This window comes from Rutidosis leptorrhynchoides, unplaced genomic scaffold (assembly GCF_046630445.1).
Source record: "Rutidosis leptorrhynchoides isolate AG116_Rl617_1_P2 unplaced genomic scaffold, CSIRO_AGI_Rlap_v1 contig437, whole genome shotgun sequence".
Classification (NCBI taxonomy): domain Eukaryota; kingdom Viridiplantae; phylum Streptophyta; class Magnoliopsida; order Asterales; family Asteraceae; genus Rutidosis; species Rutidosis leptorrhynchoides.
In genome coordinates this window covers 1-68,238 of record NW_027266669.1, presented here as the reverse complement: position 1 = coordinate 68,238, position 68,238 = coordinate 1, and the positions used below count along the sequence as shown (strand labels likewise).

At 33.9% G+C, this 68,238-nt stretch overlaps 4 protein-coding genes and 1 pseudogene across 4 annotated transcripts; 3 read left to right on the top strand and 2 right to left on the bottom strand.

Moving 5' to 3' along the window:
* Window positions 1-29,025: 29,025 nt before the first annotated feature.
* On the bottom strand, window positions 29,026-38,060 carry LOC139883695 (mitogen-activated protein kinase kinase 9-like; annotated as a pseudogene).
* Window positions 38,061-40,692: 2,632 nt separating this feature from the next.
* Window positions 40,693-42,984, bottom strand: LOC139883694 (G-type lectin S-receptor-like serine/threonine-protein kinase SD3-1). The gene has a single exon (XM_071867835.1). It carries the CDS (start codon window positions 42,982-42,984, stop codon window positions 40,693-40,695), a length of 2,292 nt encoding a protein of 763 aa, XP_071723936.1.
* Window positions 42,985-53,108: 10,124 nt separating this feature from the next.
* LOC139883696 (zinc finger CCCH domain-containing protein 30) lies at window positions 53,109-55,103 on the top strand. The gene has a single exon (XM_071867836.1). It carries the CDS (start codon window positions 53,109-53,111, stop codon window positions 55,101-55,103), a length of 1,995 nt encoding a protein of 664 aa, XP_071723937.1.
* Window positions 55,104-56,778: 1,675 nt separating this feature from the next.
* LOC139883693 (uncharacterized) lies at window positions 56,779-65,511 on the top strand. Its single transcript, XM_071867834.1, has 25 exons — window positions 56,779-56,967; window positions 57,568-57,808; window positions 57,916-58,016; window positions 58,302-58,512; window positions 58,692-58,773; window positions 59,076-59,364; window positions 59,550-59,622; window positions 59,737-59,873; window positions 60,058-60,219; window positions 60,728-60,930; window positions 61,020-61,163; window positions 61,272-61,360; window positions 61,454-61,601; window positions 61,704-61,810; window positions 62,115-62,170; window positions 62,461-62,624; window positions 62,978-63,168; window positions 63,677-63,734; window positions 63,815-63,887; window positions 64,034-64,135; window positions 64,225-64,321; window positions 64,424-64,549; window positions 64,634-64,821; window positions 65,117-65,257; window positions 65,335-65,511. The coding sequence occupies exons 1-25, from the start codon at window positions 56,779-56,781 to the stop codon at window positions 65,509-65,511; spliced, it is 3,549 nt and encodes a 1,182-aa protein (XP_071723935.1).
* A 2,527-nt stretch (window positions 65,512-68,038) lies between these two features.
* Window positions 68,039-68,229, top strand: LOC139883697 (uncharacterized; the record flags this gene model as incomplete). The annotated part of the gene is made up of 1 exon (XM_071867837.1): window positions 68,039-68,229. A coding segment is annotated over exon 1 (191 nt), but the record flags the coding sequence as incomplete, so codon positions are not given.
* Window positions 68,230-68,238: the final 9 nt, after the last annotated feature.

Below are 68,238 nucleotides of genomic sequence, written 5' to 3'. Positions count from 1 at the left end.
AATTAAAATGGACATCTTATTTTTCAAACAATAGGAACAATTAAATTGATTAGATGCAATTATAAATTTTATTGTGAAATCAAATCTTGATATGTGACTTTTACTTTTTGTTATGTTTATTATGTTTGAAATCAAAATAATTTTTTTTTAATTATAATAGGACTGTAGATTTTGAAATAAAATCTAAATAATTATAATTGATATAAATTTAAAATAATTCTATATTTGACATATATTTAATAATATTTTATTCAAATAATTATATATAATTATTTTTATGATATATTATTATTAATTTTTAAATGTACGGATTTTTCCGTCCAATGGATGGATCCTGTGGAGAAAAGTTATGCAAGTAATTTTGGACAATTAGGGTTTAGGACAATTCAACTTAAAAAAGAAAAAGAAAAAGAAAATTACAGCGAAAATAATTTTATTCTTATGGACTGATTCCATTCTAATTGGAATGAGAAGTTATGAACTTCATAACCTATGAATTAAAAAAAAAAAAGTTTCATATCTTCTTTTCATTATCTTTCAAGCCTTCAAAAAAAATTTAGCTTGATTAATTAATGGTCTTCAAATGATTGGGTTTGGGCTCCAACAAAAACAAGAGGAGGTCCATCACTGTAAATTTGCGGGGTTTTAATTAGCAATACAGGTCCTCAAAACCTAAACCCGAAAAACAGGTCCTAGCTAGGCTGACATTCAATCCCTTGATCAACTTAATTAATTTCTTCACTATTTAATATTATTTCCGTCTCAAATTAGATGCAAATTTTTATATATAATTTATATATAAAAATTTGCATCTAATTTAATACGGAAGTAATATTTATTTATAGCTAAAAAATAAACAATTAGCGCTCAAAATGTATGAATTCATACCACTAATTAAGATATAGTATTGAAAAGGCCGCGAAAGTCAGTTCCCGACACATATATTACACTCAATTGATTACATGAACTTGTTGTGTACATATGATAATATCATACAAACTTGATGTCAAAATGAGTGATAATATATAGTTATAGAACATATAAAGAAAACATATAAATATTCAAGGTCGTCGTGAGCTTTCTTCCTCTATAAACATAACAATATGATAAATAATATACATCATATATAGCATTATATATAGCTTTTTTTTATTGAGCCAAGAATGATTTGCCCATAGATATAATTGTGGTTAAAAATACCGCTGGAGAAAACCTTGTAATTAATTAATGATATGGAGATAGCCGAAATCCATGGAGGTGATGAGAAGAGCCAAACAGTTTGGTATTGGCACATGATGACGAAAACATCTCCTGCGATTTGAGTTCTCTACGAGCCATAGAGGATGATGAAGATTCAGCACCAGCATTACGGCCGGAAAAGTGGGGAATTAAAGGTACTGATCCGGAGCTTGAAGCCGAAAGAGTTGCAGTGGCATTATAGTTGTTGGTGATGTTTTCATGATCATCATGACGAGGTCTTGTGGTACTATTAGAAGTAGAGGAAGTGTGGATATTGTCATTCTTTTTCGTGTTAAGGAAACGTCCTCCACTGCCTCTTGCCCTTCTCATTGCATGCAAGTGTCTCGACTCGTGAAGGTATGGCTGTCAAACAGAATCCTTGTAAATTAATTAGACTCAACATATATTCCCCTTTAATTAATTTTCCTCATTATACTATGAATACTATCTAGGTCTAGCTAGGACATTCATTCAATAAAAGCATATACCGGAAAGTAGATACAACTATGGAACAAAATAGCCATATTGAACAAGACACAGTACTATTGCAATATGGCAGATATGCAAGGAAAAATGATGCAATCAAATTAGACAAGCATTCATGAACATATAATTAGGTACCTTTCTGCTTTTAATAAGCTTCCTTTCGAGTTCTGCCTTGGCACGTATCTGTCTTCGCCTCAGAATTCCATGGTATTGTTTGGCATTCACGTAAACAGGTTCCTCGGCCATTGCAAGAGGCAAAGCCATTCTAGAAGAGGGGTGAACTCCAAGATAATGTGAATTAACCTGTAACAAAATTTCACCATATAATAAGTTCAAATTGCATCCACTTTTCATGATAATATATATAGATAGCCATGAAATCCAGAAAAAAATTCATTTATCCTCTAAATTAATGTTATATAGTCACATATAAATAAATAAAAAATTGATGATTGGTACAAGATATATACATACCAAAGGCTGGAGCGCATAAGCAGGCACACCTCCACCATAGTATTGTTCAGGATATGAATGTGATGCCTAAAGATTGATATTACAACTTCAATTACATGACAAAGTTCATATGCTCAAATCATTATATATTTTGTGTTTGAGAGATAAGAGTTTACGATAGAGTGAGCGACAAGTTCCAGCTGGGAAGGCGTTGCGGAGTATTCATGAGCAAGTGCTGGAGCAGTATTGGGTCCACATTTTCCATCTGCCAATGGAAGAGAAAATCATCAATAATAAATAATCGGAACAACATATAATTTCAAAATAGAAGATATTTGGTGTCCAACAAATTTCCCATAGTGTAGGCAGCACTTCCCGAGAAAATTTTATTCGTGGGATTAACAACATATCAGAGTATTATCACATCAAAGCATCATATGTACTCACTTGTGGGTCATGCCGTTTAACGTAGCCAGACGATTCATATATATGTATTCTGAGTAATCGGCATTTGTATATAATTTTTTTCAGACTGTGCAGCAACATTTATGTTTTTAAAAATTTCATCAATATCTATAAAGATGTACGCATTTTAGCCTGTGTTGCCAACACGCCTAGCTTGTTCATGGATCCATAATGTACTTTCATGATCATTTAGACAAATACCCTATTGTCAAACAATTGAAGATGGTAGAAGGCTAATGATAAAAGAGGAATCCATAATGAAACAAGTCTTTAGGCCCCATAATTAAGCTGAATGGAGCTCAAGTGCATTTCATTCACAAGAGGAGAAAAAAGGTACCTGATAGTGACGCTAGAGAAATATGCGGTTCTTTGTTGCCCTTAGTTCCCTCATCCTTCCTAGGTGATTTGCTTGGTGGTGCCCTCGAACTGCTGTTAGCATGTCCCTGCGGAGACGACAAATTTGTCATACTTTTCCTTAATTCATTCATGGAGATGGAATCATGCCGCCCGTTGCGCCACCAATGTTGAGATGAGACAATAATATAGGGATCGTTTGCATCAGATTCAGGATGGCTTGTGCTATTCCGCATCCTTCTTATAAGTTATAAAATTTATGATCACCTGATATGATTGTATACCTACACACAAAATACATTCAATGTCAGCTATAGCAATAAAAATCACAACTAAAATTTAGTGTCATGACTCACGAGTGGTTGTGTAAATAATTGGTCATGGATGCCATTAATCATTTTCATATTCAAGAACACAAGACAAATATAAGTTGGTTCCAATAGCCATAATCTAGGAGTGATTGCGTAAATATATAGCTAAACACCTTTCGTCAGAGCCAAACTTCATAACAATCAATAGCAAATACCTGAGCTGGTCACACAAACAGAATAACAAGGGGCGGAAATAGAAGGGTATTTATATACATTTTGGCAAAAATATCAACAACCAGTCTCAATTCTACCGAATGGAATCGGCTATATGAATCCTCACGCTAACTCTAAGGACGATGTAATAGCTCACATGTCATATTATGAATCATACTATAAAATATTATAATATTATGTATATATAATATCAAATACGATATATAAAACGAAAAAATCATGCTATCTAGTACAAGACTATATAGCCCATGTAAAGAAATAATTTTTCTATCTCGAATATAAAGAAACCAAGTTTTATGAGATATCTTATATTTCTAAATTATTTTAACTACTCTCTCACGTCAGTCTCCATCTCCCCTCCCTCCAATTTCTATATCTATGTCCTTATATTTTTTCTAACAGAGGATTCTCTAGGCCTACTCATGTGTCCAAACCACCCAAGTCTACTCTCTCTTATCTTTTCGTCTATAGGTGCAATTTTTAAATTATTTCTTATAATTTCATTTATGACTTGATCTCTTAGAATGAGTCCACTTATCCACCTCAACATTCGCATCTCTGTCACCTTAATCTTATGTTCATATTGTTTCTTTATCTGATCATATTCGTTCTCATATAGAAAAGTTCACTACTGTCGTTCTATAGAACTTCCTTTTTAGCCGAGTCGATATATGTCTATCACACAAGATGTCTTATGCACTTCTATCATTGGAATTAAATTCGATCCGAATGAGTAGGGATTTATGAAAATTGCAAATACTTGTTGACATAATTGGGAACCTTTCTACAAATACATATCCCGGAAACTGTTGGACTTAGCTAGGGTTGCTGAATAGTAGAATTAATTTCTTATGGCAAGCATTACAACAAGCCTTGATTCAACAAATTTTCAAGCATATATATGGACTGTTTTTGCATTAATTAATGAATTACCAATTCAAAAGTTCCAAATCAATTAACTTCTACTACTAAATCATATTGCATCTCTAGTATACTAGAATGACAGTCACGTTTGCTTGTTAGATTTTTTTGTTAGATACATTTAAAAAATGGAAGCATCTATACTTTATAGTATTATATAGCTAGATAGATGATCTACTTATTTGATATACCTGAAAGGCAAACGTAAGTATTATTTTGATATGAAAATAGTATTAATATAGAACATCCTCAACAGTGAATTAATCATAAGATGGACTGACACAAACTTGATAAGCCAAAAATAGTAAGGACAAAAAGTACTATAGCTACTAGCTAGTACTATACACCATGCTATTTACTGAATCTTTAATTAAAATTCCTCCAAACAAGGAAATTTCAACTAAGACCTTCATGTTGATGGTGATATTCATATATATGCACCAAAAAGGCATGAGTAGGCAGCTTAGTTAAAGCCTAATAATTAATTAAGCTCTATTTCAATTCAAGTTAAACTAATTAGTTTTAGCAAACACAAGGCCAAAAAATTCAAGAAGGAAAAAGTATGAAAATTCTTGAACATTAACAATTATAGCGCCAAAAATTTCAAACCAATTAAGTCCCAAATTGAATCTCTATGGATATTCACATACACCGATGATATCCTGATCATCAGTCATCACCATCATGTATTATGCACATGCATGCCGTTGATTGCAGATTTTCTACGCTTTCAGAGACTAATTAAAATCAAAATTCAAGATCATATTGGAAGAGATGATGATTTTCATATCAATCAGTTAGCGTGCCATATAAACCGATTCAACAAATCATACTATAAAAATCAGTCAAACATAAAATCAAACACTTGCAAGAGCTTTTGAACAAAGATAAACAGAATACAAATCTATTGTGCGACGCGCACAATAGATTTGTATTCTGTTTATCAGTTGAAAAGGAAAAGAATTTAAAATTTTACGATCAATGGATTACGAGTGAAAACAAGAACAATACCTGAAGCACAGATTCGGATGCAGAATTTTCTTCTTATTATTTTGACTGGCGAGCAGTATAGTTCTATATATATACTGTGTAGTAAACAAAGAGAGAGTCTCTAAAAAAGGAATGGTAAAACAAATGGTGGCACACAAAATGACATTTTTCCTTTCTCCCGCTTAAAAGTGTTTTTAGAGGAGGGGAGATAACGCCGTCAGTTAACGTGAAGTGGGATGTGTTGTAGGGGACCTAGTAGTAGTTAATTTTCTTAATGACGTCAGTGCCCTCCTTTCCTTTCATAATGACGAAAACACCAGTACGAGTACGACCGTGCTTATTTTTAAGGACGACAATAATGGTTCATTTGACATTTGGTTTTACTTTTGTCTTTGCTTTTTTCTGTTTTTGGGCGATTTTATTTCGTAAGTTAACTTCACTCGTACTAAAATTGTGCAGTAAATTAAAATTAAAGCTTGCTCCTGGTATTGGTGTTCGAAATTCCCATCTTAAATGATCAGGATCGAGGTTACCTGATCATTGTGATTCACATGACACAAATTCTATTCAGTTTATTTAAAGTGAGAACAACTAGTTAAGAATTAAATTATACAAAACATCCTCCAAATTTCGTCCTTTAATGTCCAATCCAGAACATTTTAGCGGAAAAAATGCCTAACTAGTAGGCCAAATTTGATTAGTAACTTGTGCACTCAAGAATTTTTTCTGAAAATAGATCATCCATATAATTAGCTAATCATTCATATTTCTTATTCTATTTTTTTTATCAAATCATCTTAATATTAAAAATACATCAAAATACAGCATGAAAATACAAAATTATCCACTATTTTTTTTAAATCAACTATTTTTTTATTCAATTATTTTAAATTTAAATAAAGAGGAAATAGATAAAGAGAAAATAGTCATCTTGATCCAAATAATTTTAAAAATTACGTTTTTATAAATCGATCTCTTAATTTTCAGGATAAAAATCCATCCAATAACTACTACCTAACATGCGGCGATTTGAATCCACTATTTAACCGAAGCAATCATCTAAAAGCATTAAAATCTTGTAATATAAGAGGTGGTGAACTTTTAACCTATAGAATAGACCAAATGCTCAGATGGCTTTGTGCTCGAACACCATTACGTGTACACAGTTTCATTACTCTCGGACCCACACAACCACAAAAACAAATAAGTACTGGGCCCTACGAGCCACTTAATAACCGCTACGTGGCCATATCATTCACATCCCAAAGCATAATTAAAAACCTTAGTCACTCAATTAAACATCAAATCGTCAACATCATCATGTACTCATCATCATACTCCTAGTTTATTTTAACGGCGGCCCGCCGTTAGGGTGTCGTGGCGTTAGGTGGCAAAGGGATAGTGGGTCCCGCAAGGAAAGAAACGACAAGCACAAATCTCCGTAAAAGGCCGTCAATATCCACGTGTCCCCCGACAGACAAGGAGTGAATTGTAAGCCGCCTAGGAAATCGAAGCTAATAGTGCCACGTGGATCAGGCCGTGGAAGCTTTAGGAAGGTAAAAGAGGGACAGCTCACTTAGATACCCTAAATAGCGTAAATTTTTTGTTGTGTGCGTGCCAAAGTACAAAAAAATGATGCAACGAAAATAAAATAAAAATAAAATTTATTCGAGTCATTTTCTTCTTCTCCTTCTTTTAGAAAAAGAAAAGATTACTTGCGTAGAAATTCTGTTGATAGCTATAGATTTATGATGAGTCACATTTATTGCGTAGCTTCAGCATGACTTGGATAGATCAGTAATGGTTGAAAAATGATTAAAACCACAAATCACCTTTAATTGTTAAAAAGTCCTCCACAGTTTTATAAAAATTTTATTCAGTTGTTAATGAGTTACATTGATATATAATTCTAAAATTATTTAAATTCTATGTTGAAAGGATTATTTTGAATGTATAACAAAGTTTCTTATAGATTTGATAGTCAAAGCCATTAAATTTTACCAAAGGTTTATGTAAACTTGACCTATATTGAAAATATCATTTAAAATGATATTACATCTGTCCTTAATTATCTGTTATTTTTTTATACAAATTGGATGGTAAACATGCAACGAAGTTTGAGGGAAGGAGGGAGTAATTTTAAAAGAATACTAGTAGTAATATTTTTTTATAGTATAATAATATATATAAAATAAAGAAATTTTCATACTTAATTACCTGTAACTATATAAAATTAATAAATATATATTCAATTATTAATGTGATACTGACATATATATATTTGTTTACATCATATTCATTTTTTTTCCATTTCATATATGGATATACTTAGATGCATTCACTTATGTAAATATTCATTTTTTTCCCCATTGAATGATCATCTAATGAGCGCGCGGATCGATGTGTTACCGAATAGTGATTTATTCAACCTTTGACATTGTTAATGTTTTAATTCTCTACGTGTACTTGCTATAAAAATTATTGTATTTTATGTATGATTGATTAAAATTAGAATCCTAGATGGGCATTTGGGAACCAAATGAAAGAAGAAAGTGGTTGTAGTGCTAATTATATTGCTGTGGAAATGTGGCTGGTATTGGATGGGAAACTTTTTTCAAAGTATTGGATGGGAAACTTAGAAACGAATGGACATAATTTTCTCTTGATGGAGGAATGGACATAATTTAAGTCTCAATATGAGATCGGGACATTTTGCCTCTTTCTAGACAATTTTCATGTCCGAGTCTTTTTTACTTATTTGGTTATTGTGAAGGACGCGTCATGTCAAAATTCTTGAGTTTCCATTTCATGCGTTCTAAAAAAGAGATCAGGAAAAAAAGAGAGGGGATAAACTTAGTACTAACTACTATAAAAAATAGAGCAATAGCCAATTTCATTACGTTGAATCTCTTTATATTAATATAATTAAGAGTGAAGTATTATTTAATATATAAATTAATAAAATTATTAATTTACAAAAATATAATTATTTGTCTAAAAAAATACAGTATATAATATATATAATACTCCATATATCTTAATATATAAAGTGCGGTAAGAATTTTAAAATCTAAGGAAAACATGATGATGGTACGTAATATCTTTAAAATCTACTTATTTGATTGAAGTATCATAATACAAATATTAAAGACGTTTTGAACTATACGAAAATATATAAAATTGGAATTATATCGACGAATAAATAATTGAGAGTGTTACGAAAAATTATAAAAATAAAATCAAAAATTATAGTGTTGAGTTAAAAATGGTTTCACGTAAAGATGTCCTCAAAATAACAATCATTTTATATAATTTCTTTTATAAATATGAAAGCTACACCATCATTTATAAATGGAATAAGAAAAATAGCGATGAAATTTAAGGATACATTAATTTCAAGAAAAAATAATTTATTTTAAAATCAAATTTTATAAAATTTTCTTAATCGAATTATGTATTATGTATAAAATATTTAACTGAATTACTACTTTCATTTTATAATTGTTGATGTTTTTGTTAAAATGACGTAATTTAATTAATGAAGTATATTGAAAATATTTTTATGAATAAAAATATTTGTTGAATTTTTTCAAATTGAACAAGACAACATATATAATTTAAAAATTATTTTTTTAATAAAATACTTCATTTATCTCATTAATTATATAATAATGACGTATAAATTTACAAATTTTCTGAGATCTATATGATTTTTTTCTTTTTTTTAATATCTTTTTTACCGTATTAGTGCCAACTCAAAATCGAAATAAATGATCAATATATAAAATTATTAATTTTATCGAGTATTAATCGATTGAAATCCGACTTGTGCATTGAATGATGGCGACAATCGGTGTATTAAAAATATAAAAGAGATGGAAGCGAAGCCCAAGGAAATGAAGGCGCATTTGAGTTAAGCCGTATAGAGAGGCTAACACATGACAACAGACGAGGTGAGCTTCATCATTGAATTTTAGTTACGGCATAATTGGTTTGATCAATGTATGTTTCGTTTTAGACACGTTTTTTACTTGCAATAAGAATTATAAGTGTTCCAACCATATCAATTGAATTGTGTTTCTCAAATATTACTACAATAAAACTGTCTCAACTACACTAAAAAAAAAACTGTCTCAACTACAGTCTACAACACAAGAAAGTAGTAAATGGCAGTGAAATGTTTCTTTCTGGAGTTTTAGCCTCTCACGTACCTTACAATCATATTACGGAACAGAAACTAAAAGGTACATGCTTGACGTTTTTGGTATATATATTGGACATATATAATGTGCCATCTTAATATAGTAAGAGTGTAATTAATTTTCTTTTGTGGATTTGTAAGTGGGCACTATTATTGTGGGAAGCAATTGTGTAATGCAAGTGCATAAAAAATCCAGTTAATTAAGATAGTGTTTAAGAAAAAAACAATTTATATATATGATCTCAAAACTAACAAAGGATAATTTTGCTTCACTAAACTTTTCCATTTATGACTCGTTCCGTCCATATTTCATTATACTGTTCAACCGCTCCTTGATATATGAGCTGAAGGAGTTCTTCCAGACTTAAGTAGCTTTATGCTATTTCAATGAACAAAACAAAACAATAAAATCTATAGAATTCTATTGCATGTACAATAATGGAGAGCCAAAGTTGTACATTAATGGACAACAACTGCGTGCTAGAATATAAAATCAAGTACTCATGTATTAATTTCTCCAGGGTTGTTAGAGATTTGGGTTTCCTTGGAACCTAGAGAGGAATCCATTTTTATTTTATTTTTCTAATCACAAAATTAAGGATGGAAATCAAGTATTCTTAAACGCATAAACATATCCTATACTCCCGCTGTCCCAAAAAATACATGTAACTTTCCCTACACAATATAGTCGGAGAGGATTAGGGGGAGAGTCACATGACAAATACCCTGTCTTCTTTCTTGTTGCTGTTGATGTCTTTCCTCTTGTTGTGTTTGGAGCTCTTTGGTGTTCTTCATTATTTGAGCTTGTCGATCCATCAGCGCTCTTAACCATGGTTTCTGACCCGCCATTGACCAATTGGTCTTGAGCATGACTACTCGCAGGGACATTTTCATCATCTTAATGGGGCTATGCATATTCTTTACTTCTATGCTGAGGTGAATAATGTTTTTGTTGAGGTTGCTTGTTTCATGAAGCCAGCATATCAGGAAGTATTAGAGACTTTGATCAATGCTAGGACTGAGTTGAAAGGTGAAATAGCAAAGAAGAAGAAGAACTCAGTTAAGATCAAGCTTGCAAAGAAGAAATTGAACAATCATGGTGCTGTCTTGCGAAAGATTGCTGCAAAAGTCTTTCTCGGGGTGGTAAAAAAGAAGTACAACAATTCTGGACTAAAACTGGCCGCCAGTGATTGGCCCAGAATCGATTCAGGCAATGCAGAGAAGAAGAAGAGTACCAGAAGAGTACCGTTACATGATTGGACTCAGGTGCACATCATGAAGAAGTTGAGGACCTTAGTGTCACTAGGAGAAACATGGAGGATGATGCAGACACTTCTAAAATATCGTCGACTGAGAATGCAAATGACGTTTGGCGGACCGGACGGCGCATCATCGGAGCTCAGGCGATATGCCAAAATACTCAGGAAGAGGTCGACAACAATGCCTCATTGAACAATTCGTCTGCAATTCCCTAAAATCAAAATGCCTAATTCAGAGTTTAGAGTTTCCCGTTTTGGCTATGCTACAGTATTTCAAGTTTCCTTTTTAATTTCGTCGAAGAATAAACTAGGGTTTGATAGTTCTTTTGATGTAGTTGATCAAAACAATCGATTCAAAGCTCTAGATTCATTATAATAGATGCTGTAAATTGAATGGTTAAGTCAATTTCATCAATTACATAGTAATGAATAATCTGCATGTTCGATTAGATGTGTTCTTGAGTTTGTTGCTAAAAATTGGGGATTTTGTATGCTGCATAAATTTCTTGTTCCTTTCGATCCAGATAAGCTACATTATGCTTTTAGAAGTTGATGTGAGGTGTTTGCAAGATTATAGCATGAGAAGTTGAATACGGTCATTGCTTTTAGTCATTGCAGTAGAAGCTTAAACAAGTTAGATAGTCATTTTATTTTCTAGTTAAGAATATGAAGAAGTAGGTATGCAGAATCATTTGTTAGCTCATTTAGAAACTTTCTGCAATGGTTAGAATCATTTATCATGGTTGCAACAAGAAGTCAATTTTGAAGTCAAACTTTTGAAGTTTTTGGACAAATCTGCATATTTGAAGAAGAAGATAAGTTTTACTGCATCAAAATTACCAGTTACTTTACAAGAAAAATTTAGAACAAAGAAGAGAAGTGGTGCTCAAGAAATAATTGGATCGAGCTATGTGGCATTTTGTTAGCATTGTGGTCTCAAAAACAAATTTTGCTTTTCTCTTTAATTTTACAAGTCAGCATTAGTATTTTCTTTTTCGAGAAATTGTAATTCCAGCTTAATGACATCTAGGTTTCGATTTTGGACAACTATATAAGTCTTTAAGATGTAAACTTTATTCCGATGAGCTATGAATGAAATCTGAAATTCAAATTCTTCATCTGCAATTTTCTAATTTTAAAAAGCTTTTTATTTTTGCATTGTTACTTAGGAAAATCGAAAATATAACCCAACCTTAGTTGTTTTTAGGATTCCATATCCTTAAATACAAATGAGATAACTTTATTTTAAATATTTCATCATCAAATCATTCACATGGAAGCGTTAATCATCGATTTCTTAATTGTAGATTAGATTTCTTAGGCTACAAGCTTTATTTTATTTTTCTATTGATTTTGGATTATTTTTCTAGTGATTCAAATAAATGCACGTAATCGTCATGTCAACACCTGTATCACCTGTAAAATAAGTAAGAATGCGAGTGAAACACTTGACATAAGAGTTGGATTCATCAGATTTATATGTTGAAGATTATCATCTCTAAGATGAACATGCAAAACCATTCCTAATTAAAGAGATTTGCCAAACAAAAATATGAGTTAACATGTAAAAATGGTGGCCGAGAGAAACTATTTTAATGCAAGGCTAAATAGTTAATTACCTGCTATATGATCAAATCAACAACACCTCACACTCAAATTAAAAGGTAAGAAAGAAGATGCAAAAGGGGCTCAAAATGTATCTGAACAATATAATTCGGATGGCAGGATTATGTGAATTTCCTAATGATTGATATCTAATTATAACTTAAAAAAAAAAAAAAAAGAAAAAAAAATTGTAACAACAATATTTAACATCCAACTCTCTCTCTAAAAACCTTCAAGTGAGTCAAATCAAATAGTTGCTATTTATATATGACTTCAGGAGGATGATATTGGTGTGTTTCTTGATAAGCAAAAGCCCAAGTCTTCACCGTGTTCAAGAAATTGAGAGCAATGGTGGAGAGAAAAAGTGGAAAATTTATCAAAGTTTTGAGATCGGACAATAAAAGGAGTATACAAGTAGAGAACTCACAAATTTTGAAGAAGAATATAGTTGGTATATCTCATCAGTTAGCAGTTCCTGAAAATCCCCAACAAAATGGAGTGAGCGAGAGGAAAAATAAGACTGTTATGAAGATGGGAAAGTGTATGATATATAGCTGAAAAGAAGTTATCAAAATTTTTCGGGAAGAAGCAGTACACACATCCATCTATCTTCTAAATAGACTACCAACCGAGCTATTTCAAGAAAAACTCCAATCCATCTATCAAAGTTTTAATATCGAACATAAGAACAAATTAAGAAGTTCTCAAAGAATGCAGCAAATGAAGATAATACTCAAATTGATTCACTAGAACATGAACTGTACTGGGGCTGTCTTAACAGTTGATGGTTGCTACTAGATTCCATCAAGAAAACCTCAAAGATCAGTAATCTCTCTACAGATACATCACATAGAGCTATCTGTTTTTGGTGAAATTCATGATGCAACCAATCATTATGTTTTTCTTCTCCCTTCCACCTAATTTGTTGTTCTTCTTTTTCAATTAGGTTTCTAACTTCTCTTCCTACATATTCTTCAAGACCTTCAATGCATATAATATGAGTTTTTCAAGGTTTTTAGTCTAAATCTCGAAGATTATATCACCTAGGTCGAGATGAAAAAACTCATGCCCAAGTATATATCTACCGGTTTAATAATGCGGAATGAAATGATATACTACCTACGTCCTAAAATAAATGCAAATTTTTCAACACAATTTGCATGTAAAAATTTGCATCTATTTTGAAACGGAGGGAGTAATAAACATCAAACAACGAAAACTGAACGACAAACATAATCCGCATGCATATGCTCTGTGGGATTAAAGTTTTCATCCCAACAATCAAATGTGATCTAATTCAGCAAAATTTGAATCACATATGCTCCGTGGGATAAAATCCGCATTCAATTTGAGTAAACATAAATAAAAAATAATAATTAATAAGAAATTAAACTTCATACCTTTATCGGTCTTTCTGGTAAATCATCAATCCAATTAAAATAGTAGATCTAAAGAGAATTACTTGTCTTGATTTTGTTATCTTCATTATCCCTTTCACAATATCAATATATGAACTTAACTAGATCAATTAGAATCCAATATAAAAATGGTTATCAAAGAGGTGATAAGAACATGGATGGATATATGAGACTCAAACCTTTTATATTGTTAAAATAATTAGGAGTTTAAAATATTTTGACGACTTTATCCATATATTTTATAATCAACACCCATATACTAATAGTGGATATAGAATTAAGAATGTCTATTTTTTCATGACATGCAGCACAATCTTAAGGCATAAAATTTATTTATTAACAAGTCCTTCAAAATACATAAATTATTCGCACGGGTCCTTATAATTAATTTTGATAAATAAAATTATTTCACAACCTTCCAATAATATTAAAATATAAAATTACATAAATTAACTAATTAAACAGTACTAAATATCGAGAAAAAAAACTAGTATAATTTTAATCGCCTAGACCGAGAGCTTGAGCGAATAATATGACTGTCTCGACCCAAATATCACCCTAGCTGTAACTGGCATCTTAATCTCCTCAACCTATGATTAAGACCAGCCTAAATAAAATTTTCAATTTCACAAGTATTAAATTATTTAAATGATTCGATTTATTACAATTGAGGGCGAGCCTTGGCACAACAGGTTAAGGTTGCTCCTTTATAGTCTGGAGATCACAGGTTCGAGTCACGGAAACAACTTTAAATTATATATATATATATGTATTATTCAACCAACACGGAGTAACATCTAATAATAGATGAATGAAACGAATATACATCAAATTTTTTAAAAAAATGAACTTGACGCTCCTTGCGCACTTCCTATGAATTGTATTCGTTCACTTTTAAAGTTTAAATACGAAACAAAGTAAAAAAAAGTACTATTTGGTTGAATATGGATAGACTATAAAAGAAAAAATCAAAAATACAATATGAATAAATATCAAAGATTTTTGTCGAAACAACACTTTCTCTATCAAAACATCTCTCATTCTAAATGAACGGTAGGGATTTTTATCAAATTAAGCTACTGAATGGATTAAAATCGTAATCTAATATTAACTAAAAAAAGTGCACACGAATCAATGATGAATTCAAAAGATTAAAATGCACATAAATTAATCTAACGAGTGAGTATCTAGAGTAAAAACTCAGTCTGTTAATTATGAATAGATTTCACAAGTAAGTATCTTAAATCAATGGACATGTGCTTACTAAAGAAAAAGAAATGATGAGATCAAGCTCGCCATCGTATATAAATACAACATCTTCTTCTTATTTTCAAGTTGCACACAAATGAGAGAGAAAGAGAGCGCTTAATTAGAATTGGAAAGAGAGAACTCATCTCTCTGTTGTTCCATTCACATTAATTCTTAAACGGTTGGTTTCATGGTATAAGCCTCTACTTTTGGATTGAAGGATTAAGTGACACGATGGCGTAGAATTAACGAGATCGTTAACGAGAGTGATATACTATAGAGGAGCTCTAGATGGAATTACTAGGGCTGAGGGGGAGATTCATACTGAGGGGTTAGTTAGGCTTGCGACTAACTTTTGCGATAAGGTTTGGATAGGGCATTGTATTCTCTCTAGGCAAATCGCCAATTCCTATGGTGGACATGTGGAGTAGGGTTGCGATCCTCCCACGGATAGGGCGGCACACTTAACGTCGAGCGATCGTAATTTCCTAAATTGTAAAATCTCGCTGAGTACAACCTGGGGTTGGTACAACAATATTTTGCTACTACTGCTTGTCTAGATCTAGTTAGTGTCTCCTTATTATCAACTTATATTTGCTTATTAGACTCTGTGACACCCCCTCGTGATTTCCCTCTAAGGACGGAAGATCACTCGAGGGGTGTCATGGATTTCGTTTTTCATACTTATCAATTTAACAAATAAATCTTTATTCGAGTAAGATCGTCTCCATAATGTATTATAACATAATTAATGATTTAAGTTTCATATAAGTTTATAACAATAATTAAAGACAAGTTAAGTCTAAAACACACTTAGGCACAAGTGTCGTCCAGATGGGTTATTTGATAAAGATAAATACTATGATACGCTCGAGGTTTTGGAGTAATCTACCTCAGTCTCTGTATGAGATCTTATTCTACTAGTCCACACTGGAACTTCTCAACTATTCGTTATCTGAAAAAAATTTAATTCAACGTTTATGAGATATAAAATCCGTGAGTAGGCCGTTAATTATAGGAGGGTTTTTCCTCCCCTTATATATATTCTAGATTCTACCCACGGTAATATTTGAAAATATTATCATGTAATGCATCAGCAATGTTTTACCTGGTCGACTAGGCGAGTCGATGATTTTAGTAGCAAATAATTTTATGTGTTTGAAATCAAAATCAATTTTCAATCAATTCAAACAATCATATACAAGTTATTTATTTCAATTTTATGGTAACCACTTTATCCCACTTATCGAACCTCTATCGGTTACCGATAAAGTCTAGTGTCCTTAGATAGAATAACTACCTTTACTACTCCTCAACCAGGCTCTGGTCGAGCTACTAAACTACGGCCCGTAGACCCTCCGTAGTCTAGCGCCGTGTCATGACAATCCTTCTAGGCATTTCATAGAACCAACGTAGATTCCTACGTGAGTTTCCTCGAACTCAGGAATGGATTTATGCATTTATCCGAGTTTCCCACATGTGGTTACATGTAATAGTAATTTATTATAAATCTTTACGGATATTTATTTTAGAATTATTTCCAAATATTTTCTCCCAAATTATATATATTATGATTATTTATCATATAGTTCATAATATTTTCGCCCAAAATATGTACATATATATCAATTTATTTCAAGATATTTCCCAATTCGTGTGTGTGTATATATATATTTGTATATATAATACAACCAATCCTAATAGTTATTATATATACAAACAATATGCATGAAGTACATAACAAAAATATATACGCATTCTATAATTAAAAGTCTACTCACAGTAATGAAGACCGATATTTGCTAATCGATATTAGCTACATCTCCAATGTCGCTCGTAGTTTCGTTACCTACTACACGATATATAAAAATCATTACTTTCAAATTTTAGGATAATTAAAATGTCTTGTTGTTTTTCTTTATTTGACTTGTTCTTTAACTCATATTAGTGTTTACTACACATTTAACTAATTTAACCATTTAATTATTTTTACCGACAAAATGATTTTCCCTTCATTTCTCCAGTAATTAATTTTAATAAAATTATGGCCACTCATCATTATTTTCTCAAAACCAGTATAAATATTATTATGATCATCAATAATACATTTCATTAAGTTACTGATCTTTTATATAAAAATTTTATGAAGCCCATCTTGATTAAGTTATGGTAAAAGTTTGATATGTTCGGGTTGAGTAAAAAGGATTTTATTAGGTTCAGATGATAAAAAATATTATTTTTGGGGTTTCAATTTAGGGTCGAAAATACCGGTTTTGGCCCTGAACTGGTACAGATTGAAATGAACCGAAAGGAACCGATTTTAATACTAGGAAAAGACAATTTAACCTTTGACTAATATTTGACCGAATAAAAACACGTTGCTAATTTTGTAAATATTTTACAAATTTAAGGGTTATATAGTATTTTAATACTAAAAGGGTAAAATAGTCTTTTGACATTTAAATAGGTTTGTTCTGTTATAAAAGGATTGAACCAAATCGGTTCACTCACTTCTATCGTCTTCAACCTCGCGTCTCGACGATTCCCTCTCGTCTCCGTTTCTGCTCAACATCGACTATGCCGAAGACAGTCGTATCCGGCTCGTTTCTCGACCGTTTCTCGACCGTTTCCAATAGTATACAACACTGTGATCTCGAATATCAGGTTATATTTTTCTAATTTTACTCCGTTTTCCTTTAATTTAAAAATTAGGTTTCGGGTCGAATTTTATAAACGTTCAAATTACTATTTCTCCTTCTAATATGACGTTCTTTGGACTATGGGAAGTAACAATATGCTGAAATTAGATTGATTTAACGGTAAGAAGTGGTCGGATTTACCTCCAAAAGTTTCCGGCCACGGGTACTCACAGCGGCTCCTGCTCAGTTGTGTTCTCCGTCGAACAAGGAAGCTCCTGGAAGTTCAACTCGGCCAGGAATCAGTCGACTGAGTCACGGGATGACGATGACTCGGTCGTGACTCAGTAAGTTATCGCCGTCGGATTGAAACAATTGGACCGGTTCTAAACTCCTCATCACTCCTTCTACAATATATCGAAATTTGGTTCGACTCTGGGCAACTCGGATTTTTGACAGTAAGTTGTTTACGATTTTATAAATTTTGGCAGTTATAATCTTCCGTAAGCTTGTTACGAAAAAAATTTGGACTGAAATTTATTGTAATTGAAACTGTGACTTGGACTGTATGAACTGTTATGTTTGTAGTGAATAGATTGAATTGAGAATGGCTGAATACTTATAATCCTTTCATCTATTGAATTATTGCCATGCATTAATGAAGCCTATGTCAAGAGCTTCCGGTTTGTCTCCCTAGAGTTTAAAAATTTGATTGTAAGTGTCACTATTTTTAATTGAATCACTGTGATTTCACAAAAATGAATTCTAACAAGTGAAAATTGGGTGGCAAATAGAGTGGACAAAAAGATGGCTAATTTTCTCTTGACCAAAGAAAACAAATTGTAGCATTCAATATATGGGCAGAGGTTAGTTTTATTAGATTGATAAATGGATAAAATGACTATTTGATGGTGAATGGTTTAATTAATAAAATTTTATACGATTCTATTGATCAATTAAATTATTAAGGTCACAATTTATTGTAAACCAAATGTTAAACCTCGTAATTGTATAAACTAATATCTAATCACTTATGTTTTATTCGTATATATTAGAATTTATACTATTCTACTATTAGTTTATTAAATTAATAGCGTCTAATCGTTACGCGGAAAAAAATTTAATTACAGCTAATCGCGATATCTAATTATAATTCATGTCTAAATTAGAGTACGGGTATTACAGAATCACCTTTTGTAATTGTTTCAAGTGTCAGTTTGTGTAATCCTAAAAGAATTTTTTTCCATTGATCAACGAACAACATTGTAGTAAACAATATTCCTTGCAGTTAAACAAAATTACGGTTCCACAAAACAGTTAAAATACAATTTAATTTAACTCTTTTTTTTTATACATATATTTTATTTCATTAATAAAAGAGAATATATAATACAACAAAGGTCGAATTTCGACAATTATACATGAAATTTTGGGAAAGGATCTTAAAAGTTATCGAAAAAGGATGAAGAGCATACAAAGATCTCGGGTTAAAACTAGGAAGACATTAAATCATCGTTTTACTCAACATCCTCAAATTATCGCAAACATAATTATCCGGATAGTTGATACTGTGCAGACGACAATCTTTATACAACTAAACGATATTTAACTATTGATAAGCAACTAATGCCATACATTAAAATTACGATTATACTCTTAAACTTAGTAAACAAAAACTTAGTAAACAAAAAAGTTGGACCTCCTACACTTACGTAAACTTTACCATCTTCTTTAGCTCATCATCACCCAGAGCATTGTAGGTACAATAGACGACAATTCCATCATTAGGTTTTTGATTAATTTCGTCTAAAGTGACTGCTCTCTTGAGCAAGTGCCAATTGTCGGTTCTGATTTCATCCAAAAATTCAGCTCTCCATTTTGCAAAAGATCAAAGCGGAACGAATTTGTAAGAAACTTAAAAGACTATTGACATAGATTAATATTATATCGCAAATAAAATTGACATTTTTCTACCACTATAAATGCAGCCACTGTCTAAGACAGCGGATGGGATAGAATGTAGAATCCATAAATCCGATTCAAATTATCATCCCCATATTCAATCGGATCTCAGCCAAATTTTAATTAAAATCTCCCGTGTGGGCTAAAATTCAGATTGACTTTTAACATGTTAGAATCAGATCCATATGGATCATATCTAAATTGCAATATCTAGTTTCGTGTAAAGAAAAAAAAAAAGCATAAAATTAAAGTTGAGCTTTATACCTCTTTTTCGGTAAATCTCAATCCAAATTAAGATGATAGATTTAAAGAGCTATTTGTCTCGAACTTGATATTTCCATCATCCCTTTCCGGCTTTCCCATCATCAAAATATATGAACACTTAACTAAACAATTAGAATCAAATGTAAAAGTAGATATCAAAGAGGTGATAAATTGGTGATTATTAATTAGAACACTTAACTAAGCATACATGGATGTATATTGGTGAAATAATTAGGGGGTTTGAAATTGTTTTTGACAATTTTATCCCTATATTTATAATAAATTTTCAATTTGTCAACACCGAATAATATGGTACTTTTTCTTTTAGGAAGTTTGAAGGGATGCCTCTAAAAAAAGACTGAAATACATATAGGAATTTATGAGTAGTTTATAAAATAGATAAACTAATTAATATTTATATATACAATAATTTCAATCTAAAGAAAAAAGGTCACTATTTTATATGATTATCACATTTATGTTAACATGCCTTATTAGCTAATAAAGTTAAGTATTTTTTTTTATTATTTAAAACTATCCTAGATGTAATTAGAAAAATATATTAGATTATTAATTTATTATCTCTTTTAAGAAACTTCAAAATATACTTTTGGGATTGAATTTTGTACGGTATAAATGCTTATCTACATGAAAAGGTGACTCATACACGTATGTTATATATATGTATAAATTACATGCAATTAAAACTGTTGCAGATGTCAAAAAATTTTAGATGATCATATACTTACGTATAGAAAAGGAATGTGTTAAAAAAAATGATGGTAGGAATCTGTTAACATGATATAATACTGAATCCACTTTTATATGTTTGCACGGAACATAAAAGTAAATGGTCAATGCATCAAAACTCAAACCTAAAATAGCAATATATGCTCATAATCACTCGGATGTCTGCCTTGGCGGTAATCATTATGATAGTTGTTTAAGTGTACATGTAAGGGATTTCACATATGCACATTGTTAGATTTCAAATACTTTAATATCCAAAACATAACTAACATATATATATAATACCTAATTATATAAGTGCGGAATTCGATTATGATCGAATTCCCATAATGTTATGTATAGATTACATATAAATACATGAAAATTAGATGATCGATCAAGAGGGTAGACCACATATATAATCCGAGAATACCATACTGTTCAAAAGCACTGTATCCAACAGATGATAGCAGTAATAACTCCTTCATATATACGTGCATCACAACACGAACAAATAGCAAACTACATTTGTATGTATTTAATCACTCGTGTGCGCGGCATGAAATGTTATGTAGAAGTTGTGCGTGCCGTAAGGCATCCCTAATTAATTAGAGTTCATTTCTTCTTAATTCTTCTTTAGTCTTTATGATTATAGGAAAAGTACACAATCGACCCTTGAACTTATTCGGGTCTAACTCCTACAAAGGTGTCTAAGCTCAATATCTCTCACTCGCCTACAGTGGACGTGAATAGTGCTTCATATAGTCATTGGTGCATGTCACATTAGACATGTCATACATGAAACATAGCTCGTGCAACCAGTATTGTGCTACATAACGATTAAGAGTATGTAGTGATGGTGAAACGCGTGACAAAAATCACAAGTTAAACCAACAAAAACAAACGGGACGAGACGAGAAAACTAATAAAAGAGACAAAAAAAAGCTTTAGTTGAACGCTTGTTCTTGTGGAATTGCTAACGCTTGTTCTTGTGGAATTGCTAGATTTCTAAAGATAAAACATAAAAAGTTGAGAGCTCTCTCTAAATGAAGATAGTGATCGAAACTCTAATTCCCCTTAAAAAGACGAAAATTATGTTTTTAAGAAAAAGAAGATGACGAGATTTTATCTTCAAAATAAACAAGCAAACTTTGAGAATTCAACAGAAATCTACCCTCAACCAAAATAAAAAGATAAACTTAACAAATATTTTTTGGATTTTTAACCCTCAATTTTCCATTGATAAAATGACATTTATAGGCAAGCATAGCCACATAAGATTCGGCCATAATACATATCCAAAAAAAATCAATTTTACAGCTCTCACTAATACCAAAAATTAAGCGTACATATAACATATATATAGATAGATATTGAGATTGAAGATACAAATTAAACGTATGCAAGGACATAATAAAGGTGTCTGATAAGCATAATGTACATATATTTTGAGATGAACACTAAACTTAAGTTTCCCAATACGCATTCCCGTTACAGTAAAATCCGTCGACTTTCGGCTTAGCTTCTCCAAGATCATAGCACTCAGTTTTAGCAACCCTCCACTTGTTCGCCCTTGAAGAATAAATCTCAAAGTAGAAGACTGGATGATCTGGAGGGCTTACAATGCAAACTAGCTCGTAATACGTTTTGATCTGGAGGAATGAAGTTGTTAGTATTCATAGTCTAATTCAGAGAGTTAAACATTGTATTTCCTTATATTTAGCTCATAGAAAAGGACACATACATAAAGAAGTTTTGATAGAGTAGCAATGATGTAAAGATGCAGATTGTTGCATCTAGAAATTTTTTTTGAGTAGTATATTTCTTTGGGCAACAATAAAAGGTAATTTGCACCCAAAAAAACACAAAATTTAAGTAGCTATTTAAACATGCAATACCATTCCTAAAGAGATTGGCCAAACAAAAATATGAGTTAACATGTACAAATCCTGGCCGAGAGAAACTATTTAAATGCAAGGCTAAATAGTAACCTTCTATATGATCAAATTAATCAACAAAAACTCACACTCAAAAAGGTAAGAAAGAAGATGCAAAAGTGGCTTCGGACGGCATGCAAGACTATGTGAATTTTCTAATGGTTGTCATCGAGTAAGTTGTAAGAACATTATATTTAACATTAAAACCAATATACTTTGCCACACTTTTTACCATTCGTTTCCATTTAAGTCTTGCCATCCAAAACGAATTTTTCAGAAAGCGGTGAAAAAGTATTAGAAGCGACACTTTTAGCTGACAAAATGCAAAATAATCATGATGTAAATAGTAGACTTTGCGAAAAATAGAATTCCGTAAATCTTACTGATATGAATGATTGAAAATATAGCGAAGTTTGAAAATATTGCGTGTATCAACTGGAAAACAACAAAGTGGTGACAAGAAGGGATATTGAGGTGGACGAACTAAGCCATTGGGATTGGGATTTAAAACGAATGAGATTATATTGCCTTTGCTTAATTTGCCTATATAGTGGCAAACTAAATGAAATATATCTATCCATATCATTAAAAAAAAAAAGAAATGAGAGAAGCCTTCTTAAACAGAAACTTCCACATGACTTTGGAGCTAATTAATTTGTATTCCCGGCATGAAAAATAGCAATTCTTGTGCTCAAATTAAAATTCAAGATGTCTAGTTACGACAGAGCACAAGAACGAGTTCTTCTAAGATTGGACCAATATTGAATCATGGCTTGTCAAAATTCAGTCAACAACATAGCCGGATAATTAAGTGATGAATGTACGAAATTTGATGTTTTGAGTGGAAGTTGATCAGAGAACGAGAGGATGAAAATGAGAGATCAATTACCTCAGATCCAAGATAAAAATAAAATAAAAAGTCTTACCGAAGACAGATAGAAGACATAAGAGCAAACAAGTTCTCAAAGAATGCACCAGATGAAGATAACACTCAAATAGTCAAATCCATCAAGAAAAACTCAAAGGTTAGTACTCTCTCCAGTCTCCACACATACAACATATAGAGCTATGCATTTTTGGTGAAATTCATGATGCAACCTATGATTATGTTTTTCTTCTCTCTTCCTCCTCATTTGTTGTTCTTATTCTTTCAAGTTTCTAACTTCCCTTTCCTATATATTCTTCAAGACCTTTATGCATATAATATGATTTTTTCAAGGTTGTAATTAGTCTGAATCTCGAAGATTATATCACCTCGGTCGAGATGAAAAAACTCAGGCACAACAATATATTTTCCAATTATGCTATTTTAATTATGCGGAATTTGAAATAGTATAATAAACATCAAACAACGAAAGTAGAACGATAAACCAAAAAAACTTTGATAACCTAATTCGGGGGTGTTTTTTAACTCCTATATCTGGGAGGGACGAGGGCCTGATTGATTAGAAATGCATATCAATGACTAGTTTCATAGATTACATAAGTCTTTGATTTAAATTGCCATTCCTAGTTTGAGTTAAAGATGAATAAATAAAAATAATTAACAAGAAATTAAGCTTCATACCTCTTTATGTTTTTCTGGTAAATCATCAATTCAATTGAGATAATAGATCTAAAGAGAGCTATTTGTCTTGGTGATATTTCCATCATCCCTTTCATAGCATCAACATATGAACACTTAACTAGATCAATTAAAATCAAATATCAAAGTGGCTATCAAAGAGATGATACAAACATAGATGTATGAGATTCAAGACCTTTTATATTGTTAAAATAATTAGGGGTTTAAAATATTTTTGACGACTTTATCCCTACCTTTTATAATATAATTTTAGTCTGCTAATAAAATATTGACTGAATAATTAATATGACATATTCCCTTTTATTTTGAAATTATCTGCCATATTATATTCTTATTCTCTTTATATTTTGTTATTGTTCTACCGTTAACTTTTTACATAAATTTTTTAAATGCTTAAAAGCTTCAGATTTTTTTCAAAGGACAATTATCCTTATTCAATTCAGAAGTGGTAACTTATACGGTCAAACCATATAAGTATCATATAGATCGGGTAACACTGAGATAAGGTTTTTTCTTCAGATCCATGGCTTCCTCTCTCTCTTATTTGTGTGTAACCTGATAATAAAATGAAGATCGATCTCATATTTATAGGGAAGGAGAATTCAATCTCACCGTTCAGTTTACTTTGTAAGCATCTCTCCATTGATTTGAGATAGTTAGAGATATCCCAAGGTAGGATAGCGTTCCTGAAGGCTCACTTTCTGACCATGTGACACTGACCGTTCCATTTTGTAACAACCTAACTCCTTCTGGTGTGGTGATCATATTTACTGGACACGAGTATCGGTGGCACGACATCGCCATAGAATCAACAAGACTGTCTCCACAGACCAACACATGCCTTTCCAGCATGCTTTGTTCTCACTGGCACGTTCATGAAAAATTTTGAGAAAACTTCCCGAAACTTCCCAAAGGTAACCTATCACAATTCTAATCCAAGTTGAGTACGCTCAACTTTGGAGTTTCTATTGATGAGCTACCGAAAAGAAGTTGCAACTTGTTGGTATGGAATAGTGCAAATCAATTACTATAGCACATCGACTTTCACGTAGCTTTACAAATATGGGCTGACACATTACACTACCCTCAAGCGATAGGAACGACTGTCACACATTTTATATTTGCGCAACATATGTATTGGAAATATGAAAACATAAGGTTTGTATAGGCATTTTTTTATTGCAAAGGAACCGAGGTTCAATAATAAGTGCGGAAACCAACAGTTTAGAAATTTTAAGATTGCCCTATCAATGAACTCACAAGGTTAAAAAGCTAAACCGCTCCTTGTACAAGTGGTACGCCAGGCGTAAACCTCGCCCACGTTTATCTGATTTGAAGACACATGGTGCACATGCCCGAACATCCTACAACCACTTAAAACTTCCAAGTAGTTCATTCATGTATCTCCTCCAAAACTGCCACGTCGTGCGCCTGGTGACCTCCATGAACTACTAAGTGGATCCTGAAAGTCCCTGCTCCAGTGCGCCCGATGATGCACTTCCCGGATTGAAATTCTCCTGCAACTTTTCCGCCTTTTCCTGCATCAGGCATTGCCTCTTCCATCATGTACTCGTCTCAGGCGTAAAGGCCGAAAGCCCTCGATGATCTGGTTCTCCCTCCGAGACTTCTCACACTTGGACTCTAGAATTTTAATTTAATTAGTCATGCTATATATTCATTATGCAATATATAACCACCAAAAGAAAGAATACCACTAGAAAAAAAAAATTGCAGCATGCTGGTCACAATTCCATACTTACAATCAAATAATAATGTTATGTACATCTATACATGATGTAGAGATATAGATAGCATCAAAAGTACGACAACTCTATTTTTCCCCCAAATTTTGAAAGCATAATAAACCAGAGAACAGAGAGCTCACTAAACAGCTGGTAAACAAGAAAAGTAATACATTATGCATAAATTAAATCAAAGTATAATTAGAAAAAGAAATTGCATTAGTAGCTAACCTCTTTATTCCGAGCCATTTCCCTTTGTAATAAGTTGACTCCTAGAATGCTTCTAAGTATAAGATTAACAAGAAAGAATTAATGATAGAAGAAGAGGAGGAAACCATTTGGCTTAATTTAACCTCCAAGAGGCTATCTGAGTCTTGATATTTCAGGAAAGAAAGAAAAGGAGCCGGTTATGCTGTTCAACGATATTGATAACGATCCTATGCCATTGTATTTTGAATATCTTCCTAGTACGGTATTTTCTCCTTTCTTGTTTACTCAGGCAAATAATAATGGAAGAGGTTGTGACTGTCTTGACGGTTGTCGAGCTGGTTGTTTCTGTGTAACGAAGAATGTCGTTTAGTTTGCATATATGATCAAAATAGGAACTTCAAAGGATATAACTCAGATCTCATTTTGCATAAAGGTACAGATATATTAACCATAAATCATAGAGCATGGATGGATCAATAATCACCTAGGGCTGGTTGTTTCTGTGTAACGAAGAATGTTGTTTAGTTTGCATATGATCAAAATAGGAACTTCAAAAGACATAACTCAGATCTCATTTTGCATAAATTAAGGTACAGATACATTAACCATAAATCATAGAGAATGGATGGATCAATAATCACCTAAACTAATAGGACATTGTACATCCTTTTCAATTTGATCTGGGCGTAAATTTATAAATCTACAAAAAGAAAAAAACATAGGCATATCAGAACTTTATTCCGATATTTATGATGGAAATAGAACACTGAAACATGCTTAGATTTTCAACACTTCAACAGTTTCAAGCTAAACAAGCAATGAGGAAATACATGCAACTCATCCGATAAGAAGTCGTCGTAAAACGCAATTCTAGCCTCTTTGAAATTTCGACATACTGCACAAGAGATCCACGATCTAATGCGAGAAGTGTCATCTTCTACAAAGCAAGAGAGGGAGAATCTATGTATTCGAGGTACAGCATGAAGAATAAATACTCTGTCAACAAAGTCCACAAAGCATTTCCTTTCATCATCAGGTACATAGTCTTCAAGTTTAAAATCAAGGCTGGGAAGGGAAGTCCACATGTACTACCACCTTCTGGATATTATGCTTGTTCGAAAAGCATATTTTGTCGGAAGAAAAGATAGGATATGTTTTAGAATGGCATCAGGGAATCATTTAAGCTACGACCGCTTCCTTCATTTTCACCATTCAACTTCTTCCTTTCAGGCTCACTAACTGGCAAAAGTTGGTTCATACTTCTAAGCACTAACGCCCTCTATGTGTTGCGTACTGATTTTTGATGTAATAATCCATGAGGAGAGCTCTAAAACAGAAAACAAGTATCCATATATTAATCCGATATTTGATGTAATATATAATCCATGAGGAGAGCTCTAAAACAGAAAACAAGTATCCATATTCAAATTATCATCCCTACAATCAAATAGGATCTGAATCACCTAAATTTGAATCAAATCTCCCGTGGGGGCTAAAATTCGGATAGGATTTTAACATGTCAGAATTAGATCCATGTGGATCAAGTTCAAATTGCCAACTCTAGTTCTGAATAAAAAGTAACTAAAAAGTTAAGCTTCGTACCTCTTTTTTGGTAAATCGTCAATCCAATCAAGATAAATATAAAGATAACTATTTGTCTAAAACTTGATATTTCCACCATCCTTTCCCAACATCAAAATATAAGAACACTTAACTAAACAATTAGAATCAAATATAAAAGTGGATATCAAAGAAGTGATAAAGAACATGGATGTATGAGATTGGAAACCTTTTATATTGTTGAATAATTGGGGGTTTAAAAATATTTTTGACGATTTGATCCCTACCTTTTATAGTAATTTTAATTTGTCAACCATAGTGTGACCAAATAATATGACATTTTCTATTTAGGAGGTTTTAAGAATATTTGTCTCTAAAAAATATTGAAATATATAAGAAATTTATGAGTTGTTTATAAAAAAATGTATATAATTTATATAACTTGAATCTAAAAGAAAAATGTCATTATTTTATATGATGGTCACATTCATATTGATATGCCGTATTACTAGCTAGTGTCTTTCCAAAGTGTTGCTTCTAAGTGAGAGGTTGTCGAGCTGGTTATTGTTTCTATGTAACAAAGAATGTTGCTTAGTTTGCATATGATCAAAATAGGAACTTCAAAAGACATAACTCAGATCTCATTTTACATAAATTAAGGTACATATATATTAACCATAAATCATAGAGAATGGATGGAGCAATAATCACCTAAACTAATAGGACATTGTACATCCCTTTTCAATTTGATCTAGGTGTAAATATATAAATCTGCTAGAAAAAACATAGGCATATCAGAATTTTATTCCGATATTTGTGATGGAAATTATAGAACACTGAAACATGCTTGGATTTTCAAAACTTCAACAGTTTCACAGCTAAACAAGCAATGAGGAAATACATGCAACTTATCCGATAAGAAGTCGTCGTGAAAGGCAATTCTAGCCTCTTTGAAATTTCGACATACTACACCAAAGATCCACGATCTAACGCGAGAAGTGTCATCTTCCACAAAGCAAGAGAGGGAGACCCACAATATAGCAACATTGTACCATGTTTGTAGAGCTCGAAATGACAAAGTCTTTAACCAAACTAATTTTTTTAGTGATAAAAATCTACCTCTATTCCAGTCAACCTCCCAAGTTCTCCTATCTATGAATTATTTCATGCTTTAATCTCTCCCTCTTTCATTTTGGATCTTTCCTCCCTCTTAGCTTCAAAATTTCCTGGCCTTATCGACTCTCAAAATCATCTCTAGGAAAAGCTCCTCCCTCATCTACCTCACAAATAATTTATCAAAATTTGTCCACCTCAATAGGAAATCAGCTCGTGTTAAGACTATCCCCGAAATCGGCCCTCTTCATTCCACTCCTATCCCGATTGGTTCGTGCTTATATTCTAAGGATTTTGACTCGGACAAAAAGAGACGTTTTAAGCAATTGTGCTTCAATGAAACTATCCCCCCTTCTCCAAATATCGAAGAAGAAGCAAGAGCCATAATTGATTTTGGTCTCAAAAATGGTTTGATCCTCAAAAACGCTACTTACTCGGAGGCAATTACTCCAACGAAAAATTATCTCAAGATTGATTAATTTTTTCCAAATTGAGTTTTTGTTCTTTTGCTTGTTTGTTTTGTATCTCTGGGGTTTTATCCCTTCAATCAAAATATTTTTTTTAGGTGGTTTGAAGATTTTAAAAATATTTTTGACGATTTTATCCCAACCTTTTATAGTATAATTTTTCTTTAGGTGGTTTGAAGATTTTCCTCTAAACAATACTGAAATATATAAGGAATTTATGAGTTGTTTAAAAAAAAATGTATATAATTTATATAATTTCAATCTAAAGAAATAAAAATAATTTGTCAACCACATGACCAGATAATTTGACATTTTCTCTTTAGGTGGTTTGAAGATTTTCCTCTAAAAAATACTGAAATATATAAGGATTTATGAGTTGTTTATAAAAAAAAATGTATATAATTTATATAATTTCAATCTAAAGAAATAAAAATATATCATTATTTGACTTCAAAAAAAAAATGTTATTATTTGATGTTCATATTTATATTAATATGTCGTATTATTAGCTAGTAAAGTTAAAGTTTTTTTTTTTTTTACTATTTGAAGATATCCTAAATGTAATTAAAAAATTATTAGATTATTAATTTATTATCTTTTTAAGTAACTTCAAAAATACACTTTTCCGGATTTAAGGGAAAAAAAACACAGTAAGATGCACGTAAATTTTCTGGGAAAAAATACGATGGTCTCTGGTTTCTCTCGGGGATCTGTAGTCTCGTCTACGTCGTGCCGTCTCTGATTGGAAGGAACCCTTGTCCGATCGCGTTCTCTCTTTGAGTGTCTAGTTAGGATGATGTCCTCGAATGTTTCTGATAAGGTTCTTGTTGGGTCGAGTGGTGATGGATCTGTGACTGTGGATGAAGATGTAGGGGTTATTGGTGTAATCTCGCCTGAGGCTACGACTTAGGTGAAGAAGCCATGGAATAGCTTGTTTGGTGGAAATCGAACTAAGTCGACTATGAATTCGTTGAGGTATATTTCGTCGGTGGTGGAAAATGGTGAAAATTTTGTGAGATTCAAAGCGAAAGAGGTTGTGTCTGAGGTTGAAAACTGGCAGCACGCTCTGATTGATTTTGTGTATGGAGACAAACCAAGATTCATTAAGCTACGATCATTTCTAATGAATCATTGGGGAGCAGAGGGGTTATTGAATGTGAATTTGATTAAAGAGAATTTATTCTTGCTGAACTTCAGATCTGAAGAAGCGAAGGTTCAAGCGTTGACCAGTGGGTATCTTTCGTTCAATAACAGGTCGTTGTTGCTAAAAGAGTGGAAAGCTACAATGGATTTCCCAATGGATGAAGTGGACATGGTCCTTGTTTGGATCAAGCTTCCATTACTTCCGTTGTTATTTTGGAAAGAAGATTTCCTCAGTCGAATTGGGAGTGTATTAGGCACACCTTTGATTGCAGATCAGATCACAAACAACCAAGCTCGGTTAAGGTTTGCTAGAATATCTATAATGATGGATGTTGTTGGTCCGTTTCCAGATAAGGTTCGAATTGCAGATGATAGAGGTGGACAGTTCTTTCAGAATGTGGAATATGAATGGATTCCTTCGGTTTGTGACAAGTGTAAGAAAGTTAGGCATCTCACTGACAAGTGAAGAATGAAGGCAGATCAGGTTTTGTGTGAGAAGGTTGTTCATGTGCCCGAAGTTGATAATCTTGCTCCAGTTGTGGAGAAAGAGACTGTAGTGGTGGAGGAGAAGTCTCAAGCGGAGCCTGAGCGTGTGGAAGTTGAGGTTCCTGAATTTCCTTCAATAGATGAGGCTAATAAATGGTCTCCAATAGGCCCTAGAAAGAAAAAGAAGGTTTCTAAAGGGAAGAAGAAGATGGTCGTGTTAGCTTTGAACGTGCAAAGTGTGCCAGTAATTCTAACTCGTTCAAAGACGCCAGTGGAAGGAAGCAGTAATTCGTTCCAACCTTTACAGTCTGTTACTGAAAGATCCATTGAATTATTGATCAAGTAGGTTTTGCCAGGTCGACTCCCTAAAAAGGGATGATAGTTGGAAGTTGGAACATAAGGGGACTCAATTCCCCCTTAAAATAATCAGAGGTAAGGCAACTGATTGTTAGTAAGAAGTTAATTGCTTGTGGTATCTTAGAAACACATGTCCTAATTGAAAATGTTGAGAAAGTGTGGAAAGGTGTGAGGTTTAGGAACTGGAAACTAATACATAATTCTGTAGTTTACCCAAATAGTAGAATATGGTTAGTTTATGATGTTGATAAAGTCCAGGTGAATAAAACTCATATAAGTGTCCAGTGGATTAATTACAAGATGATTGTTGATAACGTTGTAATTAATTGAACTGTTGTGTATGGACTGAATGATGTTAGTGATAGGATGGAATTGTGGAATGATCTAAGGCAGCTAGAACAGAGGGTAGAAGGTCTGTGGTTAGTTCGGGAAGATTTTAATGCCATGATTAGAAGCACATATAAGGTGGGGGTAGTCCATTGGGGCTAGCTGATATTTGGAATTTTGAGAAGTGTATAGTTGATACGGGGCTTATTGAGAATACAAGCCAAGGCTGCTAATTGACATGGTCTAACTACCACGAGGTTGAGGGAAGAATATGGTGCAAATTAGATAGCAGTTTTATTAATATAAATTGTAGTGATGCTTTCCCTGGAGTGTATACTGAAGTTTTAGAGCCAGGCATATATGATCACTCACCAGTTATTGTGCATCTGAGAGCTTTTGAGAGGGGGTCTTGTAAACCTTTTCGTTTCTACAACATGTGGGTGCAGCATCAGTGTTTGATTCTTTAGTGTCAGGACTTGGAGGTAGTTGGTTCAAGAGAATCCTATGTTTTCCCTTTGACAAAAACTTAAGATATTAAGAAGAGAGTTGCATGGTCTTAATAGGCATGAGTTTTTGGAGATTTCTGATAGAGTAGATAATTTGAAACTGCTTGTGAAAAATGTACAGTACAATCTGTAGATGGATCCCATGAATGTTATGTTACAAGATGAAGAAAGAGTTGTAGTTGTGGAATTAAAAAGGGTTATGAAAAAAGTTTCTATTTTCAAAAAGCCAGAATTGATTGGATAGAACATGGAGATGCAAACACATCGTTCTTTCATAAGTCCATGAAGATTAGGAATGTTCGTAATGGTATTACTAGCATGAAGCTTCCATCTAGGGAAATTTGTACGGATCAGGAGATTATTAGTGTGCATATGCTAGAATTCTATAAACAATTACTGGGCACCAGGGCAAAGAGAATGTCTTTTATGAATCCTGAAGTGTTCTTAAGAGGAGTGATGGTCTCTAAAGAACAATCAAGGGATCTGAGTCTAGAAGTGACTGCCAGAGAGGTGAAGGAAGTTTTGTGGTTGATTGAATCAAATAAAGCTTCTGGAATTGATGGATACAATGCCTACTTTTACAAAAAGAGTTGGCCAGTATTAGGAAATGATTTTACAAATGTTGTATTGTCATTTTTCAGAACAGGGCAGATAGCTAAATAATTTAGTGCCACACTGTTAACCATTATCTCGAAATGTGCAGATCCTCAGGACTTAAAGGATTATAGACCTATAGCATGTTGTACGGTGCTTTAAAGTTATATCGAAGATTGTGACTGCTAGACTTGGATGTGTGCTTCCTGATCTTGTAGGCATTCAACAGTTAGTTTTTATCATGGGAAGAGTTATTTCATACAATATATTAGTGGCACATGAAGTGGTTAGGGGATATCACAAGAATGTGGGAAGTCTGCAGTGTACTTTCAAAATCGATTTGCGGAAAGCTTACGACTGGGATTTCATTGAAGAAGTTATGCTGGGCTATCAATTTCCTTTCAGATTCATCTCATGGGTTATGGCATGCACAAGAAGTGTTTTCTATTCATTGAGGATAAATGGTTCAATGGAAGGGTACTTTGCTGGAATGAAGGTGTCCGACAAGGTGATCCTATTTCCTCCTTACTTTTTATTTTGATCATGGAATATTTGACTAGGTTATTGAAAAATCCTCCTAGTTTCTTCAAATTTCATCGTGGTTGTGGAGACCTTAGACTTAATCATCTATGCTTTGCGATGATCTCATGTTATTCTGTCATGGTGATGGTTTATCTGTGAACTGGTTGTTGGGATGTCTTAATGAATTTCTGATGTCTCTGATCTTTGTGAATGAAGAGAAAAGTTTTATCTTTATGAGTGGAGGAGTATATAGTGAGAGGGGCAATATACTGAGGTCTTGTGGATTTTCACAAGGACAAATGCCAATGAAGTATTTGGGGGTTCCCTTAAACTCTTCCAAACTGAGAATGAAACATTGCATGGAGTTAGTTGAGAAAGTGGCTAGCAGGCTGGGAAGTTGGGCAACGAAATCACTTTCTTACACTGGCCGTCTAATTTTAATCCAGTCAGTTTTACGAAATATGTAAGTTTATTAGTACTTGACATTCCTTTTGCCCAAGACAGATATAAAGTTGATAGATAGCAATTGTAGATCGTTTTTGTGGTCTGGCACTGAGAAGTCGAACAAGAGTCCTATTTTTTGGAAGAATGTATGTAGAACCAAGGTAGAAGGAGGACTTGGAATTTTTGATTTAAAATGTTGGAATAAAGTAGCAATTGGCAAGCAGTTTTGGAAAGTTTTGTGTGAGAAAACAACATTATGAGCAGTCTGGGTGTCTCAGAATCGGTTATCGAAACTGAGCTATTGGGGAGTTCGTAAGCCTCTGGATTCAAGCACAACCTAGAACAACTTGTATCTTCATTTTGGTTTGACCTTTGGCTGGGTGGAAAGTCCGTTCATGATAGGTTTCCAAGTATTGCTAGTGGTGATAATGGGATTAGAAGAGAAGTTAGAGTGTGTGATATCTGGAGGAATGACTCGTGGCATCTTTCAAATCTTGCTTCCTCTAAAATTGAAGTAGCTTGGGAGATTATTAAGATTGTGCCTATTACTGATAATATGGATGACTTAATTTGCTGGACTACTTCATCTACGGGTCAGTATTCAATTAAATCTGGATATGATGCCATTAGAACTAGTTCTGTGAAAGTTAATTGGGCCAGTTTAGTATGGAATAAAAATTTAATTGCTCGTCATAGTATGATATTCTGGATGGCAATTAATAATAGGCTTGCTGTCAAAACGAGATTGTTTAAATGGGGTATTAGCACTGATGCAACTTGTGTTTTCTATGGCAAATGTGAAGAATCTATTGATCATCTTTTCTTTGACTGCGTGTTCTCTAGAGCAGTTTGGATGATTGTTATGCCATATTGTGAAGTAAGAAGAAGTCCTAAGAGATGGAATTAGGAATTGACTTGGTTTATGAGGAAAGCAACTGGGAAGTCTAAATTGGCAATTTTAAGAAGAATTTTGTTTGCAACAGTAGTATATTATCTGTGGTTGGAGAGGAATATTCATCATATTTCAAGAAAAAAATGATAGTACTAATCATGTGATGAGACAAATTCGTGCAGCTGTGATATTAGCTGTTGGTGTTGCGAATTGTACAGTTTTGAGTTTATTGAATAGTTGGAGATAGGTATATGCTGTATTTTGAAATTTTGAATTTATATAGGTTGTATATAATCCGACAGTTTTGTGCTTTTTGGTTAATAAAAAGTTTGTTTGAAAAAAAAAAAAGAAAAACAAAAAAAAACAAAAGAAAACACTTTCCCCTTGGAATTTTGTACCGAATAAATTTTTCTCTACATGAAAAGGTGACTCATACACGTACGTTATATATAAATTACATGCAATTAAAATTGTTCCAGACGTCAAAATGTTTTAGATGATCAGTACTTCCATATAGAAAAGGAATGTTAAAAGAATGATGATGGGAATCTGTTAACGTGATGTAACACTGAATCCATATAGAAAAAGGAATATGTTCCAGGCTAAATTTTATATGTTTGTCTGGAACATAAAAGTAAATGGTCAATGTATCAAAACTCAAACCTAAAATAGCAATATATGCTCATAGTCACTTGGATGTCTGCCTTGAAAAATTAGACGCTAATCATTATGATAGTTAGGATCTTAATTTGTCTCAATTTTCTCGTTGTTGGATTTCAAATACTAATATTCAAAACATAACTAAAATTTATAATAGTTACTTATATAAGTGTGGAATTCGGTTATGATCAAATACTCATACTGATATGTATAGGTTACATACAAATACATGAAAATTTGATGATCGATCCAGAGGATAAACCACATATATAATTCGCGAATACCTTACTGTTCAAAAGCAATGTTTCCAATCCAGGATTGGAGTAATTGAGTATAGAGAACATTATGGGTGGCAATAATATATATATATGTTGATGTTAATTTGATAGTTTGTGTTCATTTGTAAAAAGTTTGTTTCCGAGCGGTTCACTTTAGGAATTCGTTCGCGAGCGGTTCACTTTTAAACACGATCGTATACGAACGAATAAAATTGTGATATTTTTTCATGAACGACAATAAACATGAAAAATTTGATAATTCATTTCAGCTCATAATTTTAATTAATAAAATTATAACATTATTTGATTCAAAATATTACTTAATATGAATATGAACGAAAAATGAAAGAAAAAATTAAAATATGAACATAAATGAATAATGATCAATTTATTGTTCCATTCGTTTTTATTCGATTCATTTTCCACCCAAAACTACATGCGATCAAATTCAAAGGGGTATTATTGAACTTTTTGAGCAATGGAGTCAGTTGGCCACCGAAAGTTCGACAATCTTTTATGTTAAGCATGTTTGGAGTGGTAACTTGGACATTATTAGACTCAATGAAATACCATAATTATTGAATCAATGGAGTGGTAACTTGGACATTATATATAGACTCAATAAAATTTTAACAAGCTTCTGTCAAAATATATATATAGCCCTGCCTGAAGCAGACTTTTTCATGCATGTTCCTACCTGAAGTATTATTGTTTACACTTTGCTAGATGAGCTATCCTTTGGTCATATCTGTTACTGCATGGATTTTATTTTTCAAAGGAAAAAATAAGCTTTATTTTTATATTATTTTCAAAACTAGCCATGTTTGGTCATCATCGTCATCGCAAATCACTGGACGACATGAAAATATCCCCAATCTATCACAGAAAAAAAAAAAAAAAAAAAAAAAGAAAGAAAAGACAAATCTCAGTTTAAAGACTTCCCGTTTGGGAGTATTAGGCAAGATGTCGTAGTACGTAGACTTGACTTCCCATCTATCACAGACGACGTGAAAATATTCCCAAATGTCAAATGGTAAAAAATAGTATCACTAGGTTTAGCCTTCATCTTCACTCTCTCTTACAGTTTGGGGACAAAAAAATTGCACGTCTATCTTAAATTAAATCAGCGGTTAACCCTAATGCCTGTGCATAGTCAGAGTCCTACTAAAATTACAAAAGTAAAGTCAAATCGATAAGAATTGAAATTTTCAAGGAATAGTTTCTGGTAGATCCTTGAAATTTGATTACAATTTTTTTTTTTTTTTTTTTTACTTAAGCATGATATTTAGTTGCAACATTTGAATTAACACTAGAGCATTTGTCGAGATTTTGATATTATACAAAACATATTTCGCATTACAACGAGTTAGAAACAAAACTGGAATTAATAAATCCATTCAAGTTTTACAATAATTCCTAGGAATCACGTTTTACAATTATTGCTAATAATCGATCGTCTAGGATCATCTACATACAAAAGGGTGATTCAACAGCTCCGATGCCGACAATCTCTTACTTGAATCTTTTTGCAAGCAACACCCGACAAAGTCCCGAAACTAGTCTGAAGCTCCTTCCGGCAATACTGGTACGTCTCCGAAGCAAATCGCACACATGAGCGTAGCAAAGTCAGGACTTTGACCTTTGGGTAGAAAGGGATAGTGACCCAAATAGAGTTCGAACAAAGTTAGCCCTAGACTCCATATATCCTCCGCGTAGCCGTCGTATGAGCCGCCGTGTGAACCCGGGTCGAATCTTTCCGGACTCATGTAACCGCAAGTACCCACATAAGAATCACATCTATCAAGCTTACGAGAAAGTATGTTGCTAGTGCCGAAGTCAGCAATCTTAACCCTATCCATGTTCTCGTCGACTAACAAATTCGCGGGCTTTATGTCTCTGTGAACAATTAACTTGGAATGCAAGTAACTCAACCCTTTGAGTGCCTGGCAAGCAATCTCCGAGAGAGTAGACTCGTTAAGAATTATATTCCCCGAATTCTTCTTCTTTAGTACTGCGTCTAGGGAACCTCAGTCCATGTACTCCATTAGGATAGAAATATCTCCGTTAACTTGATAAACGCCGTTACATTGAATCACGTGTTGGGAGTCGACGCCACGAAGAATTTCGATCTCGCGACGAATACTAGAAGAAGTAGAGACGTCTTCACGAACAACTTTCAAAGCATAGAGTTGGGAGGTCTTCTTATGTTTGACTTTGTAGACTGTCCCGCCGTTACCGTGACCGAGTACATGCAACTTTTCCAAATCATCACTTGATTCGATATTATTGTTGTTGTCGTTGTTATTCAGGCCGACGACTTTGGTGACGATCGGAGTTGGCTGTGATATGGGAAGAAGGCCTAATGTTGGCAAAGAAAAGCGGCGTCGTTTCGAGATGTCGAGTTGAGGTTTGAGCTTGTTCTCCTTCAAGGATACCTGGGGAACAGCTATTGCGGCCACCATAACAGCTGAACTATTGAGATATCGAGAGGGTTTCTAGGTTTTTAGTAGTACTGTATAATAAATCCTAGTTAGCCTATCAGGGTTCTTTATATAGTGCTAGTAATTCCTTGTTGGCCACATAAACTCCACTTTTACGCTATATATTTTCTATTATGTTGTTCATAATAAACTATAAATCCGGCTTTAATTGTGTCTGACCTATTGGAAACAAATACATAGGGGATTGAGTTAATTTTTACCTATGTGACTTACTTTTACCTTCAATAGTATGAAGTTCATTATTAGATGTAAAACAACATTTTTTTTAATTAAATTTTACGTTTAATTTACGTGTATAATAATTTCTACGTTACCGATACGTAGAAGATGATTTGAAAATTATTATACTTATAAATAATATGTATCATCATCTTATTGGCTAAACTTGTCATGCCCTAATTTGAATGGATGTTAGAAAAATGGACCAAATATCCTAATATCTATCAAAATATAGGGACCAAATATCTAATAATCGTTCAACAAAATGTTCCAACAAGCCTACAAGTTAGAACAAGCTCAGCAAGGCTACAACTCGGAATGGTGGCAACAAGCCTACAACTCGAAAGTTTTTCCAACGAACCCACAACTCGGAAACGTCCGGCGAGCCTACAAACTCGGAACGGTATGATCTCAATGTGAATGCAACTCGATGCGTTCCAACAAATCTACAATCGGAACAAGCTCAACAAGCCTACAACTCGGTAAGGTGGAAACAAGCCTACAACTCGAAATTGTGCCAAAGCCTACAACTAGGAATCGTTCCATGGCGATTGTTGATAGGAGATGGGAATCTCAGCTTCACAGACCTTTGCATGCAGCTGGTTATTATTTGAACCCTCGTTCGCACTACTCTCCAGCATTTAACAATGATAATTTAGAAGTTAAGGAAGGGTTATTTGATTGCATGAAGAGATTGGTGCCTGATTATGAAGTGAAGAAGAAGATTAATGCACAGCTTACTGATTTTCATTATGCTAGAGGATTTTTTGGAATTGAAGCTGCCAAGAATGGCGTGAGAACAATGGCTCCTAGAGAATGGTGGGATTTCTATGGGGACAAGTGTCCAGAATTAAAGAGGTTTTCTATTCGAGTTCTTAGCTTAACTTGCACCTCTTTTGGATGTGAACGAAATTGGAGTGCATTTGAAATGGTTCACACAAAGACCAGAAATCGTTTGCATCAAAAGAAGATGAATGATTTAGTTTATGTCATGTACAACTTAAAGTTAACAAGCAATGAAGGAAAAAGAACATCTGCTCTTGCTCTTGATTTTGATGAGATTGAGTCGGATAATGAATGGATAATAAATAACGAAACGGAAGATGATGTTAATGTTGGGGTTGCCGATGACGATGATGGTGAAGGTATTCAAATTATTGGAGTTATTGAAAACGATGAAGTTCCACAAAACGACGAGAATGCAAACAATGATTTTAACATTGATGAAAGTGATGGGGATTTTACTAATGTGCCATTGGATGAAGATCCTGAGGATGATTCTAATTCAGTTGGTGATGATAGTGACAAAGGATTGGATGATCTTGCCTGATTTCTTTTAAAATTTGCTTTTAGTTAGTTTCGTAACTCGTAAGGACATCTGTTTTAGTTATTTCTCTCTAGACCTATCTTCTAATTATTTTCTATGGAATGGTAACGTTAATTAAGTTTCTAGACATATAAGTATGAATTTCTTTATTTTTATTTTTTAGTTCAACTGTAAATTTTACATTCGGTAAACTCTTACGGGTTAGCGAGTCGAGTTTGCCGAGTCGAGTCTACGTCCCCTAAACGAGTCTACGTAGACTCTCGAGTTTGACAACCTTGGTTCCATCCAGCCTACAACTCGGAAAGATATGTTCTCAACAACCCTTCAACTCAAAAGGTTCCAACGAGCCTACAACTCTGATTAATCTCAACAAGCCTACAACTCAGAAGGAGAAAACAAGCCTACAAATCTAAGGTTCCAGCTAATCTACAACTCGGAATGGTTTCATCCAGCCTACAACTCGGATCTGAATGATCTCAACAAGCCTGCAACTCGAAAGATTCCAACAAGCCTACAACACTGAAATTTCTGAACAAGTCTAAAACTCGAAAAGGTGTCAACAAGACTACAACTAGAAATTGTGCCAACAAGCCTACAAGACGGAATGTTCCAACCAGTTTACAACTCGGAAAGGTATGACCTCAACAAGCCTGCAACTCGAAAGTTTCCAACAAGCCTACAACCCCGAACTTTATCAACAAGCCTACAACTCGGAACTTTCTTGATAAGCCTACAACTCAGGATGGGCCCAACAATCCTGCAACTCGGAACAGTAAGATCTTAACAAGCCTGTAGCTCAAAACATTTCCAACAAGTCTACAACTCGGAATATTCTCAACAATCCTACAATTCTGAAAGCTCCTCTCTAATGCCATAGCTATTGCATAGTCAGAGTCCTACTAAAATTACAAAAGTAAAGTCAAATCGATATGAAATGAAATTTTCAAGGCATATTTTCTGGTAGATCCTTGAAATTTGATTACACTAGCAATTGAGTCCTTTAACTTTACTTTGCCACGGCTGGGTCTTCAAGCTTTCATTCTGTTATTACTCCAGGTCCTCATCCTGCTCTTCAGGTGGGGTTTCTCGGAAATTAAGCGGAGGCGGCGGCGGATCAACTGTCAATGTTCCTTCCAAAACCTTAACTACCTCCCCCATTGACGGTCTCATGTGTATATTCTGTTGAACACACCAAAACGCAATCCTCAGACAACGCTCCAGCTCACTAAAATCCACGTCAGCACCACCATCTATTAATCTTTTATCTACCACGTTTTCAGCTCGCCCTTCAATCCATTCTCGATAACTCCATTCGCAGATATCTTTGTTTTCTTGACATCCACTCAACAGTGTCAACACCATCTTACCGAAATCCTCCACATCTTTCTCTGCAGAAGCTTCTTCTTCTTTCAAACCGAATTCAGTTAACTTGGTTTCCAAGTTTTCGTCCAAGACAACATTCTCAATTTTCAAATCCCCATGGCTTATAAACTCCCTACACTCTGTATGCAAATAACAAATGGCTCTTGCCACACTCAAGCATATCTCAACTCGCTTTTGCCAAGTCAGCAGCTTCCTCTTGCTCCTCAGCTTACAGTCTCCTCCCATATGGTTCTGAAGAGAGCCGTTCTTAGCATATTCGTAAACTAAATATCTGTGACCAAGCTCACAACAGTAGCCTTTTAGCTTGACGAGATTTTTGTGATGAATGTTTCCTATCTTCAACACCGCGTTTCGGAACTTTCTTTCTTCGGCAACTTCCTGTTCCAGCATTTTGATTGTTACCGGTTGGTTACTGTCTATAGTACCTTTAAATGTCGTCGGCCCAGTTTGATGCTTGAAATTCTCTGTGATTTGCTTGATTTCGTCGAAAGATAGCGTGATTAATCCCTTTGAGTTCCGTAAGGCTGAAGCAGCTTCCTTCTGTCTCCGGTAGATGTAGAAACAAGTTCCGACCTGAATTATGATAAAGACGAGGAACGCGCCTGCGGCCACTGCAACAAGACAGGGAAGCTTCAAGCTATTCGACTTCTTATCCAGCGGAGAACTCGGTGACGAGTTAATCGGATTCCGAAAAACACTTGGATCCACAGCCACTGGATTAGCACACTGCTTAATATATGATACGGAACTTAGAGAAGGATCTGAATAACCAGTAACATAACGAGTCGTCATCATTTTGCATTTTGCATTTCCTTCATTTGTAAACGTCACAGCTGTACAGTGGCGATCATGTTTACACAGAGCTTTACATTGATGTAAGTTAGCTTGGGAGAACGAATCATTCACTGGATAAAAACCATAAACGTGCGTATGATTAAATATATCCAAACTTGAATTAGATCCACATTCCTCCTCTTTATATGGAACCAAACATTTCGAGTGTCCACCTGTCGATGCCTGATCATATGGGCATTTGCATTCTGGAAAACCAGTTGCGTTAAATACACAGAATCCATGCTCACCACAAGTTGCAAACACATTGCATTGATTTTCAACAGCTTGCCATACTATTCTCCACGAATTTGAATCTTTCGTCCACGAGTACATCCTCAGATTTCCATCAGCATCCAGCCTAAGAAACCGGAATTTCACCGTATCATTATGATCATCTCCGTAAACGGACCATAACGGGGTTTTCAAAGTTCCATCCAACAGTTGAAATACTCCATTGGATGTGAGAACAGCTCTGACATTGGAAGCATTGGGGTTTTTGCTTGTCCAGTAAGTAATATCACTTTCCCATCTTAACTGCAACTGGCCTGACGTGTTGAAGTGAAGACTATAATAACTTGTCATCGAGGTTCTGCTCGTCGCTCGAAGTGTTTTGTTGACTGATAAGTTCTGGCCAGGAAGAATTGTATCTGATGGAGTGTCAAAGCTTTGCCAAACAATGGATCCTTTATCGTTAAGTAACACAAGGTTGCCATCATCTCGGAGAAAAGCCGAAGAAGCTACAGATAACTGACTTGTTTTGGAAGTCCACACAGATTGGCCATTTAAGGAATCATACAAAACCAGCTCCCCATTTTCGGTAAGCTGGAAAAAAGACTGGTTGCTCACAGAAATTTCCGGTCCGGCTACCCAAACCACGGTCTGTTCATAGGTAGGGACGTGTTTGGAATTGATACTAATGCCAATGCCAAACCAGTTAGGCAGATCAGAATGATTAAAGTATCCAAGGGAGAAATCGCCATTGGAGGAAACCCAGAACTTGTTTTCGGCAACAGACAGTTTTGAACCCAATGGAATTTGTGAAAGTGAAACAACAATATGAAGTAGCATGAACCCAACAGAGACATATAGCAGGAAATGTGAATTCAAGTCCAGTTGAACCATATTTTCTACAGAGAATCAACACAAAGTGTCCACTTTAAAAGCCTCTCAAGCATCTAAACATGGTTATGATCATTGAACTGCACCAATGGAACACAATATGTGAGGAAAAAGCAAGAAAGCTCAAAATTTTCTAATGCCAAACACATTGCAGCAAAGTTTACAGAACAAAGTAGTCAAGATTTAGACAAAAGAAGTAAATTTAACTCAAATTGAACACAACAAAATCTAAAAGTACAGAACAAAGTACTCAGAAGTATGTATGGTACCTTATAAGAGGAAGTAGCCGGCACTTAGACAAAAACTACAGATACTTGAGAGAGTCATTTTGCTGGGCCCATTGAAATAACATCAATCAAAAAACACTTGTCTGAAGCAGCAAATGTTTCGACAGGTGACCAAATGAATTAAATACTTGAAGAAATCAAACTCAATTAGGTGACATTTATGACCTGTAAAGGAATAAAAAAATGGACTTTGAGCAGGTGGAGAAGAGAAAAATCAATGGATTACACTCACTTTTCAGCATGAAAATGGGACCCAAAATTAAAAATTTAGGCTTGCTCGATATTGTGGGTTACAGAAATTTTCTGGAGAGTACAATTACAATCACTTTCAGGGCATGAAAAAAAGCTGAGATTTTTGAGATTCTTAAAAAACTACTACAAGCCAAAGAGTGATTGAAGAAAGCAAGATCTACAAATCTGGTTTCTATTCAAGCCATTTAACAAATTTTCTTTTTTCAGTGAAAAACTTTTAGCTATGGAAACAAACAAAGGAAAAAAAAATAGACCCACTACTTAGAAGAAGGTAAAATGTTGAATCAAGTGGGAGCTTTTAGCTCAGAGATAGGAAAAAGACGAGCTTTTTTAGCTTTAGATGAATTGGGGAATTTGAATGGACAAGATTATGATGAGAAGGAGAAGAAAAAAAATGTGTGATTTAAGGAAGATGAGATTTGATCATTCCATGGGAATTTGTTTCATAACAATGTCGGTTTGATTATTTAGTTCTAGAGAAAGACTAAGCGAGGAATCTGACAGGAAGAGGAGAAAAGCGAATGAACATGAATGATGGTATGTTTGTGTTTGTGTTTGTGTTTGTGTGTGAAACTAAGCTCTGAAGGCTTTGACTGTGGAGTGTGCGACTGTACTGATAGTGGGGTACAAACAGGCTAAAAATCAATTCTTATTACTCCCTCCGTTTTAAAATAGATGCAAATTTTTTAATACAAATCTATTTTGAGACGAAGATAGTAATATTTTTCATTTCAAAAGTTTTCATTTTCAAAAAAAAAAATTGGTTATTAAGAACTACTCATAATTTGGCCTTTTATCATGAAAATGTTCCTGCTTATTTAGGTCAATCAAATAACATTTGAAGTTGTTTTTTAAAAATGCACATATGAAAATTGGTCAAAATTTTGAATTTTCTTAAATTTGTAAGATACCTTACAATGACGTACGTCAAACTCATACCGAAAATCGCACACACAAAGTCTGAAAATAACCAAAACATCCCTCAAATTATGATATTCTCGTCACTTTTAAGGGTAAATTAGTCATTTTTTACCATTGGTATATACGATCTTTTGTATGAATTTAGCATGACTTAATAAAATAAATGTACCAACTGACAAACAGTTCGCTAGCTAGAAATAGACAACTCACTAAGATTTCATTCATTTTGTGTCAGGAATGTGCTTCGTCTTTTTCAGACAATTTATAAAAAAAATGTGTTTTTGTCATTTTTAGTAAAACCACGATTTTCAAAATTATCTGGAGCAAAACAAAATACCTTCCAGACACAAAACAAACAAAATTTAAAGTTAAAAAATATATGATCATAATGTGAGGCATGCTTCATTTACATCCGGATTTTATACATACGTATACATTAGTTACTTTTTGACTATTTTTACCCTTAAATGGGAAAATAAAAATTGAAAAAGTAAAGGGTAGAATCATAAATGACATGGGAATGTATAAGGATGTATGCAAACAACAAGATGTACGCCAATCCATTTTCAATAAATAACTTAAATCCTAAAAATCGAAGAAATGTTTGATGGGAGTGTACGAAATATCGCTATATATTTCCTGTAATCCCGACCAAATTATTCTGATTAATTTGTAGGCACTTTCATGAAGATCCATCATTTCCACCCAATGGTGGAGTTAGAAAAAATAATTCACGGATCAAAATTTAGATAATATCTAAATACACATATTTTATTATAATTTTTATATATTTATAATTTAAAATTGTCTAATTTTATTATTAATTATGTCAAATATATGTATATTGAATGAATCTTTCATCGAGAGATGGAAATAATAATTAATAAATTGATTAAAATTCTTTTAGCATGTGTTAATTTATTTTTAAATTTTTTAGAGTTATATATAAACATTAATATTTAGAGGACTAAAAGAAATTCCAAATCTTTATGGGAGTCAATTAATCCCTAATCACTCACACTGTTTCCATCTTATGGATTATTATATAATAACAGGTAGAGAAAACTTTAACATATAAACAAAGTAACAAACACACAAAATTTACATTTCTTAACAAGATTAAATAAAAATATATAACGCAGGTAAACTTAGACTAACAATGAGCATATACTCAGGCATAGTTGATAGTAGCTTCAATGGAGATATATATTATGCCCTACCAAAGGTTCAACATCTTGGATGGTTTAAATTATTAATTAGTTTTGGAAAACATCATACTCATATTTCTTTATTTAGAAAAAAAAGAAAAAAGTAATTAAGGAAAGCGTTAAATTTTGATTTAGGAAAAGATCAGAGAATATTTCTCCCTCTTTACAACAATAATAATAAAGCATTCAGGAAAAGCTCATCTGATTGGTTTTCAAGGATGGCGGCGTTCACACGTGTGGCGCAACAATCACGTTCATTTTCCTCTTGACTTGAACATCTTATATGTATGCGTTCGGGTCCGGTCAGATCCGACTGATTCAACCCGTAGTCATCAGGAACCAGGAATATAGGAGTATTGGCTACTATAGACAGGATAAGATTTGTGAATTAGATTTAGTAGTTAGGTTAGGTGATCAGTGTACATCAGAGAATGATGTAAAACTCATATATAAGTACCCATTTCATTCCAATGGGCAAAATTAAGTCGTTTGTCCGTCATGTTTGATTTTCGAGGCTATATTATTTTTCATGTTTTATTTTGAATCTTTAATTCTTATATTTAATACGTCATTAGCATATTTAATTTCTCATGATTAATATCCGTTAAAAATTACATATGTGTCGATTTAGACGAATCACATCAAAACATATGTCATCAACGTGGCTAAACAATCCACGTCAGCTTAGCTGATATGAATAACTTATTATACAGTACACATACTCCTCTTTCCGAACAAAAGAAATATATTTCTTCTCAGATCACAAATATATACTCGATTTAGTATTTACCCGCTCATTATCAAACAGTGAATTGGAATTTAGACTAGGCGAGGAGGGGACCGGCCGACAATGAGTAAACTCCGGCGACGTAAGCAGTTTTCGGCAACAAAAAAACTGGTCAGAGCCCATCAAATTTTGGTTCCTTGTTGACATTCTTTAACGTCGCAAGCCGGTCTCCACGAAGCTATGATCATTGGAAGGATTTGGTTGGAAGATCTGACCAAATTCTTCTTCGTTCATGATTTAAGATTTATGTTCAATTTGGATTTTTTTTCTGATAATGAGCGAGTCGGGTTTCTTTTGTGTGTAATTCGATTTCTGACTTTACTTGGTTTTGGTCTGTTTGGGAAGATGGAATCCAATTACGAAATCAACTCGTTTAGTGAGAAGCTAACATGATGTGTATAAATTGGTCTACGTATTTGATACGTATCACGATTTTATTGGTTATATTAGACACATATACAACATTTAACGAACGTTAACCATGAAGGACTAAATACCCTAACAAAATATCAAATATAAGAATTAAAGACCCAAAATAAAACATAAAATATAATGTAACCTCGTAAATCAAACATGATGACCAACGGCTTACTTTTGCTCTTTCCAATATATGTGTTGTGTTGTTTAAGATTTTTCACATTTAACCTCAAAAGGAAAAAAGATTTTTCACATTTAACTTGAGATTTTTTTTAAACATTCTTTTTTAAAGAATCAAGACATTTTTAGCAAAATGTGACTAGTGATCATTTGTTTTCTTTTTTTTTAACTTTCATGTTCAGGAAAGTGAAATAACACATTTGTTGGTAAGTTATTTTCGATCAATTCTCTTATGACTGTATTTAGCCACGGTTTTCAAACAAGTCGATGCTAAGTAAGACATTTTAGCGTTTTTCTATAAAGCGGTGCAAAATATGATATTTTGTCACGGTTCTTATGAAATCGCTGCAAATAGCTAAAAAGACTTAAAATTCCACAATTTTAAATTGCCACCGACATCATGTTAAGAAATATGCCACTTACATTTTCCTATCAATAAGTTTGCTAATATCGTTAGTCATTTACAATTTCTATGTCACTACTTCGTTAAATCGTATAACATGACATAATTAACTAATCATACGATGATATGATATGTGTCAGATGGCATGTTAAATTGTCACGCCGGCAAGTCCATGTTGAATGGCATTAAATTGCCATGGTGGGAAAGAGGGAGGAAAAATCCCCAAAAGGGAGATGAGAAAAAGCAAGATGGGAAGTAAATCTTGACATGCGGAGGTCAAAAATAAAAGTACATCCCGACCACCGTCGGTATAGGACGGGCGGTTTCCTTTGGAGATTGTAGCTTTCAATGATTTCCTTTTAGTAATCTCCCTTCTTTCCATATAAAAAATAAAAATAAAAATAAAAATACATGAACAAATTGTTGCTTCAAAAAAAATGTTATATTAATTCCTTTGGTTCAAGCCCATCGGCTAACTTTACCCTGCCTTTTCGCGACATCATGACTCTACCATGACTGGGCTTTTCCTTTTTTTATAATTCTGGATGGGCTTGGGCCTTTCATTGACCATTAAATTCATCCTTTGATAATTTAATTGTCTGCACATTTGGGGAATATGACTATCGGCTTACATTTTAAAGCTGAAAGTTTGATTGAAATTGGCCGGTTCGATTCTAAGTTGATGAGATTAGGTCGATTCGGTAGAAATAGATTGATTCATTCCGATTCTAGTCGATATTAACATATCAAATCAACGATAGATTAATGTTTTTGAAACAAAATTGGAGCAATCAATCGGTTGTAATCAGTTTAAGTTCGATTCAATTCATTTACATTGATTGCATGAAATCAGTTGGATAACCAATTATTTCCCCGGTTATATGTAAATTAAAACAACAATTAGCAATAGTTTTTCCCATCTATAAAAGCTTTCTTGATATGTTCATAAATGAGCCTCTTGCTCGAATGAAAGCGACTCATCATCAATGTCTTCGAATTTAAACTGTTAAACAAAAAGCCATGCACGATGGATATATATATATATATATATATACATACTATATATACAGTGAACAATTGTTTTCATTTTTCACTAATAAATATGTTAAATATTCATTCATGAACTGTTGTTTTCTTCATCTATATAGTACTACTAGCAAGTAAAAAATGGAAGAGAAGAGAAAAATAGAATATATTAATGCTAGATTATTGTAGCCGTCCGAACAACCACACTCCGCCGCGTGTGACGGTGAGACCCACCTTGGTCCCCTTGTTAGGACGCTGGAGAAAGCCGCCCATTTCTTTTTTTCACGTCACAGTCCTATAGCAAGAATATATAAAATGTTTGTAAATATAATTAATCCCTGGTGGTTTTCTTTTTAAAATATATATATATATATGTGTGTACATATATGCATATAGTAGAATCCGATAAGATTGTGACGGTCGACATAGAATTTGTTCTCCTTCCATGTTTACATCACATTAATATAACTATGGAAGACGAGATAATTGAAGAGATGGCGAAGGAGAATCCAACAAATTACGGCCTTTCTATTTTTCCATTAATATTAAAATTATTTTCATATCAAACAAATCAATAGTATTTTCATTAAATTAACAATTCTATATATACATATACTCAATGATTTAATTTAGTACTGTCACGTCACATCTCACAAGTGTAGTGTCATTCGTTGCTCATTCGAGTTACAGTTCAGTGGGATAATTGTAATCGGTCTCAGTAAAAGTTGTGGAGCCAAAATAAAAATTTCATTGACTTGTAGTAATAGAAAGTTTTCTGTGAATGAACATAAGTACATAATGCGTAGTTTAAGTATGATTTCTGAAGTTTAATGTCCCGGAATCACATGTTAAGCTTGAAAGTTTATGCAGTACATAGAAATAAATAGAATTAAACTAGCATTATCCATTGCGATAAGTTAGCAGTATTAGAGAGTTATGAATATTATCTGGGCTGCCACATATAATGCAACTAAAAAAAAAATTATGCATCCTATATGAAATACGTCATTATTTATATCGTACATTATATTTTAATATATGTGAAATTTTTTATATTATTTGGCATGTAAACTATTAATTGTAATTTTTATCAAAAGAAAAAACTATTAATATATTAATCGTAATTAATCAAACAATTATTTTGAACTAAAACTATAAATATAAATCTTATCAATAAAATTAAATTGCTTCAAATATATATTTTATTGTCGAATCGAGTTTAGGTACTTGTCTATTTATTTTTTACTCTATTTATTACAAATAAAAAATTAGATATAAAATTATAATAGAACTACAAATTTTAAAATAACTCAAAATAATTATAATGAGTTTGTTATGCATTCTTAATTAAGTCAACTTTTAATAAATATGTGTAAAAATGAGGTGTTATATCATGTAAATTTTAAATTAAATAACTCTGGTCTATAGGTGCATTTTATTAAAAAAATTCAAATTAACTGCAAAAGCTCTAATTCATTGAAAATGAAGGCTCCAAGTCATTTTTGGTAATGAAAAATATACCTATTTCCGCATCAAAATATTATATATTTTGATGAAATTAAAATATCGTTTAATAAATTACTCATATATCTTTAAATACATGTTTTTTATTTTTATATAAATTACATATTATATAGGATGAAAGGTATATATTTAGAGACGGTATTAATTAACAACTTTTATTGAAATACTAAAGAGGATTCGTGTAAACGACATTCTAACTCATACGTATAATTCTGAAATAGTAGTAGAAAGGGGCAGAGTTAGTTGACATGTCGCTCCAAGTTCATTTATCTCTTCGGTCCATGATTTGGCGATTTGCACCCTACTGACATAACAATACCCCATGTACTCAATTAGCCATGCTGCCATTTCAGAAAAAGAAATTAAAGTATTTACTGTACTTTTTTATTTAAATGTTAAAACAAGAATAATAAGTGAAAATTCGGTCCTATATTTTATTGATTTGATAATGATTTAATGGTTGAGGTATCTTCTCCATCTTTAATATATCGAAGGTTTGAATTAAAAAAAAAAAAAAATTGATCATTTTATATATATATTCACATGAATCGAAGAGCAGATGAATTTCCACTTTCAATAAAGAAAAAGACTTGTATAAAGGACAGAGTCATATAAAACTAAAAGAAGAGAATTTAATTGCGTGAATACAAAAAGAGCGAGGACCAACTCACATATTTTCTCTCACTGTTTATTTGAATGTGAAGGCAACTTGTGCGGCTGCTTTTTTTCACATTTTATTTGTGACAATGTGATGGGTGATGGCACCTGGAGTTCCCAATATGTACAATATTAATTTTAATTTTTAAAAGCAAAAAGTTCACGTTTCGAATATTTTATTTTAATAATATATCTCATATTTTCCAATATTTGATCTCACGTGAAAATTCTAAAAATAAGTAAATATAAACCTAAAATAAACTCAATATAAATGAATAAACCGAACTGAAACTTCGGCTCACATCAATTAATCCGTTTGTACTGCTGATGATAATTTTTTATTTTTGTCCATGTTAATTTAATTAAACTAGGATTGACCAAAACCTTCAAGTCCGGTCTAAAATAAAAAAACACGAAATAAAAAGGACTGTGCAGCTTCGTACATCAGTTATTGGTGGACGTCAGTGATTACTCAAATACAACTTAATCGCCCACCACCCACACCACGCGCCCGCGCGCGTTCTCTGACCGGCTAGACCAGTCAACTGCTGCACTTTATACTCACCTAACCGGTCATCTCTTTCCCTTTCCCACAGGCTCAACCGGTCACCCGACAAACTGTGTTTCCGGTATCCAATTGGACTATCTTTAAACTTTTAAAGCAAGTTCCCAAGATCCTCATCCTTACGGAAGGCAGGCGCTCCCCACAATTCGACGCTAGATCCTTTTAATTGTAATTTTTTTTTGAGAATCATATATTTAAATTTTTTATATATAAAAATAAATTTAGAATTTAAAAATTCGACGCACAACCATATAAAAAGGTTCTATGAATAATTTAATAAGTATTTTTAAATTAACTTAAAAACAAGTATTTTTTAAATTAAATTAAAAAAATCGGGATGAAGCAAATTGATTCATAATATATATATATTCTTTTTTGAAAGTTAATATTCATATTTTTGAAGTAGTACTATATAATGATAATAATTTGATCGAGTGCATAAATTAGACAAGTACTGTGTAAAGAAAAATATTAAAAAAGATACTAAAAATTCAAAAAAAAATTATATTAAAATATATAGTACTAATAATAGTCAATAACTAAAAAAAAAACACATAGTCAATAGGTCAAATAAATTATCCACAGTCAAATATATATATATATATAAAATACTGTGACTTCTTTTTATTTTTCCTCCATATATATATAATTTTTTGATGAATCATACTATTATTTTTATTTACAAAAATAAGGAAAATTTGGGTTGAATTTCAATGGAGTTTGATTGACTCACCAAGTAGGTAAAAAAAAAAAAAGGAATTATTACACGACAAAATTAAGCTTGTCTGTCAAAAACCGCATCATCTATCAGACAAATAGCCAATCAAAGATTCGCTGAGTCATCATCGAACAGTAGCTAAGGCTAAACAGACGTTGACATGTTTATCTTCATTCCTTCTCAATTTTACTTTATTACCCTTCACCTAGCACGCGTCCTTATATAATTGGAACATTAAAAGGCCGATCCAATGTATCCTTTTCCATTATAGAGATATTATTTTTCTGATTAATTTATTTTTATTTTTTGCATTTGTAAACTGGAGATGGAAGAAGAAGCAGCCGCTAGCATCTCTCACACTCTCTTCACTCTCACTATTTTCTCGCTCATCAGATTTTCTCGGGAAAATTGATTCCTTTTCTCTTATAGATCTGTGTATTTTCTTCTCATGGGATTTTTTTTCTCACTTTCTTAGCCGGCCAAGAACAACCCGGTAAGATTTTCTGTGAAAAATTAATATAAAAACCTGACCTTTGCTTGACCAAATATCTAGAGATTTATCAAATTATTTACTTTTTATTTATGCTGTTTTTCTCTACCTTCTGTTTGGTTGCCCGGAAAAAACCAGAGAGGCTGAAAGTACTAGTTCTGCTTTTAAGATTTTTTTTTTTTTCATTAATATTTCAGAAGTAAAATCATTTGCTTTATCAGAAAATCTATTAAACCCATCTTCTTCTCCGATCATTGACATAGATTTTTTTTTTCTTTTAAAGATGATGTCAATTTACTGGCTTTGACTTTTATGTCCAAATTATTTGGCCTAAACATAGTACTGTGAGATTATTTTTTCCTTTTCAATTATGTCCTATATATAGCTTAGAAATGGGTTTTTTCCTTACATTTCTATGAATTTATAATTTTTTTTTACTTTGATTTAATTTTTGTGGGATTTTCTAGTGATTATGAAATATTATGTTATGGTCTCTATAGTAATTTATTATTCAGATGATCTGATGCATGTTTATAATCTTGTACTATGTGTTAGTTTAGGACTGATTGTCTAATAATGATTTGATTTTCGTAAACACAGGTTGAGTTGCTAATGGAAGTATGTGCAATGGATCAGAGCGATTAAAACCTCTGCTACCTCCAAATCAATCTCATGTTTTGATTGAATTAGATATGATGAATCATTTGACTGTTGAGACGGAAGATACTTTTGCAAGCCTGCTTGAGCTTGCTGCTAACAACGATGTAGAAGGCTTTAGAAGATCAATCGAGCGCGACCCTTCAGCCGTCGATGAGGCTGGACAATGGTATGGCCGAAAGAAGGGTTCCAAACAGATGGTTAATGAACAAAGAACTCCTCTTATGGTTGCTGCTACGTATGGCAGTCTCGATATAATCAAAATCATCCTATCGTCCTCCGATGCAGACGTAAATTCATCCTGTGGTCTCGATAAGAGCACTGCCCTTCACTGTGCTGCGTCTGGTGGCGCTCTTAACGTTGTAGATGTTGTCAAGCTGCTTTTAGCTGCCGGTGCTGATCCAAACATAGCTGATATCAATGATCATCGCCCTGTCGATGTTATCATTGTTCCTCCGAATCTCCGGCATTGTAGAGGAACACTCGAACAGCTTCTCGCAACTGATTGTCAAGTTTCCGTGCCAAACCTGAGGGTGTCAATATCGAATTCGATATCGCCACCTCCCTCGCCCTCCTTGGAGAATGGGTCACCGATGAAGTTTGTTTCAGAGAAGAAAGAATACCCTATCGATCCATCTCTTCCGGACATCAAGAACAGCATCTACTCTACTGATGAGTTTCGGATGTATTCGTTTAAGGTTCGGCCTTGTTCACGTGCATACTCACATGATTGGACAGAGTGCCCATTTGTTCATCCTGGTGAAAATGCTCGCAGAAGAGATCCTAGAAAGTTCCATTACAGCTGTGTTCCATGTCCCGATTTCCGTAAGGGTGCTTGTAGACGTCAAGACATGTGCGAGTATGCTCATGGTGTTTTTGAGTGCTGGCTACACCCTGCACAGTATCGAACCCGTCTCTGCAAGGATGGTACTAGTTGTGCGCGGAGAGTTTGTTTCTTCGCGCACATGCCTGAGGAACTCCGTCCGTTGTATGTCTCCACAGGATCGGCTGTTCTTTCACCTCGATCGATGGATTTCGCTGCTGCCGCCATGAGTCTCTTGCCAGGTTCTCCATCATCCTCGGTTAATGTCATGTCTCCTTCACCGTTCACTCCACCTATGTCTCCATCTGCCAATAACGCGCCTTGGCCTCAGCCGAATGTTCCGGCTTTGCATCTCCCTGGAAGCAATTTTCAATCTAGTCGGTTGAGGTCCTCCATCAATGCACGCGATATTCCGACGGAGGACTTAAACATGCTGGCAGAATACGATATGCAGAAACAACAACAGCAGCAGCAGCTGTTGAATGAATTGTCTAACTCTCTGAACCGTTCTTCCGGTCGGATGAAGACCCTAACACCGTCGAACCTCGATGATCTATTCTCCACAGAGAGCTTGTCTCCTCGATACTCCGATCGAGAATTGCATGCTGCCGCCGTTTTCTCGCCAACGCATAAGTCCGCCGTCCTCAACCAATTCCAGCAGCAGCAAACTATGCTATCTCCAATTAACACAAACTATTCCCCGAAAAACGCTGACCACCCTCTTTTGCAGGCATCTTTTGGATCATCTGGAAGAATGTCCCCTCGTAATATGGAACCGATCTCGCCTATGAGCTCTCGTATGTCTCTGTTAGCTCAACGCGATAAGCATCAATTTCGCAGCCTCAGCTCCCGGGAACTTGGCTCAAGCTCTGCAGCAGTTGTCGGCTCGCCGGTTAATTCTAGTTCCTGGTCGAAATGGGGAGTCTCTAATAATGGTAAGCCAGACTGGGCTGTTAGCTCAGACGAATTAGGTAAGCTTCGAAGATCGAATTCTTTCGAGCTGGGTAATGGGGAAGAGCCTGATCTTTCATGGGTTCAATCCCTCGTTAAGGAATCTCCAACAGACATGAAAGAGAAGCTTGGAGCACAAGTTTCAGGCGTTTCAGCTACTCCTTCAGAAACCCAAATCGAATCATTGGATCATGCTATGTTAGGAGCATGGCTCGAGCAAGTCCAGCTGGATCAGCTCGTAGTGCAGCAGAACTGAACCGGATTTAGCTCGGAGTACTAGAAAACAGGTTTTGGTTATTACAATTGAGGAATTTTGTTTTCACCATTCATTGTTTTACCTTAGGTGAAAAAAAGGAAAAGAGTGGGAGAAAGGAAAGAAAAAAAAAAAGGAAAACCCTTCTGGGTTTGTTCGAAAAAGATTTAACCCAGGGTAGAAGTTAATTTTTTTTACAACCTCTTACTTACATATTCTATCAGGATTGGAAATATTTTCTTATGATGGATTATTGAGCAGCATGTTTTGCTTCCTATGAAAAACTAAACAAATTTAGTGATATTCATTATTATCCCATGGAGTTTTGTTACTCTTTCAGTCTTTCTGGGTTCATCTGATGAGATTTTGTTTGTTTTTTGGATAGTAGTTTTTATTCATGCGATTAATATTAGCTAATTTTGTCTCTTGCCATCTACTTATCGACTACCCTCTCCCGTTTCATCTCGATGGGGCTTGGAGCCTGACGACATCGGAAAGTTTGTTGGCTATGAGTTGGAAAATATATATATATATATATATATATTTTTCTGAATCAAATGCTACTATTTGATGTTAAATTTTGGGATTATGACTTGTAAATTTTTTAATTGCGTGTTTAGGCTAGAACTAAAATCAAAATTGGTGGCCAAATTGGTCTCACTTTACCAATGAGACAACAGATGGTGATGGTGTGGCCTTGAATAAAAAAATCTCCTTTGTGATCATCACCGTTTTCGTTTTGTTCTGTTTCCTCTCGTCGTTAACAGTAAAAAGAAAATGTAGCATTTTGGATCTCGAGAAAATCATCTCGAAAACTTTTAAAAGGTACATCAAACTCCACTCTAATTGGACGAACAACAATTCATGACTAATTTTGACCAAGGTATGTGTTCGTCTTGTGTCTTGAAAATACTACTACATTTTAAAATGGTGTGTTTTTGCGTTTTCATGGTGTTCGGAACAAAACGGAGCATGTTCCGAATATCAAACTAATACACCCATATTATTTCAACTTCTTACTGGTTTGTAGGCAAAACAATGTGTCGAGGAAAGAAGAATTCCCTATAGATAAATTTTGTTGATCTAATTTTGGTCGTGTTTGGTGGGATTTCCTTGTCATTAGCATCACTTTTGAAAATGTTGTTGCCTCGGGTTCGGGTCTTGACATAATAAAATTCAATGATAGTACTACTGTACTTGTTTTTGAGTGGGATGATGATCGGTGTAGTTGTTAAATTAGGTGCATGTATTTTTAGGTCATGTTACAGTGGCACATTTATTAAGAATCACAAATATAGCTAAATCACAAATGATTTTAAATGGAATTGGTTAGGAAATCAATTTTGATGTGACACATTTCAATAATGTGACACAAGTAATTCAACACTCGTTCTATTTTTATCAAAACTTAAGGACGGTTCACATCGTGAAAATGGGAAGAAAACAATCATTAAGAGCATCACTCACCCCTCATCCTAGCCGTGGGAAAACCAAATAGGAGTTTGAAAATTCTGCGAAAGAAAATATTATTTCCGTCTAAAAATACTTGTCCTTTCTTTTTATATAAAATTACATAAAAAAACTCGATAATTTTGGATGGTAATATAGTACTAGTAAAGAGCGTGATATTTTAGCTCTTTTTTAATTTGCCATGCTTTGTGGCTAAAATATATTGAAAATGAATAATTGTGAGTTAATATATTCAATCAAGATCAAATGCGATGCCACTAACCTTCTGCATCTAGACAAATGGGGACTTAGATCGGTTGCCAGAGATCATCAAGCACGAATCCTTTCTTGCCAATCCTCCTCCTACATTGGTGGAACTCCGAACATAGCCCTTGCCTGGGCCACACTATTCTTCAAGGTATTTCTCTTGCTCATTCACTCGGCTACGACCTACGAGAGGTCAATATAGAATAGGATGCATTGATTGTCATCAACTCAATCAATAGTATTGACCCTTGTTTTTAATCTTGTCGAGTTATTATCACGATAAAACATTCATCTCAAGACTATTTATCTAGCATTTTTGTACAATAAGAAACAATCATCGATTTATCCATTCACTTGCAAACCTTAGAATAAATGGAAGTTACAATTTGCTCCCTTCTTTACCTTCCGTTGCCGATCTGACTAAGTAATAAGAAGCTCGTGTTTACATAAAAATAAAATCATACGACTCTCGTGGAAATCGAACAACATGCGAAATCAATAAGGAATTTGGGTACCTTTGTCGATTGGTAAAAAATCAAGCTATAATCATTTCCATATTTAAATGAAATTGAATCGAAATTACTTACATTTAATTAATCCAATCAAACCTGAACCGAACTGGACCGTTCCTTGTTCCTTACGAGAAGCCAGAGTCGAATCGAGAGTCTCCATTCCAAAACAAAAACTACAGTCTACACAACTTAACAAAGGAGACGAAAAGTTCTGCAAATTTCCACTGTAATCCTCTTAGTTCAACGAGTCAAGCACCGATCAAATGCAAAAAAATAAACTATTGGAATTGGAAGCAGGAGAAGTTCAAAACCAGCCATTAATATGGAAATCAGAAGAACAACCGGATTCAATTTCAAGCTCACAGTCAATGTTATCGCTCACAATCGGTCGAGTAATGGCTACTCTGCTTTCTTCTCGCTCCAAAAAGCTCCAGCAATCTATTTCTCGACTCTCGCCTGACTCCAAAATGTCATCTCTCGGTTCGTTCGTCTACTGAAATTGTTGTATTATATAGCATCCATTGGAATTGATATTATGGTAATATATATTTGTCTTCTGGTTGTGTGATGAAATGGTTATTGAGCAGATTCTGTTGAGGAGTCGCTTTGGTTTCTTCATAAGTATGTTAGAGATGCTGCTGACAGGAACGAAGTCCTCGATCAGATTCTAGTTCCGATGATCGAACATGTAATTGTACTGTTATTATAAGTTCATTATGAGCGTTTTTTATACTTGAAGCAAAGTTTAAGCTGAGGTGCTGCTTTAATTATATAGTTAATCAATTAGACTAAGCTAAAAACATTCCTGGAATGAATTAGATAAGCCAGGATCTTATTTGTTTTTCGTTCGGCATATGTTGTTGCATCTCGCAAGTCTGCTGGAATCAAATTCATTATGAATGCCTCTCATCTGTCTTAGAAGTGTACAGTTTCTTTAATATTTTCGTTTTTGATTTGAAATTGTGTTTCGCAGTCACTGAGGTCCAAGGATTCAAAACATCACTGTCAAGTTGTTATAGTTTTGAACTGGCTCTTTCTAGACGAGATTCTTTTCAAAGCACTCGCCACAAATCTTGCCAATATCATCTCCAGAAAAGATGATCATTATATTGCTTTTGGTTGGTGTACTCTTGTGCGTAGTCTAGTGGAGTATGAGAGTCAAGCAGATCAAACATTACTGAACGGTAAACTCAGTTTTCACTGTATCTGGATTTAGTTTCATTACATGTGTTTCTGTTAACTGTGTAGTTAATAGAAATTCTGCTTGCTATAGTTTACTCGTAGTTGTATGCGTGTACCTATTTTTTTTCAGGGCATTATGCCACTGAAGTGAAGATTAACAAACTATTCTTTTCTATGGCAGGAATAAGGGAGAATCATTGTGCATTGCTGAAGATACTTTCTTCATCAATTCCACAGCTCTCACATATTGTCTGTAAAGGAAGGTAGAAGTCTTTCTGGTTGATGTTTTTCATCAATGCAAATCAATGGAATTTGTTCGTTGTTACATGTACCTGATATGCATTTGTTACATATCTATTATCATAGTCTACACTCAGCCTTTTTCCTCACTGCATAGTACTTGTGTAGAAGAAATTTATGTATGTAGAGAATTTTGAGGTTGACCAAGGTTGTTATAATGACATAGTTTCTCATGGATGGAGATTTCATGTTTATTTCTCTAAGACGTATCTTTATTCATTTTTGTTCTGGTTTGTTTCCTTGTATCTGATCATCTGTTGTGTAGCACTTTGCAGCACGGATTTGAGTTGCCGTCCCGCCTTTCTGTCTCTGCTGCCGATTGCCTTTTAGCTCTCACTGAAGCACTGGCAAAAAAATCTGGGGTTTCAAGCAGCAGGGCACAGTCATCAAATTCCCATTTAGCGAGTCATGTCATCAGACAAAAAGCTGTTGATATTGGTAACAAATATTCAATACAAACATGTAGATCTTTTGAGATTTCAGACCTGGAAATGAAAGATATACTTTGGGACCAGCTAGCCGAGCTTATAATTCTTGCAGAAAAGCTCCTCGCTGTACGTTTTTTTGCTTTCTTTTCAATCTTGACTCTGATTTTGTGCTATACGACAATATTTTAAATTCTGGTAGAGATCGGCGAAAGAGAACATGTTGTATGGGTTTTGTTTCTTGCTCGCTTGCTTGGATATTAGAATTTTTGTTGTAGAAACTTGATTTGTTTTTTTTTTCCCTATGCTTTTAGTGGAGCAGAAAAAGTCGGCATTTACATGCTAAAGGATTGGAACGATTGCTGAAGTGGTTGCATGAGATAAAAGGTCTTTACTCTTGTTTTTAACTCGTATCTGTTGCATCCTTCACTTCCATAACATGTTTATCGCTTCTAACTTTTTGATGCATCATGATACATGTGTCTGCAACATAAATGGCAGGTTCAGAAAATGTCAAGGCTGGACCGCTACTGCTTAGTTCTTGTTGGAAGCACTACAGCACCCTTTTGCACTTGGATGATCGCAGCTTCTTACAGCGTACCAAAGATTTGTTGGATCAATATCTATCAGGCCTACAGGTCCAATTTTATTCATTTTGATATTAGTTGTGATAATATAAAGATGGCATGAAGCGTTATGAAAGCACATTTTTTTCTTGTAGTCTAACTAATAAGGTGAAAAAACTAGATTTTTTACATGCATTGTTTATAGTAAGAGCGAATCACTAAAGTCTTGCATTCCAAAATAAAAAATAAAATGCAGTATTATACGGACAACAATGAGGAGGATAATGACAGTGCTGTAGAAACCAGGAAATTCTTCTTGACTTGCCTATGCCTTCTGTTGGGGCGTTTTCACGGAAATAAATTTGGAAGCACAGTATCAGAATTTGGGATACAAATTTCACGTGTGTTATTATCACAGGTACTTGTGCTTACTTTCAACCTCCTTGAAGTGATATTTATATGTATTTAGTAATTTGTATGACGACATCAATGATCATTTCTTAAAAAGAAGGTATAGTTCAGATACTTGATTTGTCTTGTTCTTGCTAGTATTGGTACAAAACAAGTTAAGAAAACTACTATTCAAATTTCTCGAAAGCTTTGACAGCTCTTCTATGCAAGAATGCATGTTCACCAGCCTATTCTTTGTTAATTTTTTTGAGTAAAAATCACGACACTAATTCCGTTAAAAACTCTAATCTGTTATGATCCCCTAATATCTCATGGCACCTTGTTTACTGTGACTGTGTGTGGTTGGGATGGGATGCTGTTATTATTCATTGTTATTTCTGTGTATTAAGTATCATGATTCCATCATTCCATGTAGTCTCTGACACTGGGAAATGATGTGTATCCTTCAGAAAGTTGTTTGTAGTCTAGTGTCATAGCAGTCATACTCACTTTTTTTTTCCTGCAATTTTTGGAAGCTTCACTGCCACAATGAAGATGTGATAGAGGGGGTAATTTGCATATTGAAGACGGTCATTTTTGGGCCAGGTTATTTAAGTGGAAGCTGTCTCCCTGACACTACTCAGATGGATGCTGTGGTACCCTTGTTGCTTCACTTCCTGGATGAACGGGATGGAGCAGCGAGAGCTGTTGTTATGCTCATTGCAGAATACTGCTTAGTGTATTTTCTAGTTCTTTTCAGCTTTCAAAGTTGTAACTTTTTTCGGTTTGTACTTGGATTAGTCTTGATTTCCACAAATGTTTCTGCAGGAGCCCTAATGATCACTGCCTAAAAGAAGTTATAAATCACCTTGCTTCTGGAAATCTGTCTCAGAGGAGGAATGCTATGGATGTGGTATCCGAGATCATTAACATATCCTCAAATTCAGTTAGCGTAAATACTCACGTGGCATGGTATAAACAGCTTTGGTAGATACCAGTGTCTTCTTTTTTCTTTTTCTTTTTTTGTTTTTTCTCTCGCCTTGGTAGGCTTCTCATAAATGTTCTTTTTGTGAGTGGCAGGCAAGACATAGCATATTGCTTGCTTGACTGTCTTGGGGATGAAGAAGTTGTAATCCGCGAGCAGGCATCTAATTTGCTTCCGATGATTGGTATGGCCCTCAGAGTTCTCTTTTTCTCTTGTCTGTGGAAGGCCTCTGTCGTTCTTGTATGAAGGTTGCTGAATTATCTGTCTCTTCTCACAGATCCATCAGTAACATTGCCTTCGTTAGTCAGTCTTGTTTATTCATCCGATGAAAAAGTACAATCATGTGCAACTAATGCTTTAATTGGGGTGCTCAAACATAACAACTCCAAAGTTGAAGTTATATGTCAGCTGCTTGACAGCCTCAGGTATCCTGCTTGCCCATGCCCCCCCGTTCCCTCCTATAATTAGATTGTTTTTCTTATTTGGCAAACAAATTTTAGCTGGTTTCCTCGTTGATATCACGCTAGAAATGCATCTCCATCCTTCATTGTCAATAATTCTCTCTCTCGTTTCACTTCCAGTAACCTTCACCAAACTCTGGATCTTCCAGAAGCTACGGAACAGGTTGCTGAAGGTATGCCTCTCTTTTGATGTTACAGTGTTCAATGGATTTCCGTTTCTGATCAGGGTCCCTGTGACTGTCAAATTTCATCCCAGCTGGAATGTGACATTTGAATATTAAAATATTATTTTCCAATAATATTTTACAACAGAGTAAAAAATGTCTAGTGCCAATAGAATTTATCCGGCTTTGTTTGCACTATCTTTTCCTCTTAATTTGCTACTGGCTAAGCATCAATGATAGCATGTTCTGATTAGTTTAATAGTTTTTAGGTGGAAACTACTGCTTCAACATGCTCACCTTTCATTTATTTCAGGGTCGAAGTTAGATACTGGTCGAGTGTTCAATCTGATCCTGGAGTGGTCTAATAGTGTAAGATTGATAATTCCTGCTATTCACTTTTGCGTGATCTTTTTTCATTTTCATTTTGCACACACCTTATAATGAGAGAATGTTTGCACTTTGCACTTAAGTTCTTTTTAAGATCACAGAATACTATTGTCTCCTCCACGGATTATTTTATATATGGTTTCCTGGATATGCTGACATGCCAGCATGCTGTGTCTAATTCATATTAGAACTGGTGACACCTACATACTGTTGCTTCTATGTCTGTATCTGTAAATAACTTAGCTGATTGGCTATTCTCATATATTATCTAGGTAAAAGAATGGAAAGCCTTGATCGGACCACTGCTTGACAAGATGTTTTCAGAGCCATCAAATGCCATTCTTGTAAGGTTTATGAGTTTAATAAGTGAGCACTTGGTGGAAATTATGGATGAAGTCCTTAATCGTGTGCTTTTGCTAATGAAGAAACAAGATGAGTAAGTATGATGCATCATGTTTTGAAATGTTATTTTTACTTGAACCTGTGGCATTCTCCTCCCTTGTGCTTTATCGACTGTTTCTTTCTGTAGTTTTTCAAACCCATTAAAGTGGTCTTTGTAGCAAAAACATGAAGACATTAAATTTGAAAAATTTATTTGATAAATGCCAGATTTGCCTAGACTACCTGTGCAGATATTATTTGTTTCAAAATGTATTATTACGACACTTTTGAGAACATAATCATGCTGAGGCCAAATAGTTTTCACTCTCTTTTGCCAATCACAATCTAAAACCTTTTTGTTAGATAGTGTTATCTCAAGTTAACTATCCGACTGTACTCCATTGTTAGGGTTGATGAATGCATGATGACCAGAAGTGAAAGTCGAACGTCCACAAGAGATAATTCTGTGAAAACGGAGCAGTGTTTGTTCAAACGGCTATGCCCGTTACTTGTAATTAGGGTACTTCCGTTAAGTGCTTTTAACGACCTCAGTTCATCTAGTATGTACGGCGAGCTTTACAAAGAAGGCAGCATACGAGGTATTGCTAATATAACTTCTCTAGTTCTGACCTCACAATTTCATCTTACTGTTCATCATATGTTTTTAGTTTTTAAACAATTGGACAAACATATTGTGAGTTCTGAAAGATGTACCATTTGTAAAAGCCAAATATATCATTGTTTCTGTTGGATTTTGATGCGAGATTTGAAAGCTGGCATGTTCCTTTTAGTCTAAAAGTGTTTAATCGACATTACCATAGGTAGAACCAATCATTCATGGATCTATTTTTATTGCATGTATGAAGCATAACATTACTCATGTTACATGAGGACAATTTCTGAGTATGTGTGCTCCATCACTCTTCTTCATTAACAGTTGTTGTAGGCTGTTCTTGAAAAGGGAAAAGTAACTTAGCGTGATGAATTTAACACAGTGAGATTACTAGGTTGAACAATCTTCTAGAAACTTTCTTCCTGCAGCTTGTAGTCTTCCAACCATTATAATGATACATTTCTATTTTGTTTTTTGGCACTTCAATTTCTCAGGATACAGAGATATCAGTGATATCGACAACAACTGTGTGGCTGCCATACTTTTAAACAGGTTGATCCACAAACCATAAGCATGATGATTTACTGTAACTTGATTGAGATTGATGTTTCAACTTCTTCTTTTTTATTAAGGGCGCTTAGTAAGTTTGAATTTGAAGATGTTCGAAAACTTGCTGCCGAACTTTGCGGGCGCATTCATCCCAAAGTATGAACCTTAACTTTGTGTCACTTTTACTTTCTCTAAAAGCGTAATTGATCTCCTCCCAGACTACGTATCGGCGTTGTCGCATGTTTTCTTACAATTAACAACTGTAAGCCTTAAACAGCTTTACTCTGCTTTTGATCCTGCAGGTGCTCCTCCCAATCATTTGCTTCCAACTGGAGGATGCCGCAAATTCTCAGGACACAATGAAGTCTAAAGCCTGTTTGTTTTCCATTTGCACGTCACTTGTGGTAATCACGCATTTCGATCTACCATAATGCATATCTTCATTAAACCTTTATATTGCAAATTAGTAATTAGGGTTCCCTTCCACCTCTAGGTCAGAAGCACCGACACTGTTACGCACCCTCTTATGCTTGAAATCAGAAAAGTGCTTGAAACCATTCTGTTATGGCCTCCCTCAGATCAGGACGAAAGTGAGTCTTTGATTTTACGCCCTAATTTTTATTTATCTATTTCTTTTCTTCCGTTTATTGTCAATTGATGTTATGGCCATATGATCTCTTCTTTACCCTCAGCTTTAAAAGCTCAACATGGATGCATTGATTGTCTGGCACTGATGATATGTGCCGAGGTGGAAGTTCTTAAAATATTGAAGGTATCGTCCATGAAGAAGATGAGCATCACGAGTGACACTAGTCCAGGTTGCTCTTTACTGCTGAATTACTGCTTATACTTTATATTAATTGCTATACACGACGGCATCTGATTCTTGTGGCTTAATGCAGCCTCATGGAACTCGGTCCTCTCTTATGTGATTACTCGTTTGATAAACCGTGAGGTTCAAGAGACAGTTCCTCTCTCATTCTGCCTGTGCATGGCTAATGTACTCATCAGTGCTTGCCAGAAGATTCCCGCCTCTGGCAAGAAAACCTTTGCCCAAAATGCCCTTCCATTAATTATTCGTTCTGCTAAGGTAAATAACTAGCCAATCGAATTTACTTTTTTATAAGAGTATTTTTAGAATTTAGTCCTTGAGTTTTAGCAGAAATCCGAAACTAGTCATGTTTGTTTTAAAAAGCTCAAAGTTTCTCCTTATCTTAGAAAAAAATTCTTTTACAACGGGATCAGTTTCTGGCTTTTTAAAGAAAAATACCAACTTCAGGAAGATCAAAGTTCCTGTATTTTTTGATAAAATACAGGAACTAAAATGCTATACAAACTCTGTTTTGGTTTCATTCTTGCTAAGCAAGGTTAACACAATTATGCAGGAAGTAAATAATCCAGAGATAAGAGCTGCTTGTATCCAAATTCTGTTCTCGGCTGTGTACCATTTGAAGTCAGCTGTTCTCCCCTACTCATCAGATCTTTTCGAACTTTCCTTGAAGTTTCTTATAAAAGACTCAGAGAAGGTATTAGAACTTGTCCTTGAGAAAATTCAAAAAAGTAAAGAAATTCACAAAGCTCATGCTTCATTGTTGTTCTTCAGGAAAGGATTGCAGGCGCAAAGCTAATGGCTTCAATAATGGCGAGCGAAGATGAAATTTTGGAGTGCGTATCAGGTAAACTATTAGAAGCAAGATCTGTGCTTTTACGTGTATCTTCATCAGATTCATCGCCAAATTTGCAACAAATGTGTCAACAATTGCTAGCTTGCATGACTTAACTCTAAATTTATCCTCTCCCTTAGCCTTCAGGGTAACCTAACCTTATACCTGTGCTATTTGTATCTTTTGTTGACATATTTTTATGATGTATATTGTTTCTTAGAGTTCAATTTACGGAGCAACAGAGCCCACATATAAGAAATGTTAAGTTCATGCTAATGTTTGATAGAGTCTTCTAGAGACACCCTTGTCATCAGTAATTTCCAATTCAGTTATTTAAGTCATTTCGAGGATTAGAATCGAGCTCCTTAAAATGCCATAGTTTTGGATCAATTCCTGATTGATTATGGGATAGAATCAGCATGTGGCCTTGCTTGGACTTATGTCGGCGTGTAAGTTGGCGTAGAAAATCCTAAGACGTTCTGTATTAGTGAAAGATGTAATCTAGTATTAAGCGTGTATAAAGGACAATTAGATTCAGGGAAAACCGTTTGGGCATGGCAGTGTTCACGTCTCAGTCACTCTCATAATTTTCCAATTAAATTAAATGCATTTCTTTTGGCTAAAGTATTATTGATACTGAATTTTCTCACAACTAACAATCATGCCCCATCCTTATCCAAAATTTATATCTATCATATTTTTCCAGCTCGTTGGTACACAGATTGAATTTTCTATTCCCATGATTTTCTATTTAAGATATTATATTAAATCCTTTCTATCTGTCTCTATGAACAATTGTAGTATTAGATTCTTCTGTGGGGACCCATCATGAACTAAAAACAAGGGGTTGAAATTAGTTTGTTTTTGTACGAATTGGTGTCTTATGTTTAAGGCTGTGTTTAACATTGCTGTTGGTTGTAATTATTTTGACGTTGTTCGACTTTCGGTTTATAGTGACCAAAATGTTTACATTGAAATTGCCGGTTGGTAACTTGGTATTCAGATTATCATAAATGTAGTATATAGATTGTCTTGGCAGATTTTACTCCGTAGAAAATAAAATAAATAAGTAAATAGTAATGTCACAATTCTACTTCCGTCTCTAATCAACTGTGATATTTCCTATTCAAAAAACATATGAAATGCGAACGCATGAGAAAAACGACAATTAATTAGGAAAAACGACAATTAATTAGGAAGATGTACAAGGTCTTCATTGTTCAGGGTTTCACTTGAATCATACCACTATTATATACTTTATAATTGATTCAGTTAGATTACACTCAAATTTTAACTCCAAAAATAAATTTAGTTGAGCCACCCACCCTCACAACGAATTTGTAACTAATTTACATACATCTCATAAAATTACATCCAACTATTTCCCAAAAAAGAAAGAAAAAGAAATTCCAGATTTATTGAGTGTCGATTCAGGTAATCTAATTTCGAATCGTGTAGTGGCAGGTTTTATTAGACCTTATTTTTGAGGATATAAACCTATATGATTAATGTATGCTAACATCGTAATTATATGCTTTAAAACCAAATTAAATTCTTGTCATTTGGATCGAGTTTAAGGACTTTAAACAACAGTTGAGCCTGCCTCAGTTGCATTACTAAAACAGACTTTAATGTCTTTCAAAGCTAGCTAGGCTGTCACGCTAGGGTCCAAACAATGGTTGACCATTTCATGTCGACCGTTGACTGTTAGAGCCAGCGAGGAGCACCGTCTACTAGTCTCCGTTGACTTTTCGACTGTAAAATTCAGCAGCCGTTAGTAGCCTTTCTCTCGTTGTCTAGTTAACTTTATTTTACGATAGTTTAACAAGCCATGAACGTTAATGCTTATTATGACACTAAAATCATTTAATGGACTTTAAGTATATACAGTACTACTGGATTATCATGATTTGAAACAATGTAAAAAAAATTAAAAAATACATTTTGATTTATCTCATATTGCACTATTTTGTGTGAATCAAACTTATCAAACTTAAATTCTAATCTTAATTTTCTACCCTTTTTATAAACTTCTTAAAAAATTATATATTACTTCTTCTATATTTTAATAATCGATATTTTTAAACTTTCTAAACATACCAATATCATTAATTTTAATATATAAATTATTTTTATTTTATAATTTTATTTTATTAAAATTATTAATTGTATATAGATGTGAAGTTAATAGAAAATACAAATAAAAAAATACATCGATATTTTCAAAACATCGACTATTTAAAGACAAAAAAATCATCAAAAACGTCATCTAAAAAAATATATTTGATTTGGATTAATAAACTTAAAGAAATATCATGTTAATTCATTTTTGTTTCCCGTCTGCTGAATGTCTTGCAAAAAAAGTTACTAGTTGTTTCCAGGATGATCCAATTATTAAGAAATTAACCAAATTAATTATTTTGTCTTATTATATATATAAGAAGTAATTTCAATTCAACACATGGACAGTCCACTTCATCAAATGCAAAATCCATCTTCCCTCTTCTCTACAATCCCATAATTCCCAATTTCCTCTATACATACATAACATACTCCCAATCCCATAATTCCAATTCATTCATTCATTCGAGTGAGACTGATTAGCTCAAATCAAAAAACACACCTTCCTCCGATCATCCACAAATGCTTCAGCTTTTCTTCGCGGTGGCGTTCTCGGCGGTCCCTCTAACTCTCTACATACCGCCGATTCGCAGTCTCAACCTCTTCGTCGAGACGCTAGAGGATTTGCTCCGTCAGACCACCGTTTACACTCTCAGGGCCTATCCTCTAATCCGCGTCGCCGTCGCTCGGCTCCTCCAATCAATTTTTCACATGCCCAATTC

What these genes read in the sequence shown, in the direction of transcription:
- LOC139883696 (XM_071867836.1), top strand. Translation starts at nt 53,109, where the DNA reads ATGATGAATCATTTGACTGTTGAGACGGAAGATACTTTTGCAAGCCTG.
- LOC139883693 (XM_071867834.1), top strand. Translation starts at nt 56,779, where the DNA reads ATGAATAATTGTGAGTTAATATATTCAATCAAGATCAAATGCGATGCC. An exon ending in GGGCCACACTATTCTTCAAG is followed by an intron (nt 56,968 to 57,567) that starts GTATTTCTCTTG and finishes TAATCCTCTTAG; the next exon opens with TTCAACGAGTCAAGCACCGA. An exon ending in TCCTGGAGTGGTCTAATAGT is followed by an intron (nt 62,171 to 62,460) that starts GTAAGATTGATA and finishes TATATTATCTAG; the next exon opens with GTAAAAGAATGGAAAGCCTT.
- LOC139883694 (XM_071867835.1), bottom strand. Translation starts at nt 42,984, where the DNA reads ATGGTTCAACTGGACTTGAATTCACATTTCCTGCTATATGTCTCTGTT.